This window comes from Adiantum capillus-veneris, chromosome 16 (assembly GCF_014529385.1).
Source record: "Adiantum capillus-veneris isolate H3 chromosome 16, ASM1452938v2, whole genome shotgun sequence".
In the NCBI taxonomy this organism is placed as follows: Eukaryota; Viridiplantae; Streptophyta; class Polypodiopsida; order Polypodiales; family Pteridaceae; genus Adiantum; species Adiantum capillus-veneris.
Window position 1 is genome coordinate 12,078,246 of NC_140946.1, and position 72,089 is coordinate 12,150,334.

At 41.0% G+C, this 72,089-nt stretch overlaps 1 protein-coding gene and 1 pseudogene across 1 annotated transcript; both read left to right on the plus strand.

The window, feature by feature from the left end:
• Positions 1 to 12,127: 12,127 nt before the first annotated feature.
• Positions 12,128 to 12,632, plus strand: LOC147438588 (large ribosomal subunit protein eL21x/eL21w pseudogene; annotated as a pseudogene).
• An 18,134-nt stretch (positions 12,633 to 30,766) lies between these two features.
• LOC147438589 (protein TIFY 10b-like) lies at positions 30,767 to 32,475 on the plus strand. Its single transcript, XM_086484154.1, has 4 exons — positions 30,767 to 31,258; positions 31,420 to 31,672; positions 31,987 to 32,044; positions 32,182 to 32,475. Exons 1-4 carry the CDS (start codon positions 31,109 to 31,111, stop codon positions 32,279 to 32,281), a joined length of 561 nt encoding a protein of 186 aa, XP_086340280.1. The 5' UTR covers positions 30,767 to 31,108; the 3' UTR covers positions 32,282 to 32,475.
• The last annotated feature ends 39,614 nt before the right edge of the window (positions 32,476 to 72,089 follow it).

The following is a 72,089-nucleotide window of genomic DNA, read 5'->3' on the forward strand; positions in this document are numbered from 1 at the left end:
GTCATTCAAGAGCCAATCTCTTGAAAATATGAAGAAACAACCATACAAAGGAAGCCACAATGAAGGAGTAGAAATTGGGGAACATTTTCCCAAATAATTTAAAAGTTTTATTTTGCATAGCACTTGCACAAAAATCTTTGCACTTTACATTCAACCTTTGCATGGACACAAAGCGTGATCATAGTCGGCTTCACAAAAAATGACAAAATTATTGTTCAACGGTCAAACACTGCCTGACATCATCAGGTAAGACCATCCTCACATATATTTTCAAAAAAATGTGGCACACATGCCATGAAGAAATCCTCATGCACTTTGACCATTTTGATATTACTTTTGGAGAGGAGGAGAATCTTTGAAAATCTCGTTGGCCACGATACTTTGTAGCCGACATCCATAACACAATAAAATATAGAAAACTATAGGCTTCACCTTTTGGCCCGTTCGACAGCCGGGGTGTACAAAGCACCAACATCTTATAGCCAAAACCTTGATGGAATACACTCATCAAGGAGAGTCATTTGCATCTATTCCTATTGTAAAATTCTCTAGGATAGAGTTTGATTTCTTGTACCCTATTGTTCAAACTCTCTAGTGGAGGAGATGTAATTGTTGAGTGCTCCATATGACATAGAACACCTTAACAAAGATCATATCCGACATTGATCTTAGTGTAAAGGTGACAAAGATTCCCAAGAGTTACAATGGCAACGATCATTTTTGAGTTCCCACCGACCAAGGGAAAGTGCATGCAATGGATTTAATGGAACATCAATATGACCCTCATCTCTAGACAAAGACACAAATCTCCAACATAGTATTCTTTGGGTTTGTACGACAAATACATTACGTTGGTTCTTTTAAGTGCATCAATGAGGTTTGCCCAAAACTTCTAAATTATGGGTATTCTAATTGTGTACACTTTTGCAGTAGTTTGTTGAGGGAACCAACACTCGGTAAGGTGTGTGAAACTTCATCAAGAAAAGTAGGATGTCACTTTTGTTCCAAGGCTGCAGTATGCATTGAAATTTGTGAATGTATTTTGTACTCCATCAGGCAAAGTAGTATATCACTTTTGTTCCAATGTTACACTATGCATTTAAATTTGTGAATGTTTTGCGCACTATGTGCTTTTGTTGAATGAGACATGCAATAGGTTGTTAATTCATCAAGGCATACCTCCCATGACATTCACAATGGCACATCAAAATCTCTCATAGACAAAACCAAAGAAATGGTGAAAAGGGTACTTGTTTTTTACCATCAATAAGAAAGTCTAGATGTGTGTGGCAATAGAAATAGTATCGAAGACTATTCTTGAGCCAATGGTACAAGACAGAAAATCGATGAGAAACAACTATACGCCATGGCAAAGGAGATGAGTCCTTTGGTGCACTACAAAGAGTCCATTTTCATGGGTATGTTAGTTCAACGAGCTAAAACACCCGAGCTAGAAATAACGAGCTTCGAAATAATCATGTTGTCTAGTTATATATTTCTATTAGAAATATATATGTAAGGAGAGGAGATACACAGTCAGCCTAGTTACTTGGCCTTCTTTCCCTATAACATGCATGTACCCTCGTGCCCTACATACCACCCAAAAGCACTTTTAAGACAACCTGCCCTATAACCTGCGTAAGACTTGTGGGACTCTGCCTTAGCTACCCCTAGCAATCAATACCCACTGTTGTGATCAATAGAGACGCACACACACACACACACACAGAGAGAGAGAGAGAGAGAGAGAGTATGCAGACAGATAATTACATGCAAAGAAAATAGGGGAGAGAGAGAGAGAGAGAGAGAGAGAGAGAGAGAGAGAGATTGCATGCAGACAGATAATTGCATGCAAAGAAAATAGGGGAGAGAGAGAGTCTTTAAGCACACTAGACATGAGGGAGGAAAGGATAAGGCCAATAGCCTATTAGAGTTACACCAATGGACTTATAGACGACTTATTCATAGAGCAAGGTAGAAGGAGCTTCTTAAGAGTTCAGAAATTACACGGTCTTTACAACACATCCGCAAAGAGAAGAAACAAATGGCTTGGGGAAATTCAAATGCGGGGGAGCACCATGCGAGGTGGCGACAGACACGAGTCAGGAGCGGGAATTTGGAAAAGATGATTTTAAGCCCGTCATTTTTATCCTCTTCGATGCACCTTCTTCTTCCTCACTCTATACCTCTTTGATGTGAAAGCTCCGTAGACGAGCTCGTTCCTCTGTTGATGGCAGCATCCCCACGGGCATTAGGCATCTTCTTTCCCTCATAAACAGCCACTTGTTGTATGGATCTAATCTCTCCGGGTCCTCAACCCCTGCAGCCAGATCTTGAGCTGTGTAGGAGTTGAAATAGGGGGCTCTGAGTACTTGGCACCCATACCCAATGTCAAAAACGCGTAGAGAAAATTGTTTCTCAAACAGAATTAGTCTTTTTGCGTTTAGTGGGAGGGTGTGCCCACCACACAATCTTGTATTAACATTCATTGCAAACAGTGGGAACTTTGCATTGTCCTCAAAGTATTCCTTGTGGTATATTATGATCTACAAAACAATATTAAAACATTTATGGGCCGTAAGTGAGATGAGTACAATTGCCAAGTACTTGAATTGTTTCTACAAACCTTTTTGTGGTTGAAACACCCGATGTAGTGAGACAACACAGCATCCTTGCCTTGTACTTCAGTGACAAGCCCTTGTCGTGAGCCTCCCACTCTTCTAAGGAAATGTCATACAGTAGCACCTGTCAACAAAAAGATTGATCATGATATTTCACACTAGGCCATCTCCAATATCATCTAAATGCCTTTAAAAATTACCATCTGATTCTCGTCCATTTTCAGTATCGACCTTCCCCACAAGTGAATAGACTAACTATTTAGTACCTGAGCTGCTTTGGGTGCCACGGGCCTACCCATGTTTTCCAAGCCGAGTTGTTTTGTTGTCGCTTGGAACTACTCATCTATTGGCAAATTGGCCTCCCCAGACTTTGCTTCATCGAATGTATCTTTGATCAGTTGCCACCCTGAAGTGAACTGTGAGTCGTGGATAGCTATGTCAACAAGAAGATGCTGGTCCACTCCATCATCATCCACAAATCCTTGTCTGCCTCACAAAAATTTGCAATTGCAGCTAGGCAGTAGTCCTCTCATATATTCAGCTCATGCATGATATCTGTGAGCAGAATGTAGTGGATGTCGCTCGCCATAGTAAAGCTAGGAGCGCAATTCAGAGGCAAAGTCACTTCGTTATTTGGGCTTTCTTGCTTGCATCCTAATGTTGCATTTGCAAGAGAAGAATGAGTTAAGTCTACATCAAATGTTTCCTTTAATACCTCTACCCGCTCTTCTTCTGGGTCAAACTGCACCTCCACATCCTCTACCTCTTCCTCCGGTGCCAATGGGAAAATACCAAAAGTTGATGGCTGGGAAGTCTCTGACTCACCATCCGTCTACAAGTACAAGTAATACACAAACCCGTGGTTGAATTCCACTAAGAGACACTTTTTTAAGTGCTTCATACACCTATCTTGTACAAGTAGTGAATTGGAGGGACACTTTTCTAGACAGTGATTCAGTCTCCTTGCCGCACTCTTGTGAGGGTAAAGGTTGGCTGGGTGCACATATCTCATGTCATCAATTGTCATGGAATTGTCACAAATGACTGCCTCATACTATTGCAAATGGGTTTGTAGGTACTCAAATGAGAAATCTATGATCCTTTGTATAGAAAACTCTGCATTAAACATTCTTGATAGTTTTGGTGCATGGTGATGAGCACGCGTGTTGTATAAGAATGTGAATGATTTTTCTTCACATGTATCCTCGCCCACATCATCTGTCTTTAGGACTATGATCCCCATGTCTGAAAGAAAGAGCAAGCCAAAACTACTATTCAAAATTGGTCTGTATTTGGTGTCATAACCAAGCAAATATTGGGCCTGGAGTATCCCTCAAGGTCTCTATTTGCTTGGTTTTGTCCCGTGCGCTAATGTCATAATAGGTGACGTGAGTAGAGTCAGAACTAGGTGAATAGGGCCCCCAAGAATCTCGGAAGGGCCTTATTCTCTTGGTTCTGACCCAAGTTGAATTTACGTTCTACCCACATCCATTCGGGATAGGTGGATTGGAACAGAGCATTTAATGTTATCAGTAAAAGATATGTAGGCCTACTCACTCACTATGCTCAAACATAGCATTGAAAAAAAACTCTAGCACGGTCACATAAGGAGTCATTATTCCAACCATGCCTTGAACCTCACAATGTTCCATGGAGAATCTCAACTAATACGTACAATTTGTAACTATGCCAGTATTGAGGTTCTGAGACTTCTAATCTTACCCTAACAACCACTCTTGGCCCTTGGAGTGTTGTATCCTAACCCCGTAACGCAGTGGCTTCGATGCACACACAGTTAACAACACATAGACAGAGAAGAGAGACCCGGGGGGGGGGGGGGGGGGGGGAGAGAGAGAGAGTGTGTTGGATGCATCCAACGTCAGCAGCCATTTTCACCTTCTCATGGATATTATTTTTCCATTTTCTATGTATATATTCATGGGCTTGCATTGAGTTCCAAGTTGTATCTATTTATTCACTTCATGTACTTTGGGCAACCGGCCATAACTTTTAAAGCCCTAGGCATATAATTGAATGTAGCTCATGTGAAAAGGGGAGAGATCATTTTGAGAGAAACTTAGAGTAGAGAGGAAGAAGAAGGAGGCTATGGAGGTGGAAGCATGGAGCCGCATGTACTCTCTTCATGGACCGATTGTATGCATGCAATGAAGATGAGTCCTTTTGCCTTTCTCTTGCTTTTCATTAAGTTGTGTATTAGTGTCTTGATGGTGTAGATTAAGAACTAATCGCTCTCTAATTATTGATTGTCTATTGTATGTTTGATTCTAGTAGTGTGTGCATGTTTAGATTAGTGTATAGATTAAGGATTTGTGCATGCATTGCTCTAATCATAACTCCATGATCTTTGGTGAGCTTGTGATTCGGATGTGACCACTAGGATTAGTAGAGAATGCAATGATTAGTAATCTTGATTAGCATAAGGGTTAGCGTGTGTGCATATACTAATCCCCTTCATTAGTTCTCTCTTCTTCCTATTGTAGATAATCTCATGTGATTTCTCCACTCAATTCTATCTCATTTCTCTCACACAATCACCCATGTGTGATGTTTCCATGCCCTAGCCAGGTCGCTACCATCCTTGGATTGATAATTTTGTTGATTCTTTGGAGCTATGCTATGAAGGAGTTAACATTCAGTGCCGTTTCTGGGGACAATAGCCTAAGCTAGAGGAGAAATTTTGAGGATAATCAAGTGCTTAGGAGTAAATTTAGGTAGAAAACCCCTAATTTCTCACTAATTGATCACTAATTTTTGACTAATTTGCTACTAATTCAAGTGCTTTATATGTGTGTATGCCTAATTAGAGGTTGATTCATCACTCTTTTGATATGAAATTGTAAAAATTTTGACTAAAATTGAGTGATTTTTGAGTGTGTAATTAAGGATTTTTCCCTAATTAGGCTCTCTAATTACTCTCTGATCACATGTGATTTTTGTGCTACACATAGCTAGATCATTGATTAGAGTTGTGATTATTATTCTTATGTGTTTAATTTCATTGAAAATGATGCTACACATGAGATTTTGTACTCAATTGATTGTAGGTGAAATGCTGGTAAGCGGTTGCTAGTACACACACATGTGTGTAGGCGTCAATTGGAGTTGGAAATCGACGCGTTGCTCATAAAATTGTAAGTGCGGTAACCCACTCAATTGATTATTTGATTTGCAGGTTTGATTACACAAAAGATTAGTGCAATTAGTATGTCCATGTGTAGACAATGTGCGCACTTTCGAGTGCTATTTGTGGCTTAATTGGTGCCAATTAGAATTGTGAAAGGAAATGACTTGTTTGATGATGTTATGACAATGATGGTTCATATGTTTTTGATTGCTAAAATTGTGCCCTTATGCCGTCGAAATTGTAGTAGAAAAAATTGCCTCAGAAGGTAAAATTACCCAAAAATGCTAAAAACAACCAGAAACTTAGCGAGAGTTCATCGTTTCAAAAATTTTGTTTTGGATCAATTGTTTATATCAGATTTTTACAATTTCATCAATTTTTTATAAAAGTTAAACAATTTTAAGCACTAAATTAGCACAAAAAATGCTAAAATTACCAAAAATAAACAAAATAATTACCAAAAATTAGCTCATTCTTTTTTTGAAAAATATGCAGCTCATTCTACTTGATTTTCTACACTTGGTCACATTATCTCTCAAGATGGCATCCAAATGGATCCATCAAAGTTAGAGGTAATAAAAGAATGGCCTAAACCAATGAATCTTCATGAGTTAAGAAGCTTTATAGGTATGTGCGCATACTATAGACGCTTCATAGAAAAGTTCTCACTAATAGTAGGACCATTACATGACCTAACAAAGAAAAAAGTTAGGTACACATGGTCTGCCAAGGAGAACAATGCTTTTGAAAAGCTTAAAGAAAAGCTTATCTCTCAACCTGTGCTTACACTACCGGATCTCTCAAAGCCATTTGAGGTCCAATGCGATGCTTGTGGTGATTGCCTTGGAGTTGTTTTGCTTCAAGAAGGGCATGCCATAGGCTATGAAATTCGAAGGCTCGGCCCTGTCTTTTTGTTTTGTAAGGCTTTTTTTTTTTAATATCAAAGAGCTTTAATAATTGTAGGATAAGTTCATGAAGGCCTATCATAGCAAAACAAAAGATATTCCACATTTGGAAAGCCTTGAATATGAAGATTTGTGAGATGTGTATGATGAGAGAAGGGAGAAAGCACTCCATGAGGTAGACAAAACATTCACAAGAAGAGCCTATGACTATGTAACCATAGCCAAAGCCAATCTAGAGAACGGTGTGGCATGGTTTAATTTATGTGTGCGGTATACCAAATGGCATAACAAGGCCAATAGGTTAACTATCAACAACTTCCCCATAGCCAATGAAGCTTTGACCTTAGACTTCTATCTATGTGCATAAAAGCATCACATCTAAATACTTTCAGAAACGCATAATTCATCGGTATACTTGTCCATGCCTCTTCAAGAATTCCTCCGTCCAATGCCGTTGAGGGTGATCAATTAATCAAGTACACATATGTACTTATTATTTTCACCCAAAGCTCAAGCGGTAGGCCCTCATGTAGATACATGCTTCGTGCCCAGGCTTGCTCCATGATTTTCAAGTTCATCCTTTCCAAAACTCCATTTTTTTGAGGTGTCCTTTGGTTTTCCTTTGCCTTTAAATGCCATTGTTAGCACAAATATTTCAAAAGCTTGATTATAATATTCACCTCCATTGTCGGATCTGAGGCATTTAAGCTTGGTACCTGCTTCATTTTCCACAAAGGCTTTCCGCCTTTGAAATATGAAAAACACATCAGATCTATACTTTAGCACTCATATGCTCAAGCCAATAATGCCACACCACACCATCAACTTCTCTAGATTGCGCATTGATTGTACACAAGTGGAGTGTACCCACCTTTTCTCCTTCTTTGTCATCATAGCCTTTGCTCCTTTGGCTATTTTGTCAATTGCATGGAAGTCAAGATCTTCAATCCATGTTAGGAGCTTGGGCACATTGTGTGCATTTGTGTTGAGACTAATTTGAATTATTTGAGTATGTCCCAAAAATCCTTCCAAGAAAAGGTTATTATAATATCAAAAATCACTCCTATGTCTACAAATGATTGTCGTGCTATTATCTATGTGCTGCTCTATCTTGTTTGGCTTTATAATGTGGTCATTGAGCATATTCTCAATCTCTTTCTTTGTGGGGAGTCTTACAAGATGGCGAACAAATTTTTTAAAGCAACAAAAATACCGAGCAAATCCCTCAATAAATTTATTTTTATGAAGGGTAGCCATATGATAATGATGGGGATTCACTAGTAGTACTAGGGAGACCTGGCCTGCATGCACAAAATTCACTTTTTTCACCCCAAACATATAATACTCACCTTTGTTACATCTATCCTTGTTGCCTTATAAAACCCCCCCTATTGTATGCTCATGGGATACCATATGATAACCGGTAGTTAATACCTGGGAAGGAGATGAAGCATGCTCAATTGAATACACTTATAGTGATATTCTTTTGTTACAATAATATAATAGTAGCATTATATGCACAAGATTTTCTTTTCACGCCTTCAAGAAAGTGTCTTAATGAATATATGGAAAACTTTCACCTTTTTCATAGATATAGCTCTTTTTTCTTTTTAAAAAATGGAGTCTCTATTAGGATTTTTTGTTTAACTTTAGTTGCCACTTGCCTGCTGGAAATGGAGGATGTCCTTAAGGAAAAGAAACATGCAGGACTTAAACTTTCTGTTTTGAAGTCTAAACTATGGTATAGTCGAATGAAAGTCTTTAGTCGGATCTAACCATTAAAAATTTGTTTGTTCTCCCCCAGTGATTGACTGATGTCGATGATGCTCCAATAAATGACTATACGTGAATAATTTTTTCCATGTTAGACCTTGAAACTGTGAATTATAAGTAGTTGTAGATGAGATGCATTGTCAATCTATTTACTTTCACTATTAAAATATGTATTTACTTGAAAGAAAACTCAATTTTTGCACACCATGTGAAAATGTGGACAAGTATTAGCTAGCCAAAACTAAGTCTAGATGTAAACACAATGACCAATTAAACAATAGGAATTGCGGGGATTATTTATCACATAATAGAATTCAGCTAATTAGCTAAGTAGGAGCTAAAATGTGAAAGATCGTTGGAGATTGTAAAAGTTAAGCTTGAGATTTTTGCTAAGCACACATGGCTTTAATATTTTTCCACCTGAAAAATCAAAGTGAACTCGGAGGAGCAGTGCATCTCTTATTCAGTAATAAAACCCACTAAATCTATGAATCTACTACGAGACTTGGCTCTAAATCCACCATAACAAATTGAAAGAACAGTGGGACTCAAAAGAGATATAGGACTCTTATTCTAAAATAAAACCCATTAAGTCTATAAATCTACTACCGAACTTGGCTCTCAAACCACTGGAACAAATTAAAAATGCCTTATTCAGATAGCCCAAGAGCCGAAACAAGCTTTATAAAGGGTCTTTGAGGTTGACGTTCATAAGAACTTCACAGTCCACAGCGCTTACACAAAAGCTGACACAATTCTTGCCTTTTCGTTACATTTCATGCATGCACAATCATAGGATAGAGTCTAAAATTCGTGGGGTGTTGGTGCCGCTCGAAAGAATGGTGTGTCCAGAAACTTTTCAATTTTGTGCAAACTGATGGCCACTCACCATTTGGAGCTCGTGGTTGTGTATGTTGTTTGAGTAGGTAGTCTCAACACTACCTAAAGGGGTTGAGGTGGCCAATGTAAATAGAAGGAGATGACAACACCTAATGTCCGTATTGAAGAGCCCAGATAAGTAGGCCAAGGTGAATTGGGAATCTTGCGCTTGCATGACAACATGTTTGAACTCAAAATGTTGAGATATGAGTGCTTGTGACAAGGGGGACAGAGATAGAGAGAGTGACAATGTGTGTGTGTATGTGCTTGGGGCTGAGGGGCGATCAAGAGAGAGGGAAACATGGGAGTGGTTGGCAGAAAGAAGATGGTGGTCGGGTGCACTCCTACATTTGGTGACAGCCTTGTTGAAAGGAGTGCACAAAAATAGTTTCGTCAATGAATTTCCTGTAGGCGACACCGCTGCATGAGTTCATTCTTGTTCTACAATTTACTTCACCTGGTTGGTTGTCCATTGCAAGCCTTTCTCTAGCCTAAACCTCCTACCTCGCTCCATGCTGGAACCAGTCCGCGCCCGCGTGGACTATTTTAGACTGCTTGCTGGAGCCCGTATTATTAAAAAAAAAAACTGCTTTGCATATTATGCTCTCTCTTGTTTAGACTTCCTTGCTTGATCCATGCTGGAACCAATCCGCACCGACACAGACTGGTTTTGACAGGTTTCACAAGACCATAGAGTCGATACAAGGGGGAAGGGGGGTGGCTAAAAAGTAACATTTTCCCTAGCCATTGAAAATAAGTGAAAACTTAAAATTCTCCGAGTTTTTAGGTCATATTTTGAAGCTTTTGCCGATAACTATACTAAAACTTGTGGTAATTTCCCGGTTTTCTCAAAGGCAAGCTCAAAATCTAGCCGGGATTTTACAATTTTAGCTAGCTAAAATACATTGCACCCCTATTTTTTTCTACACAACAAGGGGGGGATGTGGGGGGGGGGGGGGGGGTATTGAATGAAGTTAAACGCTCCGGATTGTGAAATATATATGCACATTACGCAACGAGATTGTTAGGAAATAGGGCGTAGCTAAATAGATATTTGAGTAGATTACTTCATGGAGAGAGATAGATTTCACACACAAGAGATTATGGATTAGAGAGAGAGAGAGAGAGAGAGAGTACACATGATATACGTGGTTCACCCAATGTGGGCTACATCCATGGGAAAGCAGCCACTCAATGGCTTTAGTACTTCAAAACAAGAAGTAGTTTACAAAGGGATTATACCCTTAATAGAGCTCCCGTCTTGCTTCACTCTCACCACCTCACACTCATCTTGTTGCATCAACTTCACACTATAAAATGTGTGTAGAAATGGCCTCCTTTTATATGCCAAAAGGGTTGCCCTCTCTCATGGGAGGCAACCATGTGTAGCCGCCCTTGTGTAGATAGGTCCAAATCGGACCCTCCAATCCGCCCATGTGTGGCCGCCCTTGAGAAGACAAGTCCGCTTTTAAATTTGGCCACCGGCCATTGACTTCCAACCACCGACCAACCGGCCAACCGACCGATCGTTTTCCGACCACTTTCCGGCCGTCGTCTGGCCATAATATTCTAGCGAAAAGGAATATTCCGGGCGTGAAAATTTTGGTTATTGGCGAGTGATTTTCCTTCACGCACGATGTCTTCTCCTCATAATGGGGGCCTTACAAATGTGCGTCTTTACCACAAAAATTACAAGGGGTAAATCAGACTCCATACTTAACAATCTCCCACTTGGAGACTGACCTCCAAACCAAACCTGTGACTGCTTTCCATCCTGGCTTCTTATCCTTGAATGCCGATTGAAGATGAGCAAAAGCTCAACTTCTCCTTGTTGACCAACTTTGTAAACATGTCTGCAGGATTTTCACTTATATGCACCTTTCCTAGCTTTAGCTGTCCCTCTTCCAAAAGAGTGCATATGAAGTGATATCTCACCTCAATGTGCTTTGTCCTTGAATGAAAGGATGATTTCTTTGCAAGATGGATAGAGCTTTGGCTATCATTGTACAAGACACAATTGTCTTGTTTGAATCCAATCTCTTCTAAGAATCTGTGAAGCCACAGAATTTCTTTGCTTGCCTCCATCATTGCTACATACTCTGCTTCCGTGGTAGAAAGTGAGACCACTTTCTGCAGCTTTGAAGCCCAGCTTACTGCTGTGCCTCCAACCATGAAGACATAGCCCGTAGTGGTCTTTCGAGTATCTTTGTCACCTACCATATCTGCATCAACATACCCTTGAAGAAAAATGTCAGTTCCTCCAAAATACAAAGCATTTGTTGTTGTCCCTTTTAGATACCTAAGTATCCACTTCACAGCTTGTCAATGCTCTTAACCTGGGTTGTCCATGAACCTACTCACAATTCCCACTGCATGTGCAATGTCTAGCCTTGTCCAGACCATAGCATACATTAGAGAACCTACCGCTGCAGCATATGGAACTTTAGACATATAGGCTATCTCCTCTTGTGTCTTTGGACACATATCCTTCGTTAGTTTAAAGTAACTAGCCAAAGGTGTAGAAACTGCCAATGGCCGATTTGAGAGAGAGAGAGAGAGAGAGAGAAAGAGATGAATTGAGCTCCTCTTCATGCCCCATCTTCAGCCCTGTGTTCGCACTTGGGGACTCCACCACAAACACAAGAAATGCCATTGTGAGTACCATAGCCAACAACTATTTAGAAGCCACCAAACTTCCTTATGGCAGCACCTACTATAGGCGCAAAAAGAGAGACACAGAGAGACAAAGAGAGAGAGAGAGAGAGAGAGAGAGAGAGAGAGATAAGCAGCAGTAGCGAGCAAGGATGCCTGCAGGGCATGGGTAGCGGTCTCGCACGCGTGATTTTTTCTCTCATCCCTTCAGGCGCAAGGGTTACATTCCGCTCTCAACCTAGCTTGCACACCTACAGGGTCGGCGACTATGTGGACATTAAGGTGAATGGTGTTGTGCACAAGGACATGCCCCATAATTTCTACCATGTCCACATGCGCGTCGTCTGGAATGTTACTAAGCAAGCCATTGGCGTCAAGGAAAACAAATAGGTGAACACTAGGATTGTGAGGAAGAAGATTTATGTCCGCATTGAACATGTGCAACCATCACTATGTAGAGAAGATTCATTGAGAGGGTCAGGAAGAATGATTTGATTCTTCTTTGCTCAAAGCTGAAGCAAAAGCTATGGGCAAAAAATTATCCACCAAAAGGCACCCGGAAGGTCCTAAGCCAGGTTTCATTGTGGAGGGAGCCACTCTAGAGACCATGACCCCCATCCCGTTGATGTCGTCAATGATTTGAAAGGAGGTTATTAGATTTTCCTCTTGGATCTACTGGTCCGCTATAATTTTGTTGCCAAAGGATCTTGACCTAATTGTCTTTTGTTTTTCATTATGAGTATGTCAGAGCAGTCTTTTAGAACAGAACCATTGTGAATTGTGTCTGAGAGAGATGGAGCAGGAACAGTGCTAAAGTTGGAGGGTGCTTTAACCGTGCACTTTTTTTTCTTCTATTGTAGGGTGGGTATAGTGAGATTCCTCCCGAGCGAGAGAGAGAGAGAGAGAGAGAGAGAGAGAGAGAGAGAGAGAGAGAGAGAGAGAGAGAGAGAGAGAGAGAGAGAGAGAGAGAGAGAGAGAGAGAGAGAGAGAGAGAGAGAGAGAGAGAGAGAGAGAAGAAGAAGAAGAAGAAGAAGAAGAGAATTTTAACATCGTAGGAAACTATCCAAGAGACCTTAAAGATCTATCCGACGAGGAGAGATGAACTCAAGACCTATTTTTCAAGAGGGAAATGGTATAACCAATCTACCACACTTGGGTGATAGAAAGGTTATACCATCTTCCTCTTCTTATAAGCACACGCACCCACGCACACACCCCAGAAGAAGAGAATTTTAATGTCATAGGAAACTATCCCAAGAGACCTTAAAGATCTATCTAACAAGAGAATTTCCTCTCATTCCCTCACACCGGTGATGGTGGAGTGTACATCGACTCTGGTGGCTTCTTCACCCAAATGCCTCGACCTGTCCACAATAGTTGTGGGACAGCATCGCGGCCGCCATATATGCCCATTGCCTCTAATAAGCAACTCACTTTTGTCCAGCCGATGAGGCCCTTCTTTGACTCTTGCTAATACCAAACAGAGGAGTACAAGAGAATAGTCCTCTAGGGGAATTCCATCGATGACTTTCCACTTTGTAGATGACACCAACCATATACCTCCCTAAAAGTCCTTGTTTTGCTCCAAAGGATGGGGCTTTTTGACAAGCATATCTACATAAGCTTCACTCCAATCAAAAGCTCTTCGCTCACATCTATCCTTGGCAACATCCACTAACAAGGTGTTCGGTTGACCTTCGACATTGTCAATGACAGAGTGGGCTTCACTATGGTAGGTTCTTAAATGAGATGGCAACAACTATGAGACATGATTGTCGATACGCCACGACCAACACTTGGAACTTGGGTAGTGGCAAAGGGCACTGACCTACACTCATCCGAATTTGAGATGTTGTGGCACAATCGGTTTGTTCTTAAAGACACTAATGTAAGCATAGAGTGCAGCCACAATGTTAGAGCTAGTGCATCTGTACCTAGTGCCAAATACAAGGATGGTTAGGAGATTAGATGGAGATAAAAAATAGCAAAGGATTTTCAAAACAAAATTGCACAGGGAAGGAGAGTGCATGCCACATTGGTGGAGGAGATAATCATGGTCCCCCATGCATCACATGTGTTCCATGTATGTATAACTGGGTCATTGGAGAAAGGGGTAGGTTTTTAAGATTGAGATTTTGAAGCCTCTGTTGCTTTGTGGTGATTTTATAGATGTACAACCCTTTTGGGTATAGGTGTTGGTCAAATCCAGCATGACATGATGATTTTCTTCAATAAAACTTGCGCTCGGTCGCCCATATTTTCTTGGAAATTGGTTTTTCTTGGTTTTCTATGCTCGTTGATTGGAAACCCCCTAACCAAGTAAAGGAGGTATTTAACTGTTGTGCTACAATTAGCTCAATGTTGTTGATTTCAAGACATCTCGATCTCATTAACGGTAAAATTCAAGAAGATATTAAGCATTCCTCATTTATCCACCATTGTTATGAGGTTCTTTAGGTTCTTACGGTGCCATGAGCAAGATCCTGGCATCGTAGGAGGGGTGTTGTATTGAAGCACATGCCTGATAGTGTCCTCATCAATTGTTGTACAATTGTTCCTCTGGTAATTGTCAATGTCCTTCTACAACAAGCTCATGTGTGTATTGTTTTCTAACATGAGTGATTGTTTTTAGCTGGTACATGATGAGCAGGTATGGCTTGTATAGACTATACAAAAAGAGAATAAAATTGATGCACGCATCTTTACATATGTACTAAAGTTGATTATGTTGTCATATTGGCCTTTCCCAAAAGGGAATAGAAATATGAAGGTCGTTTCCTCTATTGTAATGTCTTTTGTGAAGATTGATGAGGTGGGCATGCCGTCAAGCTTAAAAGTAGTTGTTCTCTCAAGCAACCATTTACTGCCACGGATTTGCAAAGAAGAAAATTCATAAGTGTCATTAGCAGTGTATGCTCTTGTTGTGGTTGGTTAAAGGATGTTTTTTTATAATTCCAAACAACAAACTTGTATTGAGTTGCACCATTAGAGAAAATGGTGCATTATCCCATTGTTGTTTTACAATCCTGTCCATACTATTTTGAGTCATGATGCAAAGTTTAAGCTTCTTATTTGGCCATTCAACCTTGAGATGCACTTTTGTAGTACGAAGTTGTTCTCAAGATTGAAAGCAAGTATGTCTGCTAGTTGTGATGCCGCTAGTTCTTGCTCTGTGAAGCTCGTTCTATGCTCTCTACTCCACGAAATCAATGGTCTATCCAATATTGAACGCATGTCTAGCATTCCCCGTGCAATTTCTATCACTTTTGAGATGACATTGATGAATATATCAATCATGCTCAGTAGTTCTAGAAGTAAGGGCACACAATAACTTTGATGTGTATTTAAGCTCTCACAAGCAGAGCATTGCACCCATTGCACTTGTATGTGTGCATTCTCTAAGCTAGTTAACAACAGAGTGCTAGCAAACATTGCAGTCAATATCTCAATTGGAGCTTGAGTATAGTCAATGGATGCGCTTTTGTGGATAAAAACTATACCACATACATGGCATCATGCAACATCTAAACTCCATTAGTAGGATATGTTAGATATATCAACCCATGATTGTGTAGGTGGCAGACATCTGAGCTTATTTCTCACTGAAGTGCGATATCTTGCTTTTAATCTATTGAGATGTATCCTACATTTTTCACATGGTCCACTAAACGCTTATTTTAGACTCAATCTATATGCATTTAACTTCATTATTGTGAGATCCCCAACCCGCCAATACCAAGATCGGGATGGGATCATTGACAGGTCTCTAGGTCTAATAAAAATCAAAGTCTCTAAACAAGAGAAGTCCAAGGAATAGACCTTTGCCATTGATAATGGCTTGGGTCTATAGCCCTAGAAGAAGACCTAGTCCTGTCTCCCAGTGAAAACGGGACAATATTTTAAAAGTCCAAAACTATTTCGGCCCTATAACTTCCACAAGTTGGGCTAAGATATCATCTACCAATGCTTTTTTCCTCTAACATATGTGAGGGCACAGCCGCTGGTTGGCTCCTCTTCCAAGTGAAGAAGTTTTTTGAAACGTTTTTAGTGTGCAAGGATGGATAGATATTGTTGGAATTAGGATTGCAGAGAAACACACACAGCTTGGAGAAGACGAAGGAAGCTCAAGGCACACAATAGAGAGTGTATTACTTAGTGTGTAATGGAAAGATAGATAGCCCTAGAGTGATGGGCGTATATACAATGCACGGGGGAAAAACCTCCTAAAGAGGGAAAAAATGCCCCGCCGGTCCTAGTGTGTTTACACACATCACTACCACATGTATATGGTAACAGATCCCCCCTGGAGTGATGCGGTGAACGAGAGCTGGCACATGAGTAAAGGGAAGTTCCATGCCCTGAGGACATGATCAGCCCACAAAGGGGAGTAAGCCCAAAGCTTTGCGGAAAGCTTCAAGCTTCTCACGAGACAATGCCTTTGTGAAAAGATCTGCAAGGTTGTCCTGTGTTGGCACATAAGCCAAGCTGATCTCTCCTACTGAGAGCCTCTCCCTGACATAATGATAATGAACCTCAATGTGCTTTGTGTGAGCATGAAAAACTAGGTTCCTCGCAACTTCCAATGCGCTCTGACTGTCAGTGTAGATAGTGTTGGCAGTGTCCTGTCCAACACCCAAATCAACCATAAGGCGTCTGAGCCATACACACTCAACCGTAGCTGTGAAGACTACCCTGTACTCAGCCTCACAACTCGAAGTGGCCACAGTAGGTTGCTTCTTGCTCAACCATGATATACATGAACTGCCAAGCATGAAACAAAAACCACTTGTGGAAACTCGTGTGTCAAAACAACCAGCCCAATCTGAGTCCGAAAAAGCATGTAAGTATGGCGGCAATGATCCCCCCTTGGGATAAAACTAGCCAAGGTGTAAAGTGCCACTAAGGTAGCGGAAAATCCTCTTGACAGCCTACCAATGCTTAGACCCTGGGCTATGCATGAATCTACCGACCTGTGAGACTGCAAACTGAATATCTAGCCTCATGTTGCATACATAAATGAGGCAGCCAACAGCAGTTTGGTAAAGAGTGACATCAGCAGGATCACCAGCATCATGTAGACTCAACTTCAAACCTGTTTCCATGGGAGTGGCAATAGGTTTGCAATCCTCAAGTCCAAACTTACATAGCAATGTCTCTATGTAACTTTTCTGACACAAGGCAATACCACCATCACACTCCTTAAACTATATACCCAAGTAACGATGCAACAGCCCCAAATCTTTCATCTTGAAAGTAGCATTCAAATCAGCCTTAAATTCAGCAATATGTCTCTCATTTGGTCCAGTGATCAGCAAATCATCAACATAAAGAACCATAATGAGAAGTACATCATCCTCACGCTTTACATACAATGTGCTTTCTGTTGGACTGTTACAAAAGCCTCATTTAACCAAATGAGTGTCAGCTTTCTCATACCAAGCACAAGGAGATTGCTTCAACCCATACAAAGCCTTCTTACATATGCACACTTTGTCCTCTTGTCCTTTTATGACAAAACCGCGAGGCTGCATTACATAAACTTCGTCAAATATGTCACCATTCAAGAAAGCAGTAACAATGTCTGATTGATGTACATCCCAACCAAAATGAGCTGCCAATGCACATAGAAAACACACAGTAGTCATACAACAAGTTGGAGCAAAAGTCTCTTCATAATCAATGCCTTTTTGTTGTGCATAACCCTTTGCAACAAGTCGAGCCTTATGGCGATCAATCTCACCATCCGGCTTGCGTTTTAACTTGTAAACCCACTTCGTACCAATGGCCTTTTTGCCAGGAGGCAAATCACATAAAGTCCATGTGTCATTTTCTATAAGTGCATCATATTCTGATTGCATGGCAGCCATCCAATTTTCTGAATTCTGTGCTTCATCAAAAGACAGAGGCTCCTCAACATCATGTAAGCTAGACACAGCCAAAGCATAACAATCTAATGCGTAAGATGCATGGCAAGAGCCTGAACAAGTTCGACTAGACAAAGGTGCATCCAATTTACTGTCACGCAAAGTGTGCACCAACCATTTTGGCATACCTCTAGCCTGCTCATTTTCAGCCCTTTCCTCATCAAGTACATCATGTACATCTGCATCAGTAATAGGCTGATCTAAAACGTTTTCAGAAACCCCCATAGGTTGTACATTTGCCTCATTGGAACTTACATTCGTATTTCCACCACTGAAAAGAGGCAACAAAGTGTCATAAATGTCATGTGAGCTTACATTACTGTCTCTAGTACATGACAGCAAGGGCTGAACAGAATCTTCCACAAACACTACATCCCGAGAAACCAGAATACGTTTTGTTTGCAGATGATACAACCTGTAACCTTTGCTTTCAGCACTATAACCAACAAAAATACATTTGACAGCCTTATCATCCAATTTTCTACGCTGCACTTGTGGCACCAAAGCATATGCCAAACAGCCAAAAACACGCATGTGCTCAATAGAAGGCTTTCTATCATGCCATGCTTCATATGGAGTAATAGACTGCAAAGATTTCATAGGACACCTGTTAAGTACATAAGTGGCACACATGATGGCCTCAAGCCAAAAAGAATGCGGCAAAGCTTGACTTTTGACCATACATCGTGCCATTTCCATAAGTGACCTATTTTTCCTCTCAGCAACACCATTTTGTTGAGGTGTATAAGGCACTGTACATTGGTGTTTTATCCCACAACTAGCCAGAAATGCATTAAATTCATGAGACATATACTCCCCCCCTCGATTGGAACGGAGGGTGTCCATAGTACATTTCGAGACATTTTCAGCCATAGCCAGAAATTGTTTGAAGCACATAAAAACTTCGGACTTCTCTTTAGGCGGAAATACCCATGCATGCCTGGAGTAATCATAAATGAAAGTCACGAAGTAAAGGTAATTGCCCAAGGACGGAGTTTGCATGGGCCCACAAATATCACTATGCACAAGCTACAACCTGCATGTGGCCCGAACTGAACCATCCTTTGGAAACTTAGAACGTTGCATCTTACCCAAAATACAGCCTTCACAAACATGTTTGACAGGTGCTTCAAGAGGCGGCAAAGAAGCAATTATATCAGATTTCTGCAAATGCAGCAAACTGGCAAAATTCAGATGACCAAAACATGCATGCCAAAGTTTTGCATCTGAAATAGCCCTTGAATCTGCAACAGCATTTGCAAAATTTTGTCCACACTTGTCATACAAAGTGAGCTTATACAGCCCACGACACAAAAGGCCAGATGCAACAATTTCATCACCAAAACTGAGATCATGAACTGTACATCCGTCATCCACAAATTTGACTACAAGTCCAAGTCTAGCAAGTGCGGATACAGACAAGAGATTCTTCTTGATCCCAGGTACATAAAGTGCATCAACAAGTGTGAAAGAACTGCCATTAGCAACAGTAAGCACAATCTTTCTAACTCCTTGAACTGGATAAGAGGCATTGTTGGCACAAGTGACTGAATTCCCATGAGGGACAGACTCGAGAGAGGTAAACAATTCATGATGTGAGGTAATGTGCTTTGTAGCACCACAGTCGAAATACCACACATGTGAATCTGCAGCAACTGACAAGCATGCATCATGGACAACAGGATTGTAAGTGCACTTTGCGCTAAAAGCCCATTCTGCATCAACATCAGCATCACAGTCTCCTTTCACAGAAGACTCAACAATGGCTGCATTTGTAGTGGAACCAAAATTTGTAGTGGAACCACCCTCTTTCTTCTTAGCCTCTTTGGCCTTCAACTTAGGACACGACTTGATCAAGTGATCATTAGCTTTACAATAATGGCAATGCATCTTCTTTTTGCCCTTATCACCAGAATTTCCAAACGAATTACAGCCATCAGAAGCATTAGGAATAGAATTTTTGCCACTCGCAACAAAACCATAAGAAGTGGCTGCATTGTTGTTACTACCCTTTCTTTGAGAAGCAATAAAAGCCTGTTCAACTGCATGCTGCCTCGTCCTGTTTTTTTTGGAAAGTGACTCTTGCAACAGCAATGTGCATAATGCATCAAACTTGACAACTTCTGGATTTCCTTGGGTCATAAGTCTCCAAGTACTAGCAAAAGTCTGGTAAGGCATCAAGAACAGTCTGCACAAGTGAACTGTCTGAAATGACTTCACCTGCAAAAATAAGCTGCTCATTGATATCCTTGACACTAGCAAGGAAAGTGTCCATATCATCTTCCTCATGCATAATCTTCGACTCCATCTCTTTACGCAGCAAAGCAATTTTAGCCTCATTGCGGCTTGCATAAAGACCTGCTAAAATATCCCAAGCCTATTTTGTAGATTTCGTTGAACGGATGTGAGGAACAATGGTGCGCTTCACAGACAACGCAATCAATGCATGAGCATGTGCATCCTTAACATCCCAACGAGCTTGTTCTGTCGTAGGCAAAACAACTCTAACAGCAGCAATTCTTGCAGCAAGACCTGCAACATCCTCAACATCGCCTACATCCTCAGAACCAGAACGTACATCAATGCCCTACACAATGTTCCAGACTCCCTTTGACACAAGAACATGTTGCATCATATAAGCCCACATAGGGTAGTTGTCCCCATCCAACCTGTCCTCAGCAGCAAACTTCTTGAACACATCGGTGTTGTTGTTGTCAGCCATGGTAAATGCTGCACCTGATGTGAAAATTGCCCAAAAATAGGGAAAATGGAGCAGAAACAACACGTGCTATATAGCACAAACCGTAGAACACTATAAGGCACCTGTTATGCAAAAAACGGCACTGACAGAAATTCTACAAAAAATGACGAAATAGCCTATGCAGTACTGCCTGTAGTGGAAACGGAGGCCGAAATGAGCCCAAATTGAAAATCTGAGCAGACCCAGCTCTACGAGCTATCCCGAAGTATTTGTCGACCTGTGAACGCTCGCCAAAGCTCACTGAAATCGGAGAAAGTGAGGAGGCGTGTACTGGGGCAGCTGGCGACTAAGCCCGGGAGGACGCAACCTGCTCTTATACCAATTGTTGGAATTAGATTGCAGATAAACGCACACAGCTTGGAGAAGACGAAGGAAGCTCAAGGCACACAATAGAGAGTGTATTACTTAGTGTGTAATGGAAAGATAGATAGCCCTAGAGTGATGGGCGTATATACAATGCACGGGGGAAAAAACCTCCTAAAGAGGAAAAAAATGCCCCGACGGTCCTAGTGTGTTCACACACATCACTACCACATGTATATGGTAACAGATACCTGACTAATGAGGTCCACCCGTCCATGATTGACAACCTTAGTCAATTAATTAGGTTTTTTATTAGTTTTTTGACTGAAAACAACTAATTTTTCTCTAATTAATTACAAAAACCAATCAAAAAATTATCATATAATTTTTTTAGCTTCTTAATAATCTAATCAAGCTCTGATAATTATCTTGTACTAATCTAAGTTTAATCAATATAATTACCCTTAATTTTAAGACTAAAAAGATTAATTTCAATCCTAATGTGGTTTAATAATTAATTAGATTAATATCCCTAATCTTAATATAGATAATCAACAAAATATTAAGAGTTAAGAGAGTAATTTATAATGTAAAGAGGTTTAATCTTCTTATTTAATTAAATTAATTGAGAAAATAGAGGTAGTTTAACATAATTCTACTTATTAAAAAGAGATTAGGCTAATTATCATTGATAATCAGCTAGAGTTTTTTCTCTCTAGTGATTTTTTAGTAGAGTTTTCCTCTACGTGAGAGAGAAATGACCAGATCTCCGAGTTTAAGTGAAAATGAGAGGCTTAGGGTCCTATTTTTAGTTTTTCAAGCACACACAGGTTCTCTCTGGCTGCATCTGGCAGTTCCTTGCTACTCAAGCAGCCCCCATCCTCGAGAAGGTCCACCTGCTGTTGAATCAGTGCGTGGAATCTCTTGCTATCTCCTCCCACGTCCTACCTGATTAAAAATTCAACCCTGCTAATTTTCTAAGCTATTTTCATAAATAATTGCGAAAATATCTGGGAGGCCTTACTAAAAGTCTATGCTTAAATGATTATTGCAACCATCCAATTTTTCTTAACAAATTAATTGACATTGAATCTTCCTGAGGGACTAGCAGGGTCAATTTTTGTCCGAACTTAATTCTGAAAATTTCTAGCCTTGGGTTTTCCGTGCTTAAGAGTCTAAAAAAACCATTTCTAATTGCCTTAGAGATAGTGTTTTACCTGTTTGTACGTCCAATGTCTTCTCCTAAAGCTTTCAGTTCATTTCTCTGCAGCTAGAAATGTGGATACCTTACAATTTTGCAACCGATCCTTGTCCATCTACATCATGCAATTGTTAACTAGCTTTTTGAGAGTAGCTAAGTTGGCATTGATGGCCACCAAATTCTTTTCCATTTGATCTGTGTGGTGATTTTGCAACCAATCCTTGGCCATCTACATCATGCAATTGTTAGCTAGATTTGTGAGAGTAGCTAAGTTGACATTGATGGCCACCAAATTATTTTCCATTTGATCTATGTGATGTCACTTTCTTCAACGTGCACATCCTCCATGGTTGCATCTATACTTATAGGTGGAGTAGTTTTGAGATTGAATCTATTCCCTTTGCATCTATTGTACGCAATTATATCAAATTGGGATAGTTGGAATTAGCTACAAAAAGAAAATTCAAGTGGTGGCAGAATTTCATAGATGAAAAGATTTAAAAAACCACTCTTCAAAATACATTGAAGACATAGACTATGGTAAGAAGATTCACAGTGGTTGAACCAAAGAGGAAGAAGGAGACTAAGGAAGAAATCGACCTTTTGGTGAAGATTTCTTTGTGGAAAATATTTTTCCAGGAAATTGGGGTTCATCACACTTCAAAGAAATTCTACAAATTGTTCAAGGAACAATTTTCTACATCAAGGAAAATTTTGGTTGGCCACTTTAAAAAAAGGAGAGAAGAAGGAGATTTGTGATTAAAAAGATTAAAAGAATTGTTGGCTAAGTTGTGTGAGAAACAACCGTTGCACACATACTTCCTTTGAGATTGACTTCACCAAAACAAGGACTGGAAAAGAAGGAAATTTGTGATTACAAGATTAAAAGCACTCTTGGCTAAGTTGTGTGAGAAACAACCCTTGCATGCATACTTCCCTTGATATTGACTTGGCGTGATTGCTTCAAAGCCAGTCACCCAAGATAGAGCAGCACTTTTCCCTTCTGTATCTATGCGTGAAAATTGGTCTACATCAATATGAAAACTCTTCTCTCATTCGACTCGTTGCCCGCTATCCTGCTCGCTAGTCGGCAGCTTTTTGTCAAATCTTCCCATACATTTTCAAAATGGGGGAACTTTTGACCTTCCTTCAATTACCTCAAACGATGCTTTACCAGTAGAAGAATTCACAATATTATTGTATGCATATTCTACTAAGGTAAGATACTGCTCCCATTGGTTGCATTGGTCTACTTTCGTTAGGATTTGAGTAGATTAAGCACAATGGAGTTCACAATTTCACTTTTCCCATCCGTTTTGAGGATGATAGGATGACAAAATTGAGCTTTGCTCCAAGGTTCTCAAAGAGTCCCTTCTAGAAATTATTGGTCATTCTAGGATCTCTATCGAAATAATACTTGTTGGCAAACCATGATACTTTAGAGATGAATAGTTGTGCCATATGTGGAGTCTTAATAGTCTTTTTGACAGGTATAAAATGTATGTCCTTAATATTCTTGTATGTCCTTTTTCATTGTAGAACAAAAGAAATATATCTCAATTGCCTTTATTGTTGCCTGAATCCCTCTATGCCCAACATATGGTGGAGCATGAGATTTATACATGACCTTATCTCTTAAACTTTTAGTAACACATAGTCAAGAGACATAGAGAAGATAGCCATCTTGAACCATGTATAGTTCTTGCGTCTTTCCTAGTGCTATGGTAGACATAACATCACAAAAATCTGGTTCAGTAGCATACTCATCTATCATAGAGGTTAGATCATTGTGAGAGGCTATTGACACAGCATTGCATCAAGGTCTATGTGAGAGTGCATTGGATACTCGATTGTGCTTGCCATGAATGTGAGCAATGTGAAATTGAAATTGTGAAAGGGAATTTTCCCACCTCATTTGTTTGTCAGAAAGCTTGGCTTGTTTCATGAAGTACTTTGAGACTCTGGTGATCCATTCAAATGATGAAGGGCATCCCAAGTAATTCATGCTTCCACTATCCAAGTCATGTAAGAAAACTAGAATCACTTTTTAATAGATGCCAAGAATTATCTCATTAGAGTGAAATTGGCGACTCTCATATGCTATGACATGCTTTTTTTGAAGTAGTACTGTTCCAAGGCAATCACCACTATGACAACCTGAGACGTGAGTCTCTCTTTAAGATTAGTGAAGGATTTTCTCTCTTTTTTAGTCCATACATACTTGACATTCTTCTTGTTCAAATTGTGTAATGGCCTGCTACAATCGAGAATTTTTCAATGAATCTTCTATAGTATGAGCACATTCCAATAAAATTTTGTAGCTCATGTAGATTCCTTGGTTCGAGCCATTCATTTATCACCTCAAGATTTTGTGGATCCATACGGATACCATGCTTTGGGAAAATATGACCTAAATATTGAATCTCTTCTAGGAATAGTTCACTATTTTTGTGATTAACGTTTTCTCTTGCAATGCTTGAAACACTGCTTTGAGATGCTCTTTGTGTTCTTCTAAGGACTTAGAGTAGACTATGATAGGGTTAACCCCCAAAAGGGTCCACTAGTAGTACGACAGCTCCCAAGGTGTTTAAATTGCAAAATACATAGGTTAATAGATCCCATAATCACTTACATTGGTTAATTAAAAGGTTCAACCCTTCCTGTTTAATCCTAGAACTGCCCTTTCTTCAAAAAGAAAGAGATAACCTAGATATGCTCTAATACCAATGTCAAATAATTGGAATTATAGTGCAACAAAATCTATAGATTAATTAGAGTAATCAATTATTTGTGTAACATTGAGCATATTCAAGCATGACAATTGCAAAGCATGCATTGACTTAGATTCAATCACAGATCACATACATGTACCAAAACTACAAGAACAAGAGAGAGAAGAATTCGACACCTGTTAAGGGTCGAACTTTTTGGAGCTGACCCCCCCTCCAAAGGGACTTTGTATTAATAAATTCTTCTTCTTCAAAAAAGCTTTCGATCAATACAACTGGCTAATCGCACTTTTAACTGCACAAATTGAAGAGATGAAAGCTCTAAAATTTGGCAAAGTTTGCAATTAGACTTTTCACTTAAAACACCTCGTTGAACTCAATCCCAAGGCCCTAAACACCTTGCGAGTGATAGAATCTGCGCGCATTAGGTAAGAATCAGTTTGGAAAGAAGATATGTAAGCATTAAGAAGTAGTAACCTGCATAGTTAATTATGTATAACCTTGAGTAGCCATAGCTATAGAGACTTGTGTGTGTGTGTGTGTGTGTGTGTGTGTGTGAGAGAGAGAGAGAGAGAGAGAGAGAGAGAGAGAGAGAGAGAGAGAGAGAGAGAGAAGATGATGGTCTGGAGAAGAGCATGGAGAGATTGCTTTTGGATGAGGATTCCATGGATCTTCATGAGACAGGAAGAGAGAATTTTCCTTGCTCTCTTCAATGCAACCTTGCAAAAAAACAAAGAAATCTCTGTCTCTTGCGGTCCTTAAATGAAAAAACTATGAACTAAAAAGTTGTTCATCTCGCCGTTTCCGACCCTTTTTACAAAAATGCCTTTTTTTAAAGTTATTCCAAAAATACTCACCCTAGGTCCTGTCCACATAGATTAGGTTGGCAAGTGTGGATAATAACACCTTGGCTCCCATTCCCATCTTTTGGTTATCCTTCTCACATTCGGAAGCTTTTGATATCCGTTTGTATTGGCATGGCTTAGTTACTCAAGTGATTTTTTTTAAAGGATAATTTTTTGAGCATCATAAAGTCAAATCTGCATCCAATTATCTTACTCGTAGTGTTGCATTATGGAGGAATGGTATCAAGAAACATGGTGAATGTCTACAAGTTGTTTTGCCACCATAAAAACAATGGGATTCAGTACAATAGGGTAAAAATGAAGGTATACATGCCTATATTGATTGATTTTGGAATTATTTAGCTCAAAACTTTTCAAGCCATCAATCATATCACTAGGAGAAAATTAAAGTGTAAATTCTTTTTTGGTTTAACACCTCATCTTGGTGTTAAAGTAGATATGTTTGAGACTGTAGATCTTTCAAAGTCTATTACTTTAGCACTAAATGATGAGAAGAAAATTGGCATCAATGACAAAACAATGATTTTTTTAAATGTTAACAAGTTACAAGAGCAACATGCCTACTTTTTTGTCTCAGACACAACAAGAATCAAAGTCATTCATTTTTCAAAGTGTAGATTTTGACAAATTTTCTCCACCACATCAACACAACAACCTCACCATGCAAATATCAACCCTTAGCAAGTGCGATGCAAATCAAGTTTTCAATGAATCCGAGAAAGGCGAAAAGTTTTTAATGTTTACAATTCGGTCATTATGCTGATAAATGTCCAACCAACAACAAAGGTAAAGGTAGTGACCAATCAAATGGTCAACCCAATAGCCAATCAAATGGTGGCAACAATCATAAAAACAAACAAAAAATCCATTAAATAACCATACCAATGACAAAACACTCAACCTTAATGAAGAAGCCTCTTTAACTGACAACAAAGCTAAAGTTGACTATGGTGAAGGAAACGATCCTAATTATGACAGTAGCAAAAAAAAACTCTTTAGATACTTCTATCTATCCTCATACTTTGCTTATGGTGAAGGGTAGTGTGCAAGACACATATATCACAATTTTTCTTAATGATGACAGTAGTCATGATTTCATTTATACACTACTTGCACAACAATTCACTCTACATCATGTGCCATCATAGTTTAAGGTTAATAATGTTTTTAATAACCAATGGTATAATTGTAAGAATCAAAGGGAAGTTAAGATTTCTATTGGTGGTTTTGCATAAATGCACACATTTTTGGCTGCACCATTGCTTGAAATTGACGTGATTTTGGGTATGCCATTCCAACATGGATTCAATCCACCAATTAATTAACAAAACATGTTTACTCACTCTCACACACCTAATTTTTCTTTTCTTTCCATCAAGCCATACTTGAACATAAATTTTTTAACTTCATTCTCACACCCCAGCTAAGAAAGCAATTAGAAAGGTTAAAAAGAATATATCATGTGCTTGTGAATGGAGTGTCTGCCAAATCAAAACCACCGCTTGATGATTCACACAATGAATTTCTTTCTCAATTCAAGGATTGTTTTTTGCATGATTTGCCTCTTGGAGTTCCACTTTCATAGTGTGAAGACCATAGGTTAGACATCATTCTTGGTAGTGAACCACATTGTAGGGTATTTTATAGACTAAATTGTTTGGTTCAAAAAGAAATACATACACAATTAATGATTTTCAAGATAGGGGGCTCATCGAATCTAGTAGTTTTCCATATGGGTCTTATTTTTTTCTTGTCAAAAATTAGAATGGGACTATTTGTATATATATTGACTACATGGCTTTGAAAAAATTCACTATCAAGAACAAAGTTCCCATTCCTAGGGTGGACTTACTTGATAAATTGAAACAAGCTATAGGTTTTAGCTAAATTGACCTTAAATCAGGATATCATCAAGTTTAATAATACAAGATAATACTTATAAAGCTGCATTCAAGACTCAAACAAGGCATTATGAACTTTTTGCTATGCCATCTGGGTTAACTAATGCACCGGCTACTTTTACTTGTATGATGAACCATATTTTTATTGACTATTAAAACTTTGTGAGTGTGTTTTTTGATGATTTTATTGTGTATAAAAACTCAATGAAAGATTATCAAGAGCATTTGTTAATGGATTTGATTTGCTAAGAAAGAAAACATTGTATTTAAATCCTAAAAAGAGTACCTTCTTTCAAACTAAAATCAAATATTTGCTACATGGATTTGATTTGCTAAGAAAGAAAACATTGTATTTGAATCATAAAAAGAGCACCTTCTTTCAAACTAAAATCAAGTATCTGTTACATGGATTTGATTTGCTAAGAAAGAAAACATTGTATTTGAATTCTAAAAAGAGCACCTTCTTTCAAACTAAAATCGAGTATCTGTTACATGGATTTGATCTACTAAGAAAGAGAACATTGTACTTGAATCTAAAAAAAGCACCTTCTTTCAAACTAAAATCAAGTATCTGTTACATGGATTTGATATGCTAAGAAAGAAAACATTGTATTTGAATCCTAATAACAACACCTTTTTTCAAACTAAAATCAAGTATTTAGGTCACATTGTGTTTGAAAATGGTATTCTCGTGGATCTTAAGATTGTTGAGGCAATTAAGTCCTCGCCAACTCTTACAAATATACATGAGTTGATTTTTTTTGACTTATCTAGCTATCATAAGAGATTTGTTAAAAATATTGCATGTAATGTACATTATCTCCCTTTCTTTCTTCAAAAGAAAGGTGAGATAATGCAAAGAAAGAAAAATATTGCATGCAATGTACATTATCTCACCTTTCTTTTGAAGAAAACAACACCATATGTTTTGACTTATTTGCATGGTTGATCTGTTCAAGCGCTAAAAGAGTCACTAACCAATCAACTTGTTTTGAAAGTATCTGATTTCTCTTGTTAGTTTGGTGTAATAGATGCAAGAGGGAAAGACATAGATGTTGCACTTATGCAAGATAATCATCAAATCGGTTTTGAAAGTCAAAAATTTAGATCGTTTGAAGCCAAGTACAACACTTATGACAAAGAACTCACAGATGTTGTTCATGTACTTAAAATTTGGAAAAATTATTTAATAGGTGTGAATTTTTTCATTAAAATGGATCAACAAAGCATCAATATATATGCTCTCCAGCATTTAATTTCTAACAGACACATTAAGTGGGTTTCTTTTATTCAAAATTTTCAATCCACCATTTAATACCAACCTTGGAAAGAAAATATCGTGGCTGTGATCGTTCTGATCGTCGAGTAGAAGACCCTATCTTAATAATCTATTTACCATTGAAAGTACATCATTTGCATCCATGCATTAGATAATGATTTCAAGACCACATGGTTGCATATGACTAAGCATGCTACTCATTCAATTTTGGAGTGCACCATTCAGGATCAATTTTTGTATTTCAAGCAAAAGCTTTGTGCTACTTTGTCTTCTTGTCATTGAAGATTGCACAAACCATTATATGCTGGCTATTGAGGTTTTGCTACTGCATACCAGAATTTGTATCATTATACTTTTGTCCTACTTTACGCATTGATGTCTCATTGATGTGAAGAAGTATGTTGATACTTGTTTGGTCTTTCAAATGGTTGTCTATCACAGGTAAGATATTACATCTTTGCATCCACTATCCATTCCTCAAAGATGTTGGGAATATATTCGATAGATATTGTTATTGGTTTTTCATTTACTACTCACAAGCATGATATGATTTGGATTATTATTGATAGTTATTGTTATTGGTTTTCCATTTACTACTCACAAGCATGAGATGATTTGGACTATTATTGATCATTATTCTAAGAAGGATATTTCATTCCTTGCAAGAAAACGGACAACACATCAAGCTGCACTTTTGTTTCTCAAATTTGCGTTTCCACATCATGGTTTGCCAAAGGTAATGATTTCTGTTGAGAACCAGAGTTTTATAGTGATTTTTGGACCAACTAGTTTGAAAACCTTGGTATTACACTTGATCTTACTTCTTCCATTCATTTTGTTTATGGTACTCTTTTTTTTGCATGTGGTTGATAGTCAATGATGTACGTATCCATGTCAAACTATATACCCTCCAAGCTTAGATTTGTTGGTAGCCCATTATTATAGAAGCTGTTCACCAGCTCCCAAAAACTATGCTTGCCCATAACAATTAAATTTTGTTCAATGCGTGTAAGAAGTTGATCTCACATTGAACGACTTACGTTGTAAACTAAGGACATAGTTGCAATGACACATGCACAAGATTTAGCATCATGCTTTGGCTTCTCCAATACATTGTGCGCCCCATGCATGGGCTCACTCCCTTGTAGAGTCTACTCCATGAGTTTGTACTTGTGCGCAAACAGAGCCACAAGTTGGAAGAAAACATGATGTTTTAGGTATTCTTTTTCAAAGTTTGACCTTCTCTAGTGAATTGAAAGACTCACAGCTCTCTAATTTTTAGGTTTCAAACTTTCTTTCATGATTTTTGTTTGATTTTTACTTTTTTTTTCAAATCGTAAGGACCTCTTAATTTGAAATCAGCACCCGCAAACGTGCCCTATTGGAAAACGATTACACAAGAAACTTTCCTCAATTTGAGACATTTCCAAGCTCAACCACTCACGAAGTTTCCTATTGACTCCAATGAATCTTCCTATTGACTATGGAGTCCTTAGACATGACTCGATGAAGGAAGGAGACGATTTCAACAGATGCTTCAGGTTGGGCCATGGCAATGAGCATGTGTGGCAATTGCAAAATGGAGAATGGTATAGGTTTGGGATAAATTGTGACATGTGTGTGAATAAAGGAACATTCAAAAGCAAAAGACAGAAAGAAGGAGAGAGCAAAGTTGTTGCCGCTCTGTGCCAGTGCCCACTACCACTGAGGAGGGACCCCGTTCGATATCTATAGGAATTTCAAATGCTCATTAAAGAAAACTGTTTTGAGCACATGTTTCTTCCCCTTTGGCGAGAGAGGTGCGCACATGATCTAAATGAGGTTTCCAATGGTGGGCAGTGGGCACTGTGTGTGTGTGTGTGTGTGTGTGTGTGAGAGAGAGAGAGAGAGGAGCGCGCAATGGGCATTGCTTCCTTTCATATAAAGCTCGTGGTTCTTCGGCAGAGGTAGGTACAGCAAGCACGCGCTTATTTTCTCTTTCTCGCTTCTGCACGCAATCTCTGTCTTCCTCTTCCTTCTCCCACAATACACACACACACAGAGAAGCATTCGACTAGCACATTTCGTACAGGTTGTTAACCTCCCGCGGTCGTGATCGCCTTCATCGATCTGTTAACTCCAGCTTACTGTGCCGAGCAATTTCGATCAATTCTCTGCTCTGCCCAGGACATGGCCACAGGTACACTTGATCTGCTCGGCGGGCTGGCGCGTGCATCCCCTGATCCGTCTGTAGCTGCTCCACAGACCCCTGCGGTTTCCCAGCTTACCATCTTCTACTCAGGGACCGTCAATGTCTACAATGATGTGCCTGCAGACAAGGTAGGGCTTATTCACTGGAATTCTTCATGTGATGCCACCATCCTGCTTTCATAGACGTATTTGTGCATCTCAGATGTATAGCTGCTGTTCTGTCCTTTGCCACTTTTGCATATGGGTTCGTATGCCTTGATCTTATATCCGCCTTCTTTATGCATACACAGGCGCATGCAATCATGCTTCTTCTTGCAAATGGTGATGACAGACGGAACCGCAGCACAGATTCGAGCTTGAGGCCTGCTGGTCCTAGCTTAGAGGCCCCCACAAACAGCGCAGCTGCTTCCATTTCACGCCCTCCTACATCAGCAATCTACAAGCAGCCCTTCAGCAGGGCTTCTACACCCCCTCCCTCATCGCCATTTCAGGCCCCTCAAGCAGACAGAAAGCCCCAAATTGTCAACAAGCGAACTCAAGCTGGTAATTGTACTCTCTTTTATCTTGATCTTTAAGGGGTCGCATGACTCAGTGCACTTACTTGAACAGACCTAGACATTTATGCATCTCTGAAGACAGTTGAGTTTGATGGGTGTAAGTATCGAGTGCACATGTACCGTGTGTATATCCCAGGCATATGCCGACAGACATAGTAACATACATTATAGCACACATATGTAATGATGGAGTGCTGTGTATGCCAGAATGTTACCCTCGTTTGCATGAGCTTTTCTTTATGCATTTCTTTACATGTGTTTGGTCCTTACCTGACTAAAATTTTTTCTTTACATGTGCAGAACTTCCATTTGCCAGAAAAGCTTCTCTAGCTCGCTTTTTGGAAAAGCGGAAAGACAGGTATTCAGCCTTTGCCCTTCCATTCGACTTTGTAATGGATGCATCATGTTGTCGGCACTTGTAGCCAGTCGCAGTTTTAGGTTTCTCTTCACAATTGAGAAGGCATCTGATGATGCGAGGATGTGTCGGTTTTGCAGGGTTCAAGCAAAAGTAGCAGCTTCCTCTGAAGAGGAAATCGCAGGTAGTGCTAGCAAGAAGCTCAAGACAAGTGATGATGGGATCAGTCCTTCAGAATAAATTAAGGGTGTTCATTGTGGTCGCCCCTCAGGGGGGTGGTTCACACTTACTATTGAAATGGACCCTGACACCCTCAACTTAACACACTAACACAACGTTTTCCAAAATTCCCTATGTAAAGAGACCTTTGGCGACCCAAGGTCGCCTCCATTTTGTATGCCAGATTTTTTAATCCAAAAAAGAGAATTTGTTCCTTCTTTGAGCAGAATAAATGTTGGCACTTTGTTCTTGATGATGGTGTTGTCATATCGTTTATGGCAGCATGGGCATGCACAGAACATAGGACTCTCTTGGTGTTATTGGGTTTTTTTGGATAGGAAGCAAAGGTCTCTGTGCTGAACACGTCCAATTTGGGATGATTGGGATATGTGCATGATTGATAATCCCATGTTTTATTAGGCTGAAAGGATCTACTTGCGGGTCCGAAGATGAGTGGAGTGGCTTAGCGAACATGTACCTCTCTTATGGAGTGTAGGTTAGAGAGATGGAGCATAGCCTCCTTTTCAGTGAGGGAAATTAACTGTGATGGGAGCTTTGCTTCTTGTGAGATATGGTCTTGAATGAATAGCCATGGACAGAGTGCCATGTATTTCATGGTGATTTCTAACAGAACAAGCTTGCACTAAGGACAAAGTGAATTTGGATGTGGAGGGTAATGAAGCAATTGAGTTGTCATAGCCATAGCCTGTCATGGTCGGGGGTCGAGGGGCAGCGCATCGCAGCCGTTCATGTGTGTGGTTTTCCTCTGCGGAACAGAGTGCTGCAGCTGCTTGATCTCTGAAACATCAGCCCTTGGAAAATCTTTGCTATCGTCCAATCAAACAACTTCACATCAGCTATTAGAATCATTGCATGGGCTGACACATCAGCGCATGGAAGCAGCCTGTCTGTCATGCATCTGTTGCTTGCTACGCTAGCATTGGGAATGCTCATAGGCTGTCACATATCAGCGTCAGTAATAAAACCGTTGCAGCACTACTACAGACTGTCTCACCATTGTCAGCTCAGTGCTGTTCAGACAAGATAACTGCCATCTCGCAGTTTTGCTCATCCACAAGACTCTAACCCATCACGGCCCCCCTCCCCCTGACCCATGACGTCCAGGAAAGGTCACCAAGTGACAGTCCCACTGCTCTCGCACGGCTCCCGGCCTCCGCCGGTCACCATGCCATCGCCCACATTACAGGGAAAGGTCACATTGGTGACCTTTCCCTAGACCATAATTTCCAAGGTTTAAAGCCATCATATGTAGGTTTTGGAGATTTAAACAATGGCTTGTGCCCAGGTGAATAGGGAAAAATATGGATTTTGTTGTTTGCAGTCTTAAACTTTTGAGCATGCTTTTGTTTATGCCCAAAAGTAGAATTTGGCTTGTCCATGAGCAGAAATTACATGTAGAAAAGTTACTTTGCAGTTCATCGAACATTTTTCTTCATGGCCATTGGTATACCGTAAATTACAAGCACAAATGGCTTGTTAATTGGTCATACATTTTATACTGCAGCCATTTTTAATGGTGAAGCTACATTTTAACACGAATAAACTTTTGTTAGTAGCAAGTTTGTATGACAAATGTGTGGTGCCCATATGGCTTGTAAATTGAACATACACCTCGACTTACCTTGATTTCCTAATACAATGGATAAAGGAGAGCAGTGCCACTCGACAAAAACTGATTGGAGTTAAACAAAAAAGTCAGAAAGCAAAACTTAATTTGTTACATCTCCACTATATCTAATGCATCTTGGAGGTCTCTACCAGAGCACACCAAGGTGTTGCACAAATATTGGAGCATGCATGATGAAGTGGCGGCCAAGTTGATGCCCCCCTCTCTCTCTCTCTCTCTCTCTCTCTCTCTCTCTCTCGTCTCAATGTTCCCAACATTCGTGATGGAGAGGCGGTCAAGTTAATGTGTCCTTGTAACGTCGCAACCTCAGCTCCCTCTCTCTCTCTCTCTCTCTCTCTCTCTCGTGCATCACTGCGCGTCTTCTCCTCTACATCACCACATTGGGACACTTGCTCATGCATGAGTTGCTCACGCGCATCATCATGATTTGAATGCCAATGATGAGCATGATGATTTGGATGATAATGACAAGCATGATGATCAATATGTGATTTCTCACAAGCATGATGAGTTGCATGAACATGATGTGATTGTTCACAAGAATGATGAGTTAGTTGATGCTTTGTCTAGCGAAGCTAACCTCGTTGCAAATTCGATCACTCACGAAGGATCGATCTTGGCTCTCGAGCTTAGAACCCCTAAAAGAAGAACCGATCTTGGCTCTCGAGCTTAGGTCCAAAGAACCCTTACAGGAAGTACTATGTGTTCGAATGATTCGTCAGCACGCATTGTACGAGTGTTTCATTCGTGATCGTTTCTTATATTTTCGTCAGCATCTTTATGTGATCCCTTTTTTTAGGCATGGCATATTGTATGTTGAGCACGTTTCACTCATGAATGAACACGAATGTATGCGGATTGTTCACGAAAAGCTGAAAAGTATGCATTCAAGGGAGTCACATTCCATGTCTCTTCCTTGGCATGACACATTTGTAGAAAGAGCACATGAAAGTATGAGCACCAAGCATGGACATTTCCGTTGTGAATTACCACAGTTGATTGCTTTCGATCATAAGAGAAAGATTCGATCTCATTGTTTGCGTGTGTGTGGTAACGGTTGGGCACTCTATCTCTTTGTTCACCTACATTGCATGCACAGTCTATTAGGACGACATGATTTTTTCCATGGAATAGGTATGTTCATGGTTTTGTGTTGGAAATGGTTTCACGAATTTTCAGCCATGGAGATTCTTGAAGAAGAAAGAAGCTTGACTATCGACAAAGTTGAAGCATTGAAGGAGCCACAGAAGGCTTTGTGTCGTTTTCTGTGCGGCCCAAAGAAGCAAGCGTTGCAGACCTTTATGAAGTTCAAGTACTGCACGACCCACACATCAGAGTGGGCCGGCGAAGAGTCCCTTCTAGGATTCCGGATGCTATTGGCGATCTCCCTCGACACCATACAGTTCGGTACCAGTAATTTACTTTGAAAAGAAGGGGGTGTCACGTGACACATCCAACCCTTTGTCTCCGTGGACAAGCTACAAGACGACAAGGTTTCAATCAGTCCAGTCAGTCTAGATTAGCAAGTGTTCTGGCACTTTTGTGAGTCTGTTCGCAGACAGTGCATGCCCAGTCACTTAGAGTAGATGCATATCCTCTGGTTGCACACAACATGATCATAAGCATTCCCATCAGAATCCATCAGAGTCCTTTAGGAAAATTTTCCAGTGCATTTAACCTATTTTTGACATTTTTCACTTATTATTTTTAAGTGACTTTTGTTGGAAAGTAGGTGGGGCAAATTGAGTAAGTTTGTATATAAGCAAACCTAAACTAGCACTAATTGGCAGAAAAGGCAGCAGGAGCACAAGCTCAACAGGCAACTTCTCAGCAAGAACCCCCCTTGGTGGCGTTTTCTCCTCCAAGCAAGAAGACTTCCCCTAGCGTTTTCCTCAGCAGATACTCATTGCCAAGAAGACCTCAGCACTAGCATTTTGCATGACAGAACCATCGCTAGACCATCTCATCCCTAGCGTTTTCTAGAACCCAAATCGCCTCCCCATTTCCATGGCGATTTTCAGCAGATAAGCACCAGTAGATTTCAGCATTTGACAAGTCTAAGAACCAACAAAAATTCAGCCATAAAGACCAGCAAAATCAGTGTTTTCTCTTGCGTTTTCAGTTGCCGCCGCAGAATTCAGCCATTTGCGTTTTTGGACAGCAGTACAAAGGTGTCAGTTTTCAGCCTTAGATCGGTCTCGCCATTATCTGTCGTCGTCATCGATCTAGCATAGACTTGCATCAGTCACATGCATCCACTTTGTACCAGTTTGTGCAATCAATAGTAGACCACTCTCGTCGACGAGAGTGGGGCCTTCGGAGGAGGGTTTTACAACGTCTCTAGTGTCGTATTTCTCTTATCTCTCTATCTCTTAGTCTCATACATTTGCACACACAGTGTCCATTCACTTGTTTGTGATCATTGTACTCTCTAATTAAGAACGGAAGGCTCTACCTTCCATAAGAACAAAAAGGAACCTTGAGCACAGTTCGGAGTACTCATCTTGAGCAAAGCTCAAACATTCATTCTGCTACACCTTACATGTCGTAGCGTATGATGCACCATTGGACAATGACAAGCAAAAATCTCCTCCACCTACAATGCCAGACGCCGAACCATTGGCCTAGGCACACAGCCAAAGCTCTCACTAGAGAAACCGTTGAACCACTCATGATGCTGTGTGATGTGAAAAATTGCATCCTCATTTAGCAACCAATGGGAAGGTGTGTCACCTCTAGAAGATATATAAGGAGGAATGCTAAAGGGAAGCGTGAGATCACTGTTGCTAGCATATGAAGCCACCGCTCTAGCATGTGTCAAAACCTCATCTGCATCTCGCATATATCTCCGTTGCTGCCTCATACGTCTAAAACAGTTGCGCCTAATGTGCCCTGTGTGACCACAATGCCAACATCGCATATATCGACAAGAATGAGACCGGTGTCTCCCACAAGTCATCATTGTAGACTCTAAATTGTCACACATATCTGCTATATGGATGTCATGAGACTAGGACGAGAAATCTTGGGAGAAAACTGGCAGTCTCCCCTGTAAACTGATCAAAAAACTCAAGTACAATCTCTAGCATAAACCATGCCAAAATGGAAACAAAGTGGGAGATCACTCGACAGCTTCACAATCATGAAAACCATGATCAATCAGATCAAATTCGATGCTCATATATGCGTTAAACTACTCTTCAAAGGTCCACAATATGCAAGCATAAATGACATCACTAAACCAATCTGAGCCAAGTCTCGGACAAACACCTCAACCGAGTGTAAAACGCACAACCATATGCACAAGTAGTGAGCAAATAGTGCTCAAAAAGCATCCCAGCTAGGCCTGCAAAGATCTGCCAAAAAACCTGTAGAACCTGTAAAGCTTGTGACTATCTGTCTGTAGCCACACGAGCATATGCAACTCTCACTCTTGTGAGAATGTGTACAAGGCTGAAAAAATTTGTCAAAGCGAGAGTAAACACCCCTCACTGCCAAAGTGGGAGTCACATTCAACCACTAAACCATCAAAAGTAGACTGCAAATACGTGCAAAACATGGCAAGAATACAGGGACAAACGGACAGAGTTTTCCTTGTATTTTGAGCAAAATCTCAAAAAACGCACAAAAAAACTGCATGAAAAATAGACACTTGGTGTCTTAGTAGCAAAATCCACAATTTGGAGTACATCAACTACCAAAACCTTAGCAAAAAAGCCGACTTCTGAACAAGAGCTCTTTGGACAATTGCACTTGTCCAAAATATTGTAAACCTGTGAATCGACCACCAGACTTGTGACTAGGTCAATCTGTATCCACATATGCATACATAGCATGAAATTGCACAAAAACGTGCTAAAACCACTCTCTGGAATGCCACATTCATGCATGAGTACTATCTATGCTGCACAAAGAATGTGCAACATTGAGCAAGCCTGGAATCTGACACACTACCTCATTGGTTTGAAAACACATCGACCAGAAAACAAACACATAGCACAATCAATCAGCTGCATGCGCTCGAAATCGTTGTCCAAGAACCGTGCTCATGGAAGACCTGCTCCGGAATGGTCCCTCGGAGCCTCTATGTGTCGGTGTGCCGCCAAAGCAAGAAAAATGGGAAACCGTCGAAGCCAAAATGCAGTCGGGGGGGGGGGTTCGAGGGGGCGTTGCGGAGCCGAGATACTCTGGATGTGGTGCTAATGGAGAGCTGAGACCTCTCCCGTGCTTTCAAAGCAGAGAAAAATGCTCAATGTCACTTATGCCACGCTGGACGGAAGTACGCTAGCCAAATAGCCGCCAAATCGATCGAGGCCAATGCCAAGCCTCCCGAGAAAAAAACCGCCGAAAGCTTGAAGTGGTGAATTATTATTCCATAGTTATTCTAGACATGGCCATACGCTTTATATTATGTACATTGACTGTATTCGTCTGACCTGTGATCCTTGATGTGCACCAGGTCTCTAGTTTGCTCACTGAGAGTCTAGTCTTCGCCATTTCAGCAATTTGCTTGGACATCTCCTCCAGCGTCTTCGTCCAAGACCCTTTTTTTCTTGTACTTAGCCTTATCATTTGAGTCGCTATCAGATGAACTGGACCTAGAGGTAGAATCAGACTCCTCAATTGTTGTCTCAGTATCACTGGAATTCCTTCTACTCTTTTGACCTTTCTCCTTTTTCGCTTGCCATTCAAGTTTCAAAGCGCATTGTACCTGATCATTGAATCTTTTGTCGGGGCCGGAATCTCCTGTTCTCTTAGTTGTTTACTTGTGAAACGGCTAAGGAACCAAGCCCTCATTCACTTTTATGATGGGGGTTCATGTAACTGTCTGGCAAGTTCCTTAATTTTCTCTATATATCTCTGAATTGACAATTTACCTTCTTTTATTCTAACCAACTCGTATAGGGTATTTTGATCTCTTCTGTTATCTAAATATTCAATCCTGAATGCTTTGATCAGCTTATTGTATGTTCTGAGTTGGCACATTAGATACTGGTACTACCACTTTTGAGATGCATCCTTGAATGTTTGAGATCAATATTCTCTCCATTCGTCTTCGTCAATGTCTTTGAGGTCAACATAATGCTCGAAGGCTTGAATATGAACATATGGTCGTGTTTCTTTCCCTCTTTGAACACTGGGAAAGCGATCTTCAAATCAATAGGTCTTTCATGGTGCTTGGTCTTTTCTTTCAAAATAGATTTGCACTCTTTGGGCTTCTTCTTGTTGTAGTGATCAATATCTGATTCCTATCGGTCATTATCATCCGTTTCAATTATTGTATCTAGGTCTGGTTTTCGCTCCGTCTTCTTGTGTCCTGACCTGTGACTCCTTCTGCTACCCTCACTCTCATCTGTGTGCTTTCTGGTTTTTTCCTTATCCATCTTCTGAGATCCAGTAGATCGAGAGCGTTTCTCCGCCCTCTCCGACAATCAACGCCTGGACCCCATAGAGTGCTGGAATCCTCCTGCTTCTCAGTCTCTTATTCTTCCAAGTTCGGATCGGCTTCATTGCAAGCCTTTGTGTCAGTGTCACAGGCTCGCTCTGACTCCTCTGGGATTGGATTGACACGATCTGAATTCTCTGTGAATATAAGTGATGGTCTTCTACCACGGGCAACTCTCTTGGGTGGCATGACTGACGGTAACTGCACAATGGACAGATAGTCAGAGGCCCAATGCGACAACTATAAATAGAGCCCATTACTTCATTTGAAGAGGTATTGTATTGTGCCCCTATTGTAATATGCCGTTGTTGTCGAGTGCCATTCATGTAGCTCATCTCGCTCTTGTACTCGTTTGTCACTAAGAGTATCCTTTGGCTCATGCTGTTGTACTGATTTTCAATTATACTTATCTAAATAAATTACAGTTCCAGTTCTTGTATTTGTCTCTCATTTTCATTCCAGTTCTGTTTTGTCTCACCTGGTATAAAAAATTTGCTTGCTTCAATTGGTTTAGCTAACTCTACTAACTCAACTTGGAATAGCTATCATAATTGACCAGGTCATTCCATTTTGGCAATCATGGTGGCTTGAGCTGAATTGCAATTGACCTTTTTGTGGTCTAGAATCCGTCTTTTGAAATGCACTTTTTGCAAGCTATGGCCACAACATGCACATGGCAAAGAAGCACTTAGTTGTTTAGAGAGGGTGTGAAGTTAAGTCCTCTATCCAAAATGCAATCAAGTATGGCTGCATTTTATAGAAATGTGACATTATGAAAGAAGTTCACATGGGTAAATAAATTTCTATTAAGATTATTATCATGAGCTCTTCACTTTTGATTGACATCTTAACTTTTTTTTTTTTGGTTGCAAAACTTACAATTGTGAGTGATTGTATTATAAAGTCACCAAAAGATTACAGATCAGCCTCAAGCTCATGCCGAGCCTTGAGGGACAGGGGGTTACATCCGAGCTCAGTTACAAGTACCTACTATTGCGAACATCCCAATCTATACTTCTTCTAATGCACATTTAAAAAGGGTGTGCCACATAGCAAGAGCTAAGCCCCTTTGCAAAAGCAAGCCAAAATCTTGACACAGTAAAGGCTATAGTTTTTAAAACATAAGTAGAATTGTAGAGGTGAAGGGCTAGCTAGGGAAGTCTGAAAAACTTTTTTACTTCTTCTAATGCACATTGCAAAGGGGGTGCCACATGGCAAGAGCTAAGCCCCTTTGCAAAAGCAAGCCAAAATCTTGACACAATAAAGGTTACAGTTTCCAAAACACAAGTAGAATTGTAGAGGGGAAGGGCTAGCTAGGGAAGTCCGAAAAACCAAATCATACGTCAATCGGACTCGGACGTGTCCTCAATCGGACATGTCCTGAAAAAACTATGACACATACCAAAAAAACACACATAGGGTTGATACCTTTGATGTTAATGAACTAATGAGGAAGCCGCTGCCTGCATGTACATGGAAGGTGATTACGACATGGCATCCCCACCTTATTTTTGTCACTTCACCACCGGCAAAATTTCATCACACTCTCTCTCTCTCTCTCTCTCTCTCTCTCTCCCCCCCAAATTACCCAGTCTACCTGCACAAGAAGTTTTGGACAAATTCTCACAATATTTCCCACATTGTGACTTACCTCAACATCATGAGCTTCTGTGAGGGAGGCGCCGCATATCTAGCTAGGTACGATTGCGGTCCCCTACCCCCAATCGTACCTAGCTAGGTATGCGGTGCCTCTCGAGCAGAAGCTCATGATGTTATGCATTGTATGAAAAACAATGAGAAAGACTCCGTTTTCCTACATGAGAAAATTCCTTGTGCTGATATCATTGTGAATTCTTTTGCCCATATCAATGTCTTGCGTAGTGCCACATGCCTTCAAAATGCAAGCTTAGGCGATTGCATCTGGAGAGATGCCCTAACTTTGCATCCTTTGAAAACAGCCCAGAGCTTCCTTGCCTGGAGAGATGCCCTCACTTCGCATCCTTTGAACACAGCTCAGAGCTTCTTGGCCTTGCCCTTGTTTGGGCATATCCCACAATCAAAACACTGTAAGAGAGGGCATCCCAGACACGGAGCGCTTCACACACTGTTTTCCTTTCTAAAGTAGACCACATTTGGCACACGTATTGACCAAGGCATTACCTAGGGGGACATGCTATTGAGTGAGAGTGGAGACAACATGGTAGCAAACCGGTAGGTAATTTGCGACAACTACTTCTCCCTCCTTTTCTTTTTTCTATGCGAGGTGCCCTCTCTTCTCATCCCAAAGCATTTCAGAACTGCATTGTCAACAATTCATAAATAATTTAAGCGCCATGTCAGCACCTTGCATAATGAGGCACCCTTTCGAGATGTAAGCATAACCTTCAAAGCCAAAGCATCGGTGATTTCATCTTAAGAGTCCATGTTGGCATCTTGCATAATGGCACATCCCTTCAAGATGTAAGCATAGCAAAGCATAGGTGATTTCATATGGAGAGATGCCCTCGTTGAAAACAGCCCAGACTTTTGTGGCCCTGCCATGTTGGGCATAGCTTGAAATCGGTGCACTCCAAGAGACGACATCCCACCTCAAGCATCTTTTGTGCTTTTTGAAGTGCACTACATTTGGCATACATGTCGACCACGGCATTGCCATGCATGATATTTTTTCTCAACAGCCCTTGACAAACAATATCATCGTGAATTCTTTTGCACATATCAGCATCTTGCATAGTGCCACATGCCTTCAAGACGAAAATGTAGGTGGATTCATTTGGAGAGATGTCCTCACTCCGCATCAGTTGAAAATATCTCAGAGATTCTTGACCCTTGCCCTCTTCGGGATATTCCACAATCAGTGCATTCTAAGAGTCGACATTCCGGACATGAAGCTCCTCAAGCACTTTTCGTGCTTTCTGAAGTGCACCACACTTGGCACACATGTCGACCAAGGCAATGCCAAGCACTACGTTTTTTTCCAAAAGCCTCTGACTATTAATATCATTGTGAATTCTTTTGCCCATATCAACATCTCGCGTAGTGCCACACACCTTCAAGATGCAAGCATAGGTGATTGCAACTAGAGAGATGTCCTTGCTTCACATCTGCTGAAAAAAACCCAAAGCTTCCTAGCCCTGCCCCTTTTGGGCATTTCCAAAAATTAGTGCACTCTAAGAGACAACATCCCAAACCAGTCAAGCACTTTTTGTGCTTTCTGAAGTAGATCACATTTGACATACATGTCGATCAAGATAATGCCAAGCACCACATTTTCTTTCAGCAACGCCTAACTAACATTATCATCGTGAATTCTTTTGTCCATATCAACATCTTGAGTGGTACCACACTCCTTCAAGATCCAAGCGTGAGTGATTGCATCTGGAGCCTCGCTTTGCATCAGCTGAAAACAGCCGAGAGTTTCTTGGCCTTGTCCTTGTTCGGCATATCCTACAATCGATGAAGGCCAAGAGATGACATCCTGGACAAACATCCCGGATAGGTAGCTCCTCAAGCACTTTCTGTGCTTTGTGAAGTACACTACATTTAGGCATACATGTCGACCAAGACATTGCCAAGCACTACGCTTTCTTTCAACAGCCCCCTGAGTAACAATATCATCGTGAATTCTTTTGCCCATATCAGTGTCTTGCGTAGTGCCCAATGCCTTCAAAATGCAAGCGTAAGATGCCCTCACTTCGCATCCTTTGAAAAAAGCCCAAAGCTTCTTGGCCCAGCGTTTTTTGGGCATATCCCGCAATCAAAACACTTCAAGAAAGGCGTCCTGGACAGGGAGCTCCTCACACACTTTTTGTGCTTTATGAAGTAGATCACGTTTGGCATACATGTCGACCAAGGCATTGCCAAGCATGATATTTTCTTTCAACAGCCACCACTGACTAACAACATGGTAGTGAATTCTTTTGCCCATATCAGTGTCTTGCATAGTGCCACATGCCTTCCAGATGAAAGTGTAGGTAATTTCATTTGGTGAGATGCCCTGGCGTCGCATCCATTGAAAACAACCTATAGCTTCCTGGCCCTAGCCCTGTTGGGCATAGCCTGCAATCAGTGCACTCCAAGAGACGACGTCCCAGACAAGCACTTTTTGTGCTTTGTGAAGTACTCCATAAATGTGGACCAAGGCACTAGGGCTGCCCCTATGCTGCATGCCATTGTTTACGTTGCATGCCCTAAGACACACCCAGATGAGGGCGCCCTGGGTAATTTACTCACACGGTGCTCCCCCAAGGGCCTATATATAGGCCCTAGACCCATCTTGGTGACCCACTTTTTTTGCCCCCAGAACATGGTAAAAATTCTCAAAATTGAAAAAGTAGGTAAAGGAGGAGTAGGTGGGTCCATAGGGCCCAGGGAAGACAAAACCTTGTCGGGGAAACATGCCCTAAGCCTACAAGAGCCTGTATGGCAGCGGAAGACAAAGAAAGGCTTCCAATACAATGAACTCCTCCACTTTGATTTGGCTCAACTTTGAGAGGATCCTCTAGCACTCAAGAACAGTGCTTTATGTCGTGAATCCTTCACGGGCTTCCTCTTTGTAAAGAGAGGTTGGGGTAAACAAGGATAAAAGACGGGGAAGTCGTAAACGAGGGTCCATAGCCTCCACATATCCTAATCAGCCATGAATTATAGAAAACGTAGGAAAAAAAACATCAAGCTTCTTCTCTTTATATCAAGTCCAAAACTCCACGAGATCAGCGTACACTTGAGCAACAAGGCTGCCAAGATACCAAGGACTTGGATATCATGTCTAAATAGGCAACGGAAGATGCAATGAAGACAAAGAAGGCTTCTGAAAACACCTCGATGTCGATCTAGCTCAACTTCAAGAGGATCCTCTAGCGCTTGAGAATAGTGAATCCTCCATGAGGTTTCCCTCTATAAAGAGAGTTCGGGGTAAACAAGGGTAAAAGACGGGGAAGTCATAAACAAGGCTGAAATCGTAAACAAGGGTCCATAGTTTCCACACTTTCCACAATTTATCTCTATATAAAGAAAGGTCGGGGTAAACAAGGGTAAAAGGCGGTGAAGTCGTAAACAAGGGTCCACAATTTCCACATATCCAAATCAGCCCCGAATTGGAGAAATTGTCCGAAAAAAAACAAGCTTCCTCTCCTTGAATAAAGTCAAAACAGCAGCAGATCAGTCAATACTTGAGCATCCAAGGTTGTCGAGATGCCAAGGATTGAGATATTATGTCAGAATAGGCAATGGAAGATGCAATGAAGACAAAGAAATGCTTCTAATCCGGCAAACACCTCAAATCAGACCTGCTCAGCTTGGAGAGAGTTCTCTAGCATTCAAGAACAGTGATGGACATCCTAAATCCTCCACGAGGTTCTCCTATATAAAGAGAGGTCAAGGTAAACAAGGATAAAAGAGGAGGAAATCATGAGCCAGGATCCATAGCATCCACATACCCAAATCAGCTACGAATTGGAGAAAATGTAGGAAAACAACAACAAGCTTTTTCTCTCTCAATCAAGTCCAAAACGGCAGCAGACCATCCTACACTTGAGCATCCAAGGCCGTTGAGACAGCAAGGACTTGGATGCCATGTCAGAATGGACAGCAGAAGATGCAATCAAGACAAAGAAAGGCTCCTGCCGACGAACACCTCGACTCCGATCGGGCTCAGCTTTGAGAGGATCCTCTGGCGATGCTCCAGATCCCAAATTCTCCACGAGGTTCCCCTCTATAAAGAGAGGTTTGGGCAAACAAAGTTAAGACAGGGAAGTCATAAGCGCGGGTCCATAATCTCCACATATCCAAATCATCCCCGAATTGGAGAAATCAGCTCGACTCCGATTTTGGCTCAACTTCGAGAGGATCCTCTAGCACTCGAAAATAGTGCTCCACATCTCGAATCCTCTATAAGCTTCCCCTTTGTAAAGAGAGGTTAGAATAAACGGTAACAGATGGAAAAGTCGTAAGAGAGGGTCCATAGCTTCCACAGACCCAAGTCAGTCCCAAATTGGAGAAAACGCCAGAAAAAAACAGCAAATTTCGTCTCTCTAGTCCAAAAGGGCACCAAGTCAGCCAACACTAGAGCATCCAAGGCTATCGAGACACGAAGGGTTGTGATACCATGTCAGAAATAGGCAGCGGAAGATGCAATGAAGACAAAAGAAGGCTTCCGATGCGGCGAATACCTCGACTCCCATTTGGCTCAGCTTCGAGAGGATCCTCTAGCACTCAAGAACAGTGGTCCACATTTTGAATCCTCCACTAGATTTCCCCTTGTAAAGAGAGGTCAGGGTAAACAAGGATAAAAGATAGCAAAGTCATAAGTGAGGGTCGATAGCCTCACATACCCAAATCAGCCCCGCATTGGAGAAAACGTCACGAAAAAACAACAAGTTTCTCCTCTCTCAATCAAATCCAAAACGGCACCAAATGAGCCTATACTCGAGTATACAAGGCTGTCGAGACACGAAGGGCCCTGATACCTTGTCAAAATAGGTAGCAGAAGATGCAATGAAGACAAAGAAGGCTTCCGATATGGTGAACACCTTGACTTGATCGGGCTCAACTTTGAGAGGTTCCTCTAGCATTCAAGAATAGGGTTCAAAATCCTGAATCCTATACGAGGTTCCCCTTGCTTACGACTTCCCTGTCCTTTACCCTTGTTTACCCCAAACTCTCTTTACAGAGGGAAACGACACTAAATCAGCCTACACTCGAGCATCCAAGGCTATCGAGACACCAAGGGCACTGATACCATGTCAAAATAGGCAGTGGAAGGTGCAATGAAGACAAAGAAGGCTTTTGATCTGGTGAACACCTTGACTCTGATCTAGCTCAACTTTGGGAGGTTAATCTAGCACTCAAGAATAGTGTTCCACATTCTGAATCCTACACGAGGTTTCCCTCTATAAAGAGAAGTTGGGTCAAACAAGGGTAAAGGACGAGGAAGTCGTAAGTAAGGGTCTGTAGCCTCCATATACCCAAATCAGCCCCGAATTGGAGCAAAGGCTGAGCTTCTTCTCTCTCAATCAAGTTAAAAATGGCACCAGATCATCATACACTTAGACACCAAAGGATTTAATACCGTGTGAGAATAGACTGCGAAAGATGCAATGAAGACAAAGAAAGGCTTCGGGTCTAGTGAACACCTCAAAGAGAGGTCGGGGTAAACAAGGGTAAAAGACAGGGAAGTCGTAAGTAAGAGTCCACAGCCTCATACCAAATCAGCCCCAACTTGGAAAAAACCCAAAAAAAATTTAGCAAGCTTCTTTTCTCGCAATCAAGTCCAAAACGGCATGAATCAGCCTATACTCGAGCATCCAAGGCTTCAAGCGAGCTTTTTTTGTTAAATATAAAATTTAAGGAAAAAGAGGAAGAAAGCTCACTCCAAGAGGAAAAAAGCTCGCTCCAAGCCCCTACTCAATGCAATCAGCTATGTTTGCATCCGCAAGGCCTGTGACATTACACAAAAAGCTGATATTATTGAGCAAATGCACAATGAGATTATTAGTGAGGGGCTCTTGGAAAGATACATTGATCTTGTCAGTGCTTTGGTCTACATCATGCCATATGTGCTAGTTTCATTGAAAGCACAAAAGGTGCTTGAAGAGCTTCCTGTTTTAAATGTTTTATCTCTTGGAGTAGAGTGATTAGGCAGGATAGAGCTAGGAAGCTGTTGGGCTGTTTTAAAAATGACCTATGCAGCACCTTGAAAGCCTGAGCTATAGTTGGAGCCATTGGCAAGGTCAAGCAAAGCCACGATGGGATCTTAAGGCAGGGGTTGCTTGAACACAATGTTGTACCTGGTGGTGTCCTTGTGGACATGTATGCAAATTGTGGTGCTCTTATCCAGGCACAAAGTCTTCTAAAGAAGCTCACTTCTCACAAGGTTGTCTATTGCGGTGCACTAATCAGAGAGTATGCTCAAAAGAGGCAGGGCAGCCTGTTTGCAAGTGCTCTAGAGAAGCTCCCCCCTCAAAATGCTGTCTTATAAAGAATGCATTGATTGCGTGCCATGTTTAGAAGGGGCAAGGTCAACAGGGATTTGTACCAAAGCAGCAGGTCTCATGCTTACATTCAGTCACTTCAGAACAATACATACTTTATGGAACATGTTGGTCAGTTTGTATGCACTTGTCAAAGCACGAGCAGTTCTTGACAACTTTGTGCGGAATGTTGTCTCTTGGAATTCACTTGCTGCAGGGAATGTCCAACATGGGCATGAGAACAAAGCCTTAGGTTTTTTTAACATTTGATGTGATATGAGGGTCCGTCTTCAAGTGCAATCACATATGTAACATGTTTAAACTGACGTTAGCGAACAAATGCATGGTGAGGTTATCAGTCAGGGGTTCTTGGAAAACAATGTTGAACTTGTCAGTGCTTTGGTGTACATTATGAAACACGCGATAATTCCATCGAAAGTACAAAAGGTGCTTGAAGACTTCCCTGTCTGAAATGTCATCTCTTGAAGTACATTGATTGCAGGCGTGTGTGCGAAGTATCGTGCTCTTACCCAGGCACAAGGTCCTCTGGCCAAGGAGGTCATCAAGGACATTTTCTGCTCTTTTGAGCAGAAAATGTCCTTGATGACCTTCTTTTCCACAATGCCATCTCTTAGAATGATGCACTTGCTGCGGGGTATGTCCAACATGGGCATGGCATAGTTAGTGAGGGGCTCTTGGAAAACAAGGGTGAGCTTGTCAGTGCTTTGGTCTGCATTATGCCAAATGTGGTGATTTCTTCAAAAGTACAAAAGGTACTTGGAATGTCATCTGTTGGAGCGCGCCATTGATTGCAGGATATGCTCGACAGGGGCAGGGGCAGGGCCATTGAGAATTTGTGCTATAGCTGGGACCATTGACAAGGGCAAGCAGATCCACAATGAGATCTCAATGCATGCGGGGTTTGAACACGGTTTTGTACTTGGTGCTCAACGGGGTCACTCATAGACATGCAAGCCAATCATGTGAGCTCAACATAAGGAGTTTTTAAGCTCCCTAATTTACACATGCTTTGAGCACAGAAGGGCCCCATTCAAAGAGAATACTTATAGTCTGAATAGAAATAGAGAAGCTCCCTTCTCACAATGCTGTCTATTGGAGTGCATTGGCTACCAGACAATGCGCTCTAGAGAAGCTTTTTACCCAAATGGCTGTCTTATAGAAAACATTGATCTCAGGTTATGTTTAAAAGGGGCAAAGGCAGTAGGATACATGCTGAAATTCAAGACCATGGGTTGCTTCAGAAAACCACATACTTGGGGAACATGTTGGTCTGTATGTATGGCAAGTTCCGTGCACTTTGTTAGAGCACAGTAGTCCCTGATGAACTTGTTGTCCGGAATGATCTCTCTTGGAAAGCACTTGCTGCATGGTATGCCCAACAAACATGGGCACGACAAAGAAGCACCTAGTTTTTTTTCATTTGATGTGAAATGAGGGCCCTCAAATGTGATCACCTATGTGTGCATGTTCAAGGCCTGTGGCATTACACAGAAAGTGGGTGTTAGCATGGAGAGATTATTAGTCAGGGGCTCTTGGAAAACAATGTTGAGCTTGGAAATGCTTTGGTCTACATGTATGCGAAATGTGGTATAATTTCATCGATAATTCAGAAGCCTTTACACAAGAGGATTTATAAATTTTCTCATGTAGGAAAACAGAGTCTTTCTCAGTGTTTTTCATACAATGCATAACATCATGAGCTTTTTCTCGAGAGGCACTGCATACCTAGCTAGGTACGATTGGGGGCAGGGGACCCCCGGCCCCCCCACTGGGCTGGCAGTCCCCTGCCCCCAATCGTACCTAGCTAGGTATGCAGTGCCTCCCTCACAGAAGCTCATGATGTTCAGGTAAGTCACAATGTGGGAAGTATTGTGAGAATTTGTCCAAAACTTCTTGTGTCAGAAGGTGCTTGAAGAGATTCCTGTTAGGAATATCGTCCTTTGGAGTGCATTGATTGCAGAATATGCCCAACCAGGAAGGGGGCAAGAAGCTGTTGGGCTAAGAAAATGCAAAGTGACAACTGCTCTTCAAATGCAGTTCCCTTTACTTGTATCTTGAACGTGTGTGGTATTATACAAGAAATTCACATGGGTAAACGATGAGATTGTCGGTCAAGGGATCTTGAAAACAGAGGTCTTGCTTGGTACGACATCTATGCAAAGTGTGTTGATTTAGTGAAAGCATGAATGTTTCTTGTCTAAAATGTGGTCTCTTGGAGTGCATCGACTGTAGGTTATGTTGAACAGGCTCGGAAGATCTGGGCTGTTGATGCGAGGCGAGGGATTCTTTCCAAATGTAATAACGTAGGCTTGCATCCTGTAGGCATGTGGCGTTATGCAAGACATTGACATGGGTTGAAAGAAAATTCATGAGAAGATGCTAGTCAAGGGATCTTGGAAGAAGACATGGTGTTTGGCGAAGCTTTGTTGTTATATATGCCAAATGTGGTGTCCCGAAAAAATTTCTTTTGATGAGCTTCCTCTCCAACATCTGGTCGCATGGAATGCATTGTTTGTACTCGCCAATGAAAGCCTGGAGCTTCCTGGCCCTGCCCTAGTCTACCTATCAATATCAAACATAATGTCAGTTATGACAGCGGGGTTGTAGCTCAAAAACAATTTGTCATGCCTACTAGAACTATGGAAGAAAATATAAACCTAAGACGCGCGTGGATTATAGCACAACTTTGACATGGGCTCTCTCCCCCATGTATGGTCAATAAGCTTCATTGGTTTGTGTTCACAACACAGCTCTTACTCTACGAAAGGAGGAAGAGAATGACAAGGGACTGAAAGCAATGGCATTTGTGTGACCTCATAATAAAAGCCTGTGCTAAGAATGAAGAATTGTACCAACATGCTGATATGTGAGATAGTGGATTGTACTTGTGAAAGCAGAACAAGTTCTTATCTGGAATGTCTTCTCGCGGCGGCCAGGAAGCTCTGTGTTGTGCGTAGAACGAGGGCTTCTTCATGGATGCAGTCACGTATGACTGCACTTTGAAGCTATGTGGGAGTTTTTGACGAGGTTTTTGCAGGGGTTTTTTTGGGACAGAAACAGGAAATGTTAAATTAAGGGAGAACACTTACAAACTTCAAAGTAGTCTCAAAGGTAGGAAAAGAGGATTCCCAAACAGGAAAAAAGCTAGGAAAAACTATCATCTCAGGTGAGATTAAGTTTCAGGAGAACATGCCCAAACCAAATGGAGTCCTCAAGTAGAAATTCTAGCTTGCAAAAGGTTGAAGAGGAAGCAGTCCACTATCTAGACTAGTGTCAGTCTTCAGGCTATTCCTATAACTTTTGGCTCTAATATCAAGTGAAAGGTACCCCTCCGCAAGGGTCTATGCGAGAATTATAAAATCGACACCTTTAAACAATTTCAATATACATCAGAGTTGCAAAAGCCATAACATAAGGGAGGAGTTCTCAGCGCCCAACCTAGCAAAGCCATGAGCCGACGAATCGCATCGAGAGGTACCTAACGACTAGTGCCACCTGTGAATGTGTATGAACGAAATCATACTCATAAAAATGACCAAGTGGGTAAATATATGTGTGCCCCGCATTGTAGGAAGAGAGAGAGAGAGAGAGAGAGAGAGAGAGAGAGAGAGAGAGAGAAGTAGAGGGTGAAATAGAGTGTATATATGACACAGGAGAATGACAAAAGAGAATCTTCAAATACCTTATCTAAATGAAATTATAGGCAACAAACCATGAATTAGTGTGTAAGAAAATCTATAAGTTCAAAACCATAAATGACTAAGTAGAAGCATTGGACAATGTCTGAGATCAACTAATTCACCTATCCACATCCGCTCCTACTATTGAGAGAGAGAATTTCAATCGGTCGGCAGAATAACTCCAACATACCCGAGCCAAACTGTTAAGTATGGAGCGTAATTTATCCCTTGTAAATTTTAATATTAAAAACGCACATTTATAAGGCCCCCGTTATGAGGAGAAGCCATCGTGCGTGAAGAAAAATCACTCGTTGCATAACCAAAAATTCACGACCACGCCAGAATATTCCTTTTCGTCAAAATATTATGGTCGACGAAAAGTGATCGAAAAATGGCCGGTCGGTTGGTTGGTGGTCGGAAGTCAATGGCCAGTGGCCGAATTTAATGCACTACAACAAAAACAGGTGCCTTCGACGCAGATTTCGACGCCAACCGTCGAAAATCATGTCGAAATCCTCGTCTCGATGAAACCGTCGAAATACGCGTCGATATCTACGTCGATAGTCCTAGTTTTCGACGCATATTTCGACACTTGTATCGACATCTATATCGACGACCATATCAGAATTTTTTTTTCTTGGGTAGAGGACATGCAGCCTGGCCTGTGCCTAGTGAAAAGATGGACACAGCCACAACCAGACTGCCTGTCCTCTGCCCAAGAAAGCGAGTAGCACCAAAATCAACCGTGCTCCTGCAGAAATTTCGGCAGAGTTCCCTTCGTTTTAACATAAACTTTTCAAAAAAACCATATATACGCCTCCTATATGATATCCATGTAGGATCTCACATGAGATTTAAAGCACAACTTGATGGAAGAAATGAAACGAACTTTGTGTAAAACGATAACCAAATTAAAACCATAACCATAACGAATTTTGTGCAAAACCATAACCAAATTAAAACCATAACCATAACCATATTGATCAAAACCATAACGATAACCATAACCATAAACAAAACAATAACCATAACCATAACCATAACCATAACCATAACCATAAAGTTCGTTAAATTCCTGCATAATTACCATAACCAAAACCATGCAACACCTGTCCAAAACAATATATAACCATGTCCAAAAACCATGATCAAAACTAGCCATAACCATAACTATAATCAAAACCAAAACCAAAACCATGATCAACACCTATATGTGCATGTCTATACAAGAAAGAAACACAGAGATATGTCTGTATCTTATAAAACATATATAGGAAAACCACTGATGACTCGCACGTCACAACCTGCACATAAAGGGACAAGTCACAAAATTAGTATGATATTACTTCACATATACTTAATTAATTAAATCAACTCACACATATTATTTGTCTCGATCAAAAGTCTCACCTCAATCGATGAGCGAGACTTTAAGGCCTCCCAGTTTACAGTCTCTCCTGTGGCAGCAAGATCATTCAATACTTCATTAAATGCCTCTCCGATATCCATTTGTCTCCTCTTGGCGTGTCGGAGCTCCATGCATTGCAAGATTCTGTATTTATACAAAAACCAAAGTAATTAAGAATACATGATTTATCGCTTTTGAAAAAAACGCCATAGCTAGGATTGGATTGGAAACTCACAAACTCATAGCGAAAGGTGTCGAAGCCTCCGCTGCCAAGATGAGATGTGCCCCTAGTCTCCCTACGTACTTTCACGGCGAGATGCTACTGTCTGAACCTCGTGTCTGCTGTCTCCTCCTCGTGTGAGATGTCCGAAGGCTTCGGCGAGCCCTGCTTGAAAGCCCGACGAGTTGCATCTTGACGATGTTTCACCGTGTTCCGTGCAACATTCGTGATCCACCTCCTCGGAAGCTCTGCTGAACCCGGAGTAGGCCGATACTCTCTCGTGATGGTCTCTACTATATAATTGATTTTGCTACGATCGTGATGAATCCAAGATGTCATGATGGTGCTAGAAAACTGCACCTCCGCGAGCTGGCAAACCTGCTGTCTCATCTCAGTCCCGACACTATCCATGTCAACCTGTCCATCTAGCCGTACAATACAGACCTTGGAGGAACTAGGATCGTGTGCCCCCCAAGGTATCCGAGGTGTGCTAAGAGGTGTGTCGAGAGGTGTGCTTGCATAGGACGGGGGTGGTGAGCGAGGAGGGATCGAAGCATCTGTGGACCCTCCTCCACAGCAACCACCACCTCCACCTGAAGATCGTCGTCGAGATCGGCGAGTGCGCCTGTGAAGCGGAGATACTGACGTACCCGCCTCTGCCGTACCCCTAGGTGCCGAAGTGGCCGTGATGGGAGACTTCGCAGGCGTCGTACCCTGCGCTGCATTTATACGCCCGTATAACAAAAATTATACGTATAAAACGTCAATATACACCGTATTTCCGAATATTTTTCGAATACTCGTATAAAATAGTTTTCGATCGAAAACAGTTTCGATCGAAAAATATCTCGATCGAAAAACTCTATATATATACAATCGTCGCCGTATTCGATCGAAAAGCATTCTGGACTTTTTGGGAGTTTGTAGAGCTTGGAGCTTTTGAGAGATTAGCAGATAGCGACAGCCTCTTCGGTTTACAGCGGTTTTCAGGCATATTTTTTTGATTTTCAGTAAATACTAACTTTTTTTTTGTGTTGTGCCAGACTTGTGTGGTGTAGTAGTTTCAACTCTCACCACAAAGTTGGCTTGCAGGTCGTAGGCCACTTTGTGGTGTATAGCCATATGGCTCACTCAAGAGGTGTGTAGAATATAGTTTTCTTTCCCGTGGTGTGTAGTTATATGACTCACTCTAGGGAAGGCTTAGGGTAAATTTAGATTCTCACTCGTATGGTGTAGTAGTATATCTCTCCCCATAGAGATGAGTTGGGATTAGAGGTCGACTCGTGGAGTGTAGTAGGCATGATGCTACACCTCTCACTTCAGAGTGGCCTATAAAATTTACAATCTTAAAGTAAATCATTGTTGATTATTCTACATAGAAGCACAAAGATTAACGTTCGTCATTTTAAGAGTGCAGAGATGCATACTTTATGCCCTCTTCATCTTAATGTGACTTTCGTTATTTTTGTGCTTCTATTTCTATAGTAACATTATTGTTCATCAGTAGATGACTTGGTGTTACTCTGAACGTAGATATATACAACAATTGATTTACATTTGAGATTGTTGAGCTATTTTGCTGATGGTTGTGTTGTGCGTTCCACACACTCCATTAGAAATAGCTTATAAAATTTATAATTTTAGATTAATTTTTTCTGTCATATGTGTTACATAGAAACACAAGCGTTACCACTCGTTATATTAAGAGTAAAGAGATGCATATGCCCTCTTCATCTTAATGTGACATACTGGTTACTCATGTGTTTCATATTCCAAAAGAACATCATTTTTCATCATTAAATGACTTGGTGTTGTTTTGGACGTAAACACATACGATAGGTAGCTTACATCTGCAATTGTTAATTTATCCCCGTCGCTGATAGTTGTGTTGTGAGTTCCACACACTTTATCAGGGATTATATTGATAAAAACTATCAATCTAGTTTACAACAGTATCCAGGACTTGTGCTGAGAATATCTCACACTAGTTGAGCTGTTCACATGCACGATTTTCCAACCCTTTAGATGTAATTTCTTTCATCATCTCACACTTCTGCACATAGCAGGGTCCAGTTCTTGTGTTGAGAGCATCTCACACTCCTGGCCTGTTTCTCTCTCTCTCTCTCTCTCTCTCTCTCTCTCTCTCTCTCTCTCTCTCTCTCTCTCTCTTTCTCTCTCTCTCTCTCTCTAATTTAATTCTCACGGTCAATTCGCACAATGTGGTTTGTAATCATAAGATTTTCTCTTTGATTTGCAATAATTTAATATTTTTTAATAAATTTGTATCATCATTTAATAAATATAGGGTTAACACTCTTTATATAATAACTATGTTACTATGGTGTACAATCTTTTCGTAAGATTCTTAATTTATAATTTTGTCATACAGATATGGTAGACACGAAGCTAGCGAAACATCAACGAAAGTTCGTCTCCGAAGTGATTGTGAGACACTTTCATTACACGTCAGAGGCAGAGATTAGCTGTTATTTAAACCCTGTCGCTCCAGAGCATTTTTATCAACTTACAGAGACTCTGACCAAGTATGTGTTTAAGCAGCTCCAGACAGAGTTTGTACCAGCTATTTTTGACATAGCCCTCCTGACATCAGGTGCTTTAGTAAACATGGTCAAACAAACCATTGGACAGATCATGAAAACCTTTCAAGAACTGAAACATAGCTGAGCGCATACATCTTGTCCAACAGCTTTATACGGAGTTCAAGAGCAAGGAAAAGTTAGAAAGAGCAGCAAAGCGTGCAAGAGTGGAAGCCAGATCTTCTGAAGCTGCTGTTGAACCAGAAATTATTCTTAGAACAGAGCTTGTAGCGTCATCCGTTGATGCATTAGACCTCTCTCAGCTACCACCTATTTTACACCTTTTACCCGACACAGCCATCTTCAATATCCAAGCTCCACAGCTGGGAGAGGGAAGATGGGCACATGTGAAGCGTGTGGGTGTCACACATCCCGCTTTCAAAGATCAAGTGTATGTTGCAAAAGTGTTCAAATTATACTTACATGGGCCCACCATGGAGCAACAGGTCAAAGATGAAGCAACAATTTTGGATATTTCACACCGTGGTATTATCTACCCTCTTGCCATGGTGCGCCACGTGGAGTGACCTATGCTCATTTCACGATTTTGGAATGGCGTCCATGTGGAGCAATGGATCAAAGAATGCACTGCAGACGGCAGCCAGCCTGTCATTCGCGATTACGTACTCACTGCAGGAACAGTAGAGCTATTCCAAGAGAATATTTTGTAGATCATCAATGCTCTCCTCCAAACTCTGAAGTACATACATACGTATATCTACCTCCACAATGATCTACACTCTCGCAATATGATGCCGCATTTTGGCAAAAAAGGTGTTTACGTCGGCATTGTGGATTGGGATTCATACACCAAAACAAATACGATTTTCCTCCTCTACGCGATATGCAGATAGAAACTAGAAAACAATATGAGAGAGATTATCCATGGGCAGCCCCCGAATGTATATCTAGTAATCCTCTCTCCTGGACCAAAGCTATGGATATTTATTCCATGTGTCATACATGTAAACACATTTTGAAGTGCTTACCACAGCCCCAAGAACAAAGCAAGAAACATTTTTTGAGTAATGTACTTGCTCATCTTGAAAGCGGCAAGCGCGTTCACCCCAAAACCCGGCCTAATGCTTTTGATCTCTCCTTATGTTTAAATGGTGCCCATAGAGTGGGTTACAACATTGTAATGACATCTGGCTTACGACCAGTTGATGATTAATGAAAACGCAGTCTCATGATTTCATCATTGTTTTACTTTTGGTGTCAGATTTAATTGTATGTTTAATTGAGCAAAAATTCTATGTTTGTCATTCGATATACTCTCCAATGTCAAATTAATTGAATGGGTATTTAAAAGTAATGACATGTTCACCTGATATGCAGATATGGAAGAAGAACTCAACCACACTGAAGCTCATGCAATTTTTAAAGAAGAACAAGTTAGATGTGGACAAGCAGATCTTTCTACTATTGCCAACATTGAAGAAGATGAATCTGAGTTGCAGGGTGAACCATTAACCCTTAAAGAGTGCCAAAAGCTTTGCCCTAATCACTTTGTACGCCATCAACTATTTCAAATAAGTGGCAATGCAAAAGATATAGCTCCGTTAAAGCTCTTTGATTTGCAACATAAAGGACTGGCACGTGTATTGCTGCAAAGGTTTATACGACAAGAGAGATGCCTACCAAACAACAACCAAGTAGCAATTTACTTTATCCAGCAATGCTATGTTCGATATGTTTTGCTGAAGAGAGTGGATTGGTCAGATCGTCCAGGCACCGCTGGCGTTGGACGTGGACGCATTGCAGAAAAGGTGGCAGCACGCAATGCAAATAATCCAATGCCTCCTCGCAAGCGTCCTATTGTTTTACTTCATGAAGAGTCAGAAACACTGACTGAATTAGCCAGCCAAGGACAAGACCTTGCCAGCCAAGGAGAAACACCGGACATGCTTCGTGGCCAGATTCTTGAGCTTGAAATAGAGTTAAGTGATACACAAGCAAAGCTTCAATGATATGAATCATTGTATGGACCTCTGCCAGATGATACTACCACTTTACATAACGATGTTGCTCAACCATCCCCTGAGCTAGGAATTACAGATTTTACCATAGACAAACTTATAGCAAATCTATCAAACTCATAAGTCACTCAGAAGCTTTTTGTAATCTCAAAATTATATCAAACTCTTTTCGATTGAGTAATTTCCCAGAACCTTGTTGTAATTTCAAACCTACATCGACTTTATGTAATTTTTATTCAACAAGATATTATCGGCAGTTTATATTTGAGTGTGAGTGAATATGTGTGTCTGAGAGACAGAGAGAAAGAGAGAGAGGTTTTGATGTGAACGACAACGAGATAACACTTTCTTTCATCATATACAAAAACTTGTTGAGTAAGTATTACAATGGAACTCTCACAAATCATCTCCATCTTCAAAAACTGCAACCATATCATCTACTTCGTCCATATCTGAGCATTCTGAAACTGTCTCCCATTCCATATCATCATCATCATCAACTTCTACAAAAATAGCTTCATGCGTTTAAAAGACTCCATATTTCTTTTGAGCGGCTCTAGTTGCAATGTTTTGAGGCTTATAAATAAATCTCATATTGCAAAAAACATAAACCAAATCAGCAGCCCGTTTAGTATGAAGTCTGTTTCGCTTTTTAGTGTGCACAAAGTCGAATGTTGACCAGTTTCGCTCACAATTTCCACTTGATGCAGCTACTAATAAAACTCTAACTGCAATGTGTTGCAACTCCACTTTCTCTCCACCATACTCCTTCCACCATAAAGGTGTACTTGTTTTGCCAATGGCATTTGTATGCCACGAATCCTGAAACATACCAGTTCTGTTGGCATAATCTACTCGCTGATGAAAAGTTGCTTTTCCATCTTCGTGCCCTAAGAGTTGGGAGCACACTATTTTGAAGTCGGACATAACTTCTTTGTTGGCAGATTGCTGATGCATTTGAAACTTAGGATCCAATACAAAAGCCGCACCATGCAATGGCGTATGCAACTGCACCCAACGCTTGTTAACAATTGTAATCATGGTAGCTTTATCCTTTGCACCAAAACTGACATTTTCTCTTAGCTTGCGTATAGCCTATGACATATACCAGTAGACCCGACAAAAAATAAAAGAATCTGTGTCAATTGCTCTCAAAAGATCTACAAATGGCTTTGACACAATTACTATTCTTTCTACATTACACCAAAAGACTGGCGAGTTTACTATTTGTGCACATCGACCAGCTGCTTCCTGATAACTTGGATACTTGCTGAGCCATCTATCCCATCTTCTGTCTGCTAAGGTTTCCATCAATGCATGCTTCAACTCTTGCAAAGCAGCAAGAACATAGTATGCCGTAGCAAACCTTGTCGCGCAAAATATTTGCAAAGCTTTATTTGGTGACTTGGTTCAAAAAAGAGCATACGAAAATTGATGCTCTCTAATTAATTTCACCACATGATTTGCATCCAATAAAGTTTACTTCACACATGCCATTTTACCAATATCTTTTAAAAGAAAATTTAAAGTGTGAGCTGCACATGGTACCCAAGAAATCTCCGGATACTTGACTTGAATAGCTCTTCCTGCTCCTTCATAGTTGGCCGCATTATCTGTGACAATAGCAGTCACATTCTTTGGTCCACCTGCCTTTGCAATTGCACACTCATACACCCCTGCTAGGTAGGTGATAGTCTTCTCTTTCAATGAGTTGTCAATTGCTTCCACGAATATAGCCCCTCTAGGGTTAATAAGCATTACATTGATTAAAGGTTTTTTCTGACAGTTAGTCCATCCATCCAATGCTATGGTGCATCCATATGCTAGAACAAACTCTAGAACTGTGCGTTTGAGAATGGATTCAGTACTGTCTTTGACTTTATCAAGATATTCAGTTCGCATCTTGTTATAGTCAGGAAGCACAAATCCTTTTTTGGTTGTACTCATCAAAGCATCTTGAAATATTGGATTGCACATAGCATTGAACGATATTCCACACACAACAAATGCTTGTGTCCATTTTAAATGCAACTCAAGCAACCATTGTTTACCTAATGCTTCAGGCATTGTCTATCCATTGGATGACGCTCTGCCGGATTTGCTTGTGCTAGGAACTCTTCCTGATGTAGAAGCATGTCCATGAAGAGGGTTCAATTGAGAACTTTGATCGTTTACTTGAGTGGTACACACCTCTTCTGTTGCTTCATTGCATACAGATGGTTCAATATTCGCATGAATATCTTTAGAAACATCACCTTTATGTTTAGCTGCAAGAATCAACTTTACTTTGCGAGAATACATGGCAAATTTTTCATGCATATCTTTTGGTGGTGCCCCACACTTTTCAACATTGCCAGGGACTTTAAATAAATGCTCTTTAATTCTGGTTGCATTACCACTGAACTCGTGGCCACAAGATTTACATTTAAGTCGAGATGTATTTCTCCCAGCTTTCAACTCATGCACATAACTCCACTCTTGTCCTTTCACCATGATGCACAAAAGTAATTTGCTAGTAAAAACAAAGTCAATGATCATTTTCATAATCAAAATCAATTTAAACATTAAATTAATTTAACTAACAATGATTGAACGAAATTAAAATAATTAAAAACAATGATTGAACAAAAATACAATAATAAAAAACAATAGCATTGGATTACATATAAATTGCATCGATTAATCTAAAGTGCAAGCTTGTAGCTTTAACACATTACGATAATCAATAATTACAATTAAATCAAGTATTAAAATGATTATCATTATAAATTGTTATACATACAAGAGCTATAAGTGACATTTTTAAATGTCAAAACGATAATCACTTACAATACTTGATAATTATCGTATCTATGTAAAGTGCGAACAAAAAGTTCTTACACTTTACCATAGATTTTTAAGCGATTATCTATCTACAATGCGAGCATGTGTATGCTCTCACACAGTACGGTAGATTTTGCAGTCCAAATAAAGATAAGAGAATATCAATATTTTTGGACATGTTTTTCTTAAATTTTTACTCTAGTGAGAGCATAGCAGTGTGAATAGCTCTACACAAAACGTAAAAATATAATTTTATTTCATTATATTCATTTTGAAGTGAGAGAAAATCTCTACACATCAAAATCGAACTTTAAATTACATAAAATTAATTTTTATGTAATTATATTTTTAAACTAATTATCTCATGTGAGAGTACACTCTACACATAACGATAATATCCTAATTTTTTTAATTAGTCTCTTTCAAGTGTCAATTAATTGAACACATTGACAAGTGATTCTTATAATTACATTTTGTATCAGGTGAGAGATTAAACTCTTCACAAAATACAAACTTTCAACTATTTACTAATTTTTTCAAAACAAATTCATAAATTTGAATCACAAAACTTAAATTCCATTGAATTTTAATTTTTATTTAATTCAAATTATTTTATTTGTTTACATATTACTCTTTTGATCGTTTGGTGAGAATACTCACATGGAAAACACTGACTGTGAAAGATGGCGTGAGGGTTGTCTCGTGTTGCTATATATACTAACATATTCGATCATTATAATTTTAGATCGAAAATAATTTCGTTCGAAAAGTTTTTCGATCGAAAAACCAAGAAGTTATACGTTTGGCCGTGTATGCTGATGTGGCACCGTATAATACGGCCGTATAATTTAAATAAACGAATAATACGCCCATTATTCGCGTATTATATGTCTCCTGAATAACGAATAATGAAACTTAGGTCGTACCAATAGGCGTCTCCCCCCCATAGGCATCCCCCCCATAGGCGTTGGATCCGTACCTCTGGCTATCCAATACTGAGACGCTTGTGCCATATGAGTGGGCGTCATCCGTGTGACGAAGCCCATAAATGCATCCGCACTCATAGAACCGGGATCTGGTGACTGGTCTGCCATTCTAAAGTCCTGCACAAAGAAAGTAAAAGAAAGCGTCATAACACCTTTGTTTAAATTAAGAAAGAGCTTAATTTTAAATCAACGTCTTCATATAAACACTTACAGGCCTCGACTAGTGAGGCATCATCGATAAGATCTTGCACCGTATCATCGTCTATCTCTAACTGCAGACATAACTCTGCCCCAACTCGTTCTGGCGGATTGTCTTCATCCATTCATCTTCATCTACAAGTGTCATATCTGCCTCGTCTACGTCATCCTAGCTCGTATATCTGTCAGCTTCCTCTGCCATACCTTCGTCCATCTCATCTAATGTCACAGTAGTATCTGCGTCGTCTGGCCGACTTTCCTCCAGGAGCTCTTATCCTTCAAATACTTGTTTATTTCTTGGAGCAACCTGAACCACAAACCACCATTGTGGCTCTCGAGGGTCCGGTACAAAGACCACTTGCTCGCAATGTTCGGGGAGAGCAAACGTGTCGCTCGCATTTGTCCAAACCTTTGTAGAATCTATCTGCACAAGCTTGTTTCCATCTCTGTGTACCGTTGCATTGCGACCAGAAGTAATCACCTTGAACCACTTCACATCCAACAAAAACATCTCAAACCGTCTGAAGCTGACTTTCAAGATATCTGACACCAGACCACAATAATCCAGGTTGCTAGTGCTCTGGTTCATGTCTCTGGCACTGGCCCTGCTCTTTTGCATGAAACTAACCATTATCCCACAATTAAACGTGTTTCTTCTACTGTCAATTGTTGTGTTCTGAAACGCTTTCCATACAACCATAGTGTCATGTATGTATGATACCTCCAGTCACATCCAATAGCCATCTCTTCCTCTTCTGGATATATGGGTTCTCCAATCTGTCGATCTGCTCTCATTGTCTTGTCCAACCATGCCATTGTAGGGAATTCAGGTAGAGGAGCGAGATGGTCTGGCAAGGGTAAGCCTCTAGTCGTTCGTCTTCACCTGAAATCGTGTCGCTCCTTATTGCGTCTCTCTTTCTCTTCTTCGTACCTTTCAAGCCATTTTTGCATCGGCTCTGAATATAGTATACAGAACTTCATGATCTTTTCTCGCATGGCGTCGTCCATTTTCTTCAGCACCCCTTGCCCCTGCGGCTCCTCTCCCACCAAACTTGCATCCTCCTCATCGCTCCATAGTCGAGGCATTTCTGGGTCAGAAATAGATAGAAATTCGGTTGTCAAGACAAGAGACTCTTGCACCAGCGATCCTTTTGCTATGCTCCCCTCTGGACGCGCTTTTTGGCGAACAAAACCCTTGAGTGTTTTCATGAACCGCTCTAGAAAGAACATCCAATGGCTGTGAGCTGTACCTGCCCACTGCAACCTCATCTACTACATGGACGAGCAAGTGCATTTGGATAGTTAAGAAGCTCGTGGGTAGATACTTCTCAATCATGCAAACTGCCTCAATGGAGTTAGCCCTTGCGACTGAAATGGATTCCTCTCGTATCTCCTTGGAAGAGATCCACCGCACTAGCTTTGAAATCTTGTATCTGCAGGACCGCACTTCCTCTGTTAAACACCCCTTGATCGCAATTGGAAGAATAAATTGCAAGAACTTATGCCAGTCGTGCGATTTCAGTCGTGACAGTTGATCGTCACGGGTGAATGCTGTCTTGAGACACCACATGCATCCTGTTAGCGTCCTGAACTTTGAAATCACCCTTTTGACTTGTCATTCCTCGCTTTTTAGCAATATCTATGGCGCTCTTGGAAGCTTTGTTTGGCCCGCTGCATTGGTGAAAGGCCACAGCTTTGGCATCTTTCCAACTGTCTGCAAATCATCTCGTGAAGCTCAATTGTCTTTCATTCCCATGATTGTCTTCCAGAGGAGCTCTCCCACATTCTTGAATATATGCATTGGATCCAGCAAATGGTTAATTAGTATATCACCCTAGTATGGCAATGTATGGAGAATGGACAAACATTTCATTCCTGAAACAGGTTGCCCCTCATGTTGCTCCCATCGGCGACGCCACTCTTGTACATGCATAGGACAACATTCAACGTGACCAAGCTGACCTTCGCGCAAGTGATGGCCATCTGGAAGATAATGATGGTGGCCTTGATAAATTGTCTTTCGAAGCGAGGCAGAATAGCGCACATCCAAAGACGGCCCGCAAATTGGACATGCATTATATCCCGAAGTTGTAAGCCCTGCATATATTAAAGCATGATTCAATACTACACAAAGCGCTTGCGAATAGCGAGAATTTTGTAAATCATCCACCATTACCAGAAGCTTCACCGTATCCTGGCCAATCATGCATAGTCCACATAAGAAGTCCATGGATCCTTGCATGCTATTGTCTTGCTGGTTCAACCGCATCTGCTATGTCGATGCCATGCCATAACTCCTGGAGCTCGTCAACTAGTGGTGCTAGATAAATATCCATGTTTTTTGCCTTGAACTTACCAGGCACAATCAAGCCTAATATCAAATGACCCTTCTTGAAGCCACGGCGGGAGGTTGTAATTGACAAGGCACACAGGCCAAGTGCTCCATGACGAGCTTCTCAAGCCAAATGGATTGACTCCATCCATTGCCATGCCCAAACGCAAATTGTGTGGTTCACTCTTAAAATGTGGCCAGGTATCTTCAATGTGCCTCCAAGCCTTTGAATCAGTGGGCACCCTAAATGTTGCATCAGTGGATCTATTTGTAGAATGCCACCGCATCAACTTTGCAATGGAACCACAACAAAACATGCTTTTTATCCTTGGAATAATAGGGAAATGCCGCAACACTTTAGCTGGCACTGACTCGCCAACCGCATCTTGTTTGTAGTGCATTGCTCCGCACTTAGGACACAACAGACAATCTGCAAATTTATTGAGAAAAAGAATGCAATCATTTGGACATGCATGAATCTTGTTGTAGTCCAAGCCAACTGAGGTCAATAGTCGCTTTGTGTCTGGCCTGGGAGGGGGACATTTCATTGCCAGCCGGGAGTAGTTTCTCCCGCAACAACCAGTTTAAGCCACATTAAATTAAAACCTCCCCAAGCACGTCACCATTGCAATCAAAAATCTCTTTTTGTAAGTTACGTACCTAAACAAAGTAGTGACGCTTGCATCTGACCACCCGTACACTGACTGCAGATTAAAAAACGTCAGACAAGTACGAAGCATAGATATTTTGGCGCCTTCATAGATTGGTTGACGTGCCAACTTTCTCAACATGTCTTCAGGAGATAGGTGCACGTCTTCTGGTGCTGCTTCGTTAGCGTTCTCCTCGCTTGTCTGGAAGAAGGCATCCAGCATCTCCTCCATGCCGTTGTCTTGTGTCTGTAAGCCCTCCTCTGCTTCCATCCTTGGCTCTGGATTGGTCGGACCTTCACGCATAATCCTTTCTCTCTCTCTCTCTCTCTCTCTCTCTCTCTCTCTCTCTCTCTCTCTCTCTCTCTCTCTCTCTCTCTCTCTCTCTCTCTCTCTCAGATGTAGGTGTTATGTCGCGAAAATCAATGCCCATTCCGTAGGAGTCCTATCATAGATTCTGTACGGTTTCTCTAGCAAACTCTCCGTACTCGTGCACATGCTCATTACATATCCTACGCTTGCACAAGATTTGATACTTGCCGAGCGTGCACGAGCATACAATCTTTTCCTCCATGTTAGTTGATGACGTTGCCATCTACAATGATTATGAATGTTGTGTCAATATATATACTCCTCACAATGTAAACTACCTCGCATTCTGTAGCCTTGCCCGATCTCCGCACACCTCGGTCCAGAGGTGTACAGAGATCAGGACCACCGGATCAAAATCTCGTCTTTATTGGTCAAATCCTATATGGGTTGACACATACGTGCACACCCAGGTGTACATGAAAATGCATGTAGCGGGCAAAACCCCTTTGCCTCTTTTAGTTCCATAGTTTCTTCTAGAGGGAGAGAGAGAGATAGAGAGAGTTTCTACCCTTTTCACACAATTGGTCAGCCAAGCTAACTCTTTCACCACTACTTTCTCTATCTACTACTATCTCTCTCTCTCTCTCTACCTCTATCTCTGGCTCTCTCTCTCTCTCTCTCTCTCTCTCTCTCTATTTCCCTATCTCTTTCTCTCTCTCTCTCTCTATATCACTCTCTATCTCTCTACTTCCCTATCTCTCTCTCTCTCTCTCTCTCCATTTCTCTATTTCCCCCCCCCCCCTCTCTCTCTCTCTCTCTCTCTCTCATTCTCTCTTTCTCTCTCTCTATTTCCCTATCTCTCTCTCTCTCTCTCTCTCTCTCTCTCTACTTCCCTATCTCCCTCTCTCTCACTTTCTCTCTCTCTCTCTCTCTCTCTCTCTCTCTCTCTCAAAACGCAGCCGTTTTTTGACCTCGTAGACAGTAGTCCACTCTTTTGATCATAACTTCTTCATCCGAACTCCGATTTGGGTGATCTATAGCCTCAATCGAAGAGCACGAAGTCCTCTACGCATTGATGTAAAGACAAAAATTTTCAAAGTTATGGTAGGCATTTCTGTAGCAGCATTTCCGAAGTGAACAGGTTCAACAAAATTGATTCTCATCTCCTATTTTACATACAATGTCTTCCGGCACTCGCAAGGGTTCTTCTTCTACAACAAGGTCCACAACCATTGTGGAAAATGATCCAAAATCTCCTAAGTGTGGAGATAGCAACACAACCACCCAACCAACGACATCGGAAACCATGATCATGGCGTACTTGGTATCATTGCAAGAGACCGTAAACAAATAAGGCGAAGACTTACGAGCACTTGCAATGGAGAATGGCACACTAAGGGTACTTGTGGTTGAGAATGAGAATCTCAAGAGGACACTTGAGATACAAACAACACGTTTGATGCAACTTGAAGAGGAAGTCAAGGAATGTAAACGCTCTCTTATGGACTTGAATGCTTTGAAGGAGCGGATGAGCAAAGTAGAGCATGACCATGTATTGAAAGAGGAGAAATTTGACACTATGAGCCGGGATGTATGCGACATGAAAAATGTATGCACAAACAAGTCTTGAGCTGATGTATGTGGTAGCAATGTGGTTTCTAATTCCTCACTCATGCAAGCTATGGTTCAAACAAAGAATGTTGAGAATGTGGACGTGGAGGAGTTGAAGGAACGGGAGCAACGTTCCAAGAACATTGTTATTCGTGGAATTCCCGAAGAGAAGTTAGAGACACCTCCTTCTCTTGCCATTGTTATTGAAGATTTCTTCAAAACCCACTTTGGCATGTCCGGAGTTATGGTCTATGGAGCACATAGAGTGCGAAAGCAAGGAGCTCCTCGCTCAGCAGAACGGCCAATTGTATGCACCATGCCGGATGAGACCAAGCAAAAGATTATCCTTGATAATAGTTGGATCTATTTGAGGGATACAAAATGTTTTGTATGTGAAGATCGCACTATTAAGCAACAAAATATGCGTCGCAAGGCATATGAGGAAAATAATAATAAAAACAAAGAGATCTCTCATGAAGAAAATGTGTCCAAGGAGGAGGCAAGTCTCTCAAGCAAATAGGGATGCGTGACCTATGAGACCGAGTTACAGTTGAAAATATGCTTTTGGAATTGTAATGGATACCCATGGAATGCGGGGGTTGGCATTGATGAACTAACAAGCAAAGCCGATGTTGTACTTCTTGTTGAAACTTGGGAGCATGATACACAAAGGATTAACGGCTTGGAGGATTACAATGTACATTCATTGATGTGGTCAAAGAATCTCAAGCAACGAAGAGGACAAGCAGGGGTAGCATGTATGGTTAAGAAAGGATTGGAAGATTTTGTATCAATTGTGAAAGATGACAAGTACAAACGTTATGTATGGCTGAAAATTATGACACAAAAAAGAGCACCCATTTTTGTAGCCGGTTGCTACATTCCTCATCATGATTATCCCTTTTATGCTTGCATGGATAGAGATCAACCATTTTTTGATTTGGAAGAGGACATTGCTTATTTCAAAGGTGAAGGTGATGTTATTGTATTTGGGGATATGAATGCTCGCACAAAAACATTGCAACATGATACTCAACAATTTGATATGCCATACATTTCAAGGGAGTTGGAGGAAGTTCACTTGTATGATCGTACTTCAATGGATGAGAAAGAGCCGGATCACTATGGAAAGTTACTTTTACACATGTGTAATAGCACGGGTATACTCATTGCCAATGGTGTATCTTTGTGGAGTGGAACCAATGGATTTACATGTAGGAGACATAATGGGGATAGTGTGATTGACTATATGCTACTCTCTGAAGCCATCATGTATCGCATAAAGAGTTTTATGTTTGGTCAATGGACTCGGGAATCCGACCATCGCAACTTATGTATTGACCTTTCATGTGGAGAAGCAACTAAGCATGATAATCTCAGCCAAAAGAAAGAGAAGTTATCACTATGTATGTATTTCAAACGGGCACCAATGTACATTGAAATGGTTGAGCAAAAATTATGGATGACAAAGCTTCAATGTGATGCACCATTGGAAACTAAATGGGAAGCTTTCAAGAAAGCTATTTGTTCTTGTGTGGAAGAATGCTTTGCCATAAAGCATCTCCATGGTATCAACAAATATAGATCACGCAAAAGGTGGTTTGATAAAGAATGTCAAGATGCTCGAAAGTCCTTGACAAAGCTTGATGCAACTATGGACAAAGACAACTATCAAAGTCATTTGCATACATACAAGGAATTGATTCAAAAGAAGAGAAGAAGATGGGAAGTAAAGCAACAAGAATTTCAAGTCCAAGAAAAGGCACATGCATGTGGAAGATTTTGGAGAATCTTGAGGGGCAAGCGGGTTCAGAATTTTGGTAACTTGAGTTTAGTGGATATGTACAGACATTGTAGGCAATTATATGAGCAAGCAAATGCTGAAAAAATGCCATTTTATGGTTCACTCCCATGTATGCCCTCTTTTTTTACTATTGAGGATGTATGCGGTGGGCTTGAAAAGTTGGCCACTCGCAAAGCAGGAGATCTTCAAGGTATCAAGCCGGAGATGATCAAATGGACGGGAGATTTTACCCATGAGTGGATGTGTGATATGTTCAACCTTGCACTTCAACATGGTATGCCTTATGATTGGAGTACTAATTGGGTTAAGCCTTTGCATAAAGGAGGGGATGCAAAGAATGTAAGCAACTACCGGACTATAATGATTGGGTCTCTTATGGAAAAGTTGTTTGGGTGCATAATGGAGATGAAATTGAGTGATTGGGCTGAAGAGAATGACAAGCGTGCAAAGGGACAAGCGGGTTTTCGTCGATGCCATAGCACCATTGATCATCTTGTCACTATTCGTGTTCTCATGGAGGAAAGTCGGTTGAAAGGCAAGCGATTGTATTGTTGTTTTGTGGACTTTAAGAAAGCTTTTGATATGATTCCACGTAACAATTTGTGGAGAAGGATGGAAGAACTCCAAGTGCCAAGTGAGTTTATGCTTGCGGTTTCTCGAATCTATGAGAAGGTGATTTGTCAATTGCGCATGGGAAGAGAAATTTCAGAAATTTTTGTAAGCACTATTGGGGTTAAACAAGGATGTCCATTGTCACCAACTCTCTTTGGTCTATGCATCGATCAATTGGAACAAATGGTACTTGACTTTATGCAAGAAGAAGGCATTGAAGAGATCACTATTTGCAATGCGGTAATCATGCTTTTGTTGTATGCGGATGATGTAGTGCTTCTAGCACACACTTTAGAAGATGCACAAAAGCTTATGGTTGTCCTTGAGAACTTTTGCTTGCATAGTGGGCTGATTGTAAATGAATCCAAAACAAAGGTTATGCTTGTGAAAACCAACCATAAGGAGAAGCCATGCTTTGTGTACAACAATGAGACACTTGAAGTTGTTGAGAGCTTTAAGTACCTTGGCCTTGAGGTTCCATCCAATCACAAGTGGCATGAATGTGCTATGCGTCGTTTGGAAGCGAGAAAGAGAGCATATTATGCATTTGAGAACATGTGTAATGCGGGAAACATCAAGTGCTGGGTTCTCAAGAAGTATCTTTTTGATGCATTGGTGACACCGGTTCTTCTTTATGGAGTTGAAGTGTGGGGCGGGAGCATCTCAAAGTCTACTTGGAAAGAGTTTGAGAATGTCCAAAAGCATTTTCTTACAAACTTTCTCCAAGTTAAGACACAAACACCATATATGCTCCTACTTCTTGAGTCGCGATCTCTTCCAATTGAGGTTATGGGCATGGAAAGGGTTGTGGAGTACATGATAAAGATGCGTCAAAACCCCTCACATCGACTTCCTACAATTGCATGGGAAGCAAGCAAAAAAGTTCAAAAGACGCATAAAAGCAAGATCTTGAGCACGGGATGGATGCAAGACATAAAGAAGTGGTTTGGGAGATGGGATGCATTACACTTGCTACATGATGCTTCAATTGACTCTCAAGTGAATGAAGCTTTTCTACAACGCCAATGTATTACGGCTTGGGAGAAATTCGGTGGGTCACGCTTCATACATTACACCACCTATATTGCCCCTAACTACAAAACCAGGTTCTTCGCTGAGAGAGGAAACCGTACTCACACTTACATGCTTGAGCCTATTCCCTTGTCCGCGATACGCACTATCGCAGCGATTTGGCTTAGCTCCCATTTCCTTCGATGCGAGATAGGGCGTTGGGGCAATGGAGAAGAGTCAAATCGATTGTGCACATTATGCTCACTGCAAGTTCGAGAGTCTGAGTACCACACACTACTAGAGTGCTCAGCTTTTGGTCACATCCGAACTTGCTTCTCTCACATTTTCAGCCATAACTTAGACCTACACACTTTTCTCTCCCAGCCAAAGTGTGGGCTCTCCATTGCGACTCTCATCACTACAATTTTGGAGCATCGAGAGTCACTCATCAGCCATACACATACTACATCACATGTAACTTTGGTCCCATAGGTCATATTTGACCTTCGAGGACGATAATAAAATCTATCTATCTCTCTGTCTCTCTCTCTCTCTCTCTTTAATTTCCTACACACACACACACATCTCTCTCTCTCTCTCTCTAATTTCCTACACACACATTTCTCTCTCTCTCTCTCTCATTTCCTACACACACACACATCTCTCTCTCTCTCTCTCTCTCTCTCTCTCTCTCTCTCTCTCTCTCTCTCTCTCTCAAGCTACATAACACACAACAATGTAGCTTGAGAGAGAGAGAGAGAGAGAGAGAGAGAGAGAGAGAGAGAGAGCTCTCTCTCAAGCTACATAACACACAACAATGTAGCTTGAGAGAGAGAGAGAGAGAGAGGGAGATGGGGGGAGAGAACAATACCTGCGCTGCGGGTTTCCAAGAAGGGGCTAGATCTGTGTGCGTTAGAAAACGAAAATGACCGCTTGCGCTCGGATTTGTTTTTTTTCCCAATTTTTTTTTCGTCGATATACACGTGGAAATAAACGTGGAAATACGCACCTTTCGACAGACATTGCCACACGTATTACCACGTATGTATCGACGCCGGGTATGCCCATCGAAATGCACATGGAAAGGTACGGCGCGTCGAAAAGCGCATAACATGTTGTAGTCATGGTTGGTGACCGATTTCAAGGCGGACTTGTCTTCTCAAAATTGGTTGCACATGGGCACATTGAAGAATTCAACTTGGACTTGTCTACACAAGGGCGGCTACACACGACTGCCTCTCATGAGAGAGGACAACCCTTTTGGTTTGAAGATGGTAAAATATTTAGAAGTAGGGATGTAATTTTCAATGAACAAACTATATACAAGATTACTTGGAAAGAAAACAAACAAAAGAAATGGTGATGAGTACATGGAGCTTGAGTACGGTGATGACTCAAGGAGTGCAAACGGTGATAACGTGCAATAACGTCAACCAAATGAGGAGCCTCAACCTATTTCTCGAGATCCACAAGAGAAAGTAGACCTCCAAAAAGGTTTGTTCCTTCCTTCAACCATCTCTTGGTCTCAGATTCTAGAGAGCCGGAATTATACAAAGAAGCTATGCAACACGAATCCAAAGAAGAATAGATAAAGAGCATGCAAGTGGAGATGAACTCATTACATTGCAACCAAACATGGGAGTTTGTTGAATTGCCTAAAGGCTGATGCAGATATGGCAGGCCACAAAGATACTCAAAGGAGCAGTACTGGCTATGTATTCACTGTTGGAGGCACAACAATAAGTTGGGCTTCAAAGCTGCAGAAAGTGGTTTCACTTTCTACCACGGAAGTAGAATATGTAGCAATGATAGAGACAAGCAAAGAGATTATATGGCTTTACAGATTCTTGGAGGAGTTTGGATACAAGGAAGACAATCGTGTCTTGTACAGTGACAATCAAAACGCCCTTCATCTTGCAAAGAATTCATCCGTTCACTCAAGGACAAAGCACATTGAGGTGAGATATCACTTCATACGTACTCTTTTGGAAGAGGGAGTACTAAAGCTAGGAAAGGTGCACACAAGTGAAAATCCTGCAGATATGTTTACAAAGGTAATCAACAAGGAGAAGTTGAGATTTTTCTCATCTTCAATCGGCATTCAAGGATAAGAAGCCAAGATGGAAAGCAGTCACATGTTTGGTGTGGAGATCAGTCTCCATGTGGGAGATTGTTAAGTATGGAGCCTGATTTACCCCTTGTAGTTTTTAGTATTAAAATGCACATTTGTAAGGTCCCCGTTATGAGGAGAAGCCATCGTGCATGAAGAAAAATCACTCGTCGAAAAACCAAAAATTCACGACCACGCCAGAATATCCCTTTTCATCGAAATATTATGGCCAGACGACGGTAAAAAAGTGATCAAAAAACGATCGAACAGTTGGTGGTTGGTCGGTGGTTGAAAGTCAATGGCTGATGGCCAAATTCAAGGCAGGCTTGTCTTCTCAAGGGAGGCCATACATGGGCGCATTGGAGAATTCAACTTGGACTTGTCTACACTAGGGCGCAGACGGCTGCCTCTCAT

Coding starts and splice junctions, on each gene's coding strand:
- LOC147438589 (XM_086484154.1), top strand. CDS start 31,109: ATGGCCACAGGTACACTTGATCTGCTCGGCGGGCTGGCGCGTGCATCC. Junction 31,259..31,419: donor ATGATGTGCCTGCAGACAAG/GTAGGGCTTATT, acceptor ATGCATACACAG/GCGCATGCAATCATGCTTCT. Junction 32,045..32,181: donor TTGGAAAAGCGGAAAGACAG/GTATTCAGCCTT, acceptor TCGGTTTTGCAG/GGTTCAAGCAAAAGTAGCAG.